At 31.8% G+C, this 72,089-nt stretch overlaps 6 protein-coding genes, 1 non-coding gene and 1 pseudogene across 7 annotated transcripts; 2 read left to right on the top strand and 6 right to left on the bottom strand.

Moving 5' to 3' along the window:
* Nucleotides 1-4,108: 4,108 nt before the first annotated feature.
* Nucleotides 4,109-14,008, bottom strand: LOC121173139 (protein MAIN-LIKE 2-like). The gene is made up of 7 exons (XM_041007191.1): nt 13,879-14,008; nt 12,038-12,565; nt 10,716-11,565; nt 10,546-10,630; nt 10,056-10,460; nt 9,359-9,974; nt 4,109-4,368 (listed from the first exon to the last, which is right to left on the bottom strand). Exons 1-7 carry the CDS (start codon nt 14,006-14,008, stop codon nt 4,109-4,111), a joined length of 2,874 nt encoding a protein of 957 aa, XP_040863125.1.
* A 6,756-nt stretch (nt 14,009-20,764) lies between these two features.
* LOC100786509 (uncharacterized) lies at nt 20,765-22,569 on the bottom strand. The gene is made up of 2 exons (XM_003540834.1): nt 22,416-22,569; nt 20,765-22,134 (listed from the first exon to the last, which is right to left on the bottom strand). The coding sequence occupies exons 1-2, from the start codon at nt 22,567-22,569 to the stop codon at nt 20,765-20,767; spliced, it is 1,524 nt and encodes a 507-aa protein (XP_003540882.1).
* Nucleotides 22,570-23,769: 1,200 nt separating this feature from the next.
* On the top strand, nt 23,770-26,309 carry LOC100785994 (uncharacterized GPI-anchored protein At4g28100). The gene is made up of 2 exons (XM_003540833.5): nt 23,770-24,763; nt 25,651-26,309. The coding sequence occupies exons 1-2, from the start codon at nt 24,128-24,130 to the stop codon at nt 25,966-25,968; spliced, it is 954 nt and encodes a 317-aa protein (XP_003540881.1). The 5' UTR covers nt 23,770-24,127; the 3' UTR covers nt 25,969-26,309.
* A 3,419-nt stretch (nt 26,310-29,728) lies between these two features.
* MIR10428 (microRNA MIR10428) lies at nt 29,729-30,178 on the bottom strand. The gene has a single exon (NR_161713.1). It is a non-coding gene; the product is annotated as a microRNA MIR10428 (primary transcript).
* A 3,908-nt stretch (nt 30,179-34,086) lies between these two features.
* Nucleotides 34,087-34,680, bottom strand: LOC106795261 (uncharacterized mitochondrial protein AtMg00810-like). The gene has a single exon (XM_014764659.1). The coding sequence runs from the start codon at nt 34,678-34,680 to the stop codon at nt 34,087-34,089; it is 594 nt and encodes a 197-aa protein (XP_014620145.1).
* A 5,760-nt stretch (nt 34,681-40,440) lies between these two features.
* Nucleotides 40,441-44,049, bottom strand: LOC100784933 (equilibrative nucleotide transporter 3). The gene is made up of 9 exons (XM_006592346.4): nt 43,857-44,049; nt 43,673-43,777; nt 42,862-43,017; nt 42,629-42,772; nt 42,438-42,543; nt 41,753-41,925; nt 41,456-41,616; nt 40,817-41,075; nt 40,441-40,725 (listed from the first exon to the last, which is right to left on the bottom strand). The coding sequence occupies exons 1-9, from the start codon at nt 43,962-43,964 to the stop codon at nt 40,618-40,620; spliced, it is 1,320 nt and encodes a 439-aa protein (XP_006592409.1). The 5' UTR covers nt 43,965-44,049; the 3' UTR covers nt 40,441-40,617.
* A 7,775-nt stretch (nt 44,050-51,824) lies between these two features.
* On the bottom strand, nt 51,825-53,480 carry LOC100784400 (cytochrome b6-f complex iron-sulfur subunit, chloroplastic-like; annotated as a pseudogene).
* An 8,026-nt stretch (nt 53,481-61,506) lies between these two features.
* Nucleotides 61,507-64,849, top strand: LOC100783875 (putative cyclin-D6-1). Its single transcript, XM_003540829.5, has 6 exons — nt 61,507-61,937; nt 62,040-62,120; nt 62,272-62,367; nt 62,479-62,695; nt 62,979-63,109; nt 63,453-64,849. The coding sequence occupies exons 1-6, from the start codon at nt 61,770-61,772 to the stop codon at nt 63,732-63,734; spliced, it is 975 nt and encodes a 324-aa protein (XP_003540877.1). The 5' UTR covers nt 61,507-61,769; the 3' UTR covers nt 63,735-64,849.
* Nucleotides 64,850-72,089: the final 7,240 nt, after the last annotated feature.

The following is a 72,089-nucleotide window of genomic DNA, read 5'->3' as shown; positions in this document are numbered from 1 at the left end:
ATCGTTCAAGCAAGTAGAAAAACAGTCTCTTAACCAAAGAGCTCTGATACCACTCTGATGGGGGAAATAGGCTAACACAATAACAAACCCTATAACAGAGTAATGTCTGATGGGAGAAATAGGCTAACACGATAACAAACTCAATAACAAAGTAATAGGTAGCGGGAATAAATTCCCCCGAACTTGCAAAAACTTGTGAGGAGCACCAATAAAATATAAAGTGTAAAATAGAAATTAAGAATAAAAAACAGAGACACAATTTGTTTAACGTGGAAAACCCCTTAATGCAAGGGTCAAAACTATGGGTCGTCTAGACCAAAGAAATAAATTCACTTTAATCAATAAAGATACAAGAGAGTCTCCAATAAGTGCATTGAAATGTGATACAAACAGCCAAATCAAAACAAACCCTTAATTGGTACAATAGAGACAAGAAGATGAAATCCCAAAATATAGAATAGAGAATGCGAAATATTTATCTCTTGCTACAAATATCTTTTTGACGATCCAACCGAACATTTTGAAGTATCACGTGTGTAGAATCTAGTATCCAAAAATTAGTTCGATCCAACGATGCACGCGTAGTTGTAATCTAAAAAATATTCTTTGATGGGTATGCGAAAATCACAATAATTTTTTCTCTCTTTTCTCTCTCAATGATTTATAATTATTTTTTCCTCTCAAATGAGTTTTCCTCTCTCTCTAATATAACTTCTCTCCACTTAAACAAGTAAGACGCAATAGATCTTCTCATTTCATTTGAACTACTACACTTACTCTTACATTCTTTCGCGGATTTTCTCTCTCACCCTTCAACATTACTTTCCCGCAAAATCCAGCATGCTTTCTCAGCAGAGGAACATAAAATCAACTTGTCTTTACAATAGAAAAGCCCAAACTCCTCGGTATTTTTTTTAAGTTCCATTTATTTCTTATTAAAAATTTTAATTTTTTAAAACTCTGAAATATGATAAACTTAACTTCTCCTTTTTTTTAAATAAAAAATTAATTACAATCTTCCCTATTTTTTCACTTTTTAATTATTAATTACAATTGTTTGATCACGACTAGTATTAAGAATGTAGCAATGGGCAAATTAATATGGATTCTTGTCACCTGTCACTGCACTCTATCGTGGCTGAGGTAATGAAATTAGGATAGGAATATATTTAGGCCCATGATTAGCAAAAGATAAATCGAAAATACTTATCTAATAAAAATATCCTCAAGACAAAAGGCTACCAAGCAAATTAGGAATGCTATCAAGCAAAAAGCAAATGTACTAGGTTGAGCCTATACATATTTTCCTTTTCCATCTTCATTCTTCTCCTTTATTTCTGGCAATTAATTTTGTGCTATTGTATTGCTCTTAGAACTTCTAAATTGATTTTAAAAAAAACAAAAGGTTAATTTACTTCGTTACATAATTACTCTTATTTGGAATTGAAAAGGCAAAATTAAAGAGAAAGAGGATGAGACCTAAAAGTGCTTTGATCCTTTGGATTATACGAAATCATAAAGTCATTATTGCTTTCTTTAAAGTTGAAGACTTCAAAGTGGTTACATCAAGGGTGGTGTCCAGGTGGATTTGCACAAACTATTTTAAAAGTGTTCTCCAACATACGTGCAATTTAGGTATAGCCTTTTATTAAATCAATGATATGATGAAAAGATAAAAAAATTTGTTTAATTATATAATCTTGTCAATCAAAGATTGACACAATGATCGTAAAATCTCATTTCATTTTATATGTGAAAATAATTTATTTAATATTATATTTAATTTTTTTATATAAAATTTTATTGGATAAGCAACAATAATATATTAAGAACAAATTTAATCTCTCATCTAACTATTTTTTGACAAAAAAGAATACTAACTTAAACTCTAACCGCCACAAGCATGTAAAGTTCAATAGTTGAAGTTCAAAGGTACTACTATTTTATTTCTTTTGGTCATGGACAAAAAAGACTTACAATATTGCACTGACAAGTTTTTTCCCGTGCTAGTTTCTACGCTATACAATGAAACTTGATTGAGGTTGATATCATAAACAAGACACAATTGGAGGATGTATCGAAAAAAAAAACACACACACACACAATTGGACGAGGGCTTTTTTGCACGTGCACGAGCGTGTGAGTAGGACTAAAAAAGGCAATCATATTCATAATTCATGCATGAATGAATTACGCATACGCCTCTTCATATGCTTTGCTGCGCAAGAAAAATAATTGGTCTCAACCAAACAAAACCCATCATTTTTATAAATTAGTAGAAGATATACATGGGCCCAGAAACCTCAATTTGTAATTTGCAACACCATGATTGCACCTTTTTCGTTCTACTTTTGGGCTCAATTACCGACGATGGAGCTAGCTAGCAAACCAAACCATTCTCCTTTTAGAACCTAATCCGATATACTATAATAATGCCATTCTTTTTATTGACTAGTAATTTGCATAGGATATATGTAATGTAATGTAATACCCAACAAAAAGCATCATCGTCCTCTCTTTTTCCACGGGCATGATTTGAATTAGGGGACCCTACCCGAGAAGCAAAGGGACTAGATTATTGGAGGCAGGAAAAAGAGCTAAAAACCTTTTCCCAAAGGGTACTACTTTTTACGGGAACAATTTTCTTTTGGTTGACGCTTTGTGTTTGTCCTTTAAACTAATAATGCTGCCTATCTCTCTCCCCTCTTGAGTTGGCACTCCACTCTAGTTTTTACTCTCTCCTCACTGGTGGAACCTATTTCACACTGTGCTACTTTGTCCTCTAGTGTAACAGAATATTCAGGGTAACGGATACACTAGCTGGCTCGGTTATGTATTATGTATATACTTATCAAATGTAATTAAAATTTGTTCAATAGTTAAAATTGGGATGATTATTTATATTAGTGTAATATGGTAACGTAAGAGGAAAAAGTCGTAATGGGGTCTGGCATTCCCATGCGAAATGGAAGATTTGTGTTTGTTTGTCCATATTAGCCTTTGAGCATTTTGCGTATGATTAAATAATGTTATCTTTGGAAAACAGTGCACCCTAAAAAAATGGCGTTAGTTGGGTGTCACGCTTGAGGAAAAACACAGGTAAAGCAAAGCAAAGGTAACTGAAGTGTACAACAAGTCAGGCATGCACGGTTTGCATGCTCAATTTTTCAGGGCAATTCAACTTCGGACACATACATGTAGGTTAAGATTTGATTATCCCTTTACCGTATGGATTTGGAAGATGGAATTGTAAGTGATTATTATTACGAGTAGTATTACATAGTGTTATTAGTATTATTACTAGTATATAATTGATGATTTCCTTAAAAAAAAAGTACATAATTGATAATTTATTTTTTTATTAGTAAAAATTAAAAAAAAAAACAGTATAAGAAAATTTACGGTAACTCACACATCACACTTTACCTGTGTAAGTAAACTCTCTTGACATTGATGATTTGTTTATGATTAAATTTTTATCTTGGAAAATGTTTGAGAATGGAAAAACCAATTGTTCAACACTGCAAGCGCAACAAAAGCTTTTCCCCCATTCCTAGCAAAAACAAAAGTATAACGGAAGAAGAAAGGACAAAGAGAGAAGAAAGATAATAAACTGATAAAATGAAAAAGCTGCCAAATTTTCGAACAACCTTTTAATTTTTTAATAATATTCATACAGTTACTTAGTATGTTAATCTTCTTCATTTTTTATTTCTCTATTTTCGTTACATTAAATTTTTTATATATATTTCTTTTATTTTCTAGCTGTTTCTTCTTGCTCGCTGCAATAAAAAATATAGAATGTTCGAATAACATTATTGTTTCTTTTTCTGCTTCGTGCCTGTGCCCTGAAACGAATCTCGCTCCATTTCTGATGAAGATCCCGTTGCTCTTTGGTTTTCTCATGAAACGAATCCTGCTCTGCATCCATCCACTTTTATAAAATTCAGAAACAGGAAAAACACTGTTCAATATAAATTTTTTATTATAATGATTAAAAGGAAATGTTAAATTAATTAGAGACCACTTTGGTTTGTGATCTTGGAGCGGTCAGCACCCCGCAGGCAAATTTCCCTGTTTGGGATTCTTTTACAAAGAATTTCCCAAACTAGGGCTGTTCTTGAGCTATTTCCCAGGGGGTGCTCTTTTGGCACGTACCCTGCATGGGAAGCGCCATTGTTGATGGCGCCTTCAGCAAGAGTTTGGCACGTGGCCATGGAAACGCCATGCCCAGCAGCGCTTCCACTTTTGCATGAAAACGCCAACAGTGTTGGCGACTTGGTGAAGGCTGAAGGCTAGCCCTAGGCTTGCAGTGCTGCAGTGCAGACTGACTGCAGCAGGGAAGCGCCATTGGCACCAGCGTTTTGCCTGAAAACGCCAATGGTGATGGCGTTTAAAGCTGTTTAAATACCGATGGTGTTGTACATTTGTTCTACGCTTTCGGTTTCATTATTTTACTTTCGTTTTCGTATAGCTTCGTTCTGCGCTTCCCGTTTCAATATTTTACTTTCGTTTTGGTATACCTTTGGCATTTTAGTGACTTTGGAAATTTCAGTGGTATGAAGCATTTTATTTTTTAAAATTATATTAGCTTTTATGTTTTTTCTTCCGCGGTTTCCGTTTGAACATTTTGCTTTTGATTTGGCACCTTTAACATTTTGGTGGCTTTGGAAATTTCTGTGCTATGAAGCAATTTTTTTTAAAAAAATTATATTAGTTTTCATGTTTTTTCTTCAGCGCTTTCCCTTTGAACACTTTATTTTCGTTTTGGTAGCTTTGACATTTTGATGGGTTTGGAAATTTTTGTGGTATGAAGCATTTTATTTTAAGGTTAGTGGTTTAAGGGTTTAGCTTTTATGTTTAAAAGGCTTGTTAGTGTATATTTAAATGCCAAAAATAAACAAAAAAATTGTGTAAGGATGTGTATTTGAAGAAAATATTTTGAATATGAAATTTGTATAATTTTTTTAATTAAATTAGGTTGGTGTTGATGAACGTTTGAAGTTTGAATAAAAAAAATTATAGATAATATTTATTTGAAGTAAGTATTTTGAGTATGAAATTTTTTGTTTAATATGAAGTTGTAGTATTTTTTTAATTAGATTAGGTTGGTTTGTTGGTGTGTTAAAAATTTAGAAATGTTGAACTCGAAAGTGTTATTTGATGCTTTGTTTTTTGTTGTACTACAAAAATTTTATTATATTTGTAGTAATTTTGTAATTACCTTTTTCCATTTTAAAGTTATTAATGGTTAAGAATAATTATTTATACTACTAACTTCGGTAATGAATTAATAAATTTTCTGTTAAAAATGACTATGTTAAAATTGTTCATTTTTATAAGTTTGTCCCATAAAATTAATTTGAAGTTAATTAAAATTTTTTAAAAGAGAAATTGAATGTGAAGTTCCAATAAAGAGATCTTTTGTGATTACATTTTATTAGTTTTGATTAAAAGTTTTATAAAATTGTGTGTTATTTAAGTGTGTTGATGTGAAATTTATTTAAAATTAATAATTTGAATTACATCTTCATTAGTTTAAAATTACTACATTTAAATTGTTAATTTTTTTAAAGTGTCTTAATGTGAAATTGATTTGAAATAATTTTTTTTTAAAAAATTACATTTTATTTTGAAGTTTCAGCAATGACTTTTTGTGATACCATTTTGTAACTTATTTGACGTGTTCAAATATTGTTTTTGTAGGTACACGATGAATTCGGTTATAACAGTGTTGTATTTCAATGGAAGGGTGTATGAAGATAATGATGGTGTAATATTTGAAGGTAGTAAAAAAGCGATTCAGATTAAACGTGGAATTAGTTTCAATGCTTTGAAGAAAAAAATTGGAGATAAGGTAAAGTTACAAAATAATGAAATTATTTCTGCTATTAGCTGTAGATTTTTAGTGTCAGGAAAATATATTGCCTTGCAAATTTGTGACGATGAAGACATTGAAACAATGTTGGAAAGTTTTAAACAACAAGACCAAATGTCAGTTCTGGAATTGTACATAGAAAAGGATGTGGCTGGTGGTTCAATGTTTCATTCTGCCAATTCGCTTACATCATGTGGAAATTATTTATCTAATGATGACACACAACCGGCAACAAATATGAGCAATTTACATATTGACGAAGACGATGATGATGATGATGATGATTATCTTGTGTCTAACTCATACGTTGAAGAGTTTTTAGACGAAGATGACAGTGTTGACGGTATATCTGATACAGACGATGAAGTCACAAACATTCCTCAACCAGTAAGAATTGTTCACCCAGCAGAAGGTATAATTTGTTGTATGAAAAAATTAGACAATACATTTATTATTTGATGACAATTGTATTTAAATGCTAAATAAGTATTATTTGATTTTTTATTTTATTTTGAACTGTTAGGTGCACAACGAATTGAAAATCCATTTTGGAATGATGCCTCACATTATAACAATATCAACTGGAGTTATCCTGATGAGGAGGACATTTGCGGTTTGGAGATGCCGTCGACCTTTAATGTTGGCCAAGAATTATATGTTGGCATGGAATTTGATAGTAAAGATGCGGTCAAAAATGCAGTGAAACAATATGTTATGAAGGTGCATCAAAGCTTCAAAGTTGTTGAAAGCAAAACGAACAAGTATGTGGTTTGTTGTGTGAATAAAAATGCAGAGTGTCCTTGCCCTTTTTATATGAGGGCAATTATATCTAAAAAAACAGATACGTGGAAAGTCACACAATGGGGTGGACCACACACATGTCTGAATATGACCATGACACAAGATCACGAGAAACTTGATTCAGATTTAATTGCCACTTGTGTAGTAGGTACGTATTTTATGTTCATATTATGTTCATTTTTTGTTAATTATCATTTAAATTTTGTTATGTTATTCACAGGCATGATCAGAGAAGATCCATCAATAAAAATTTCTTTGATTCAAGAGAGGATTAACAGTGAATTTGCGTACAAGGTGTCGTACAAAAAAGCTTGGTTGGCGAAACAGAAAGCCATTGCAATTGAATATGGCGATTGGGATGAGTCATATGCGAAACTTTCGTCGTGGTTAACACACATGCAAAATCATTCTCCTGGATCATATTTTCAAGTACTACATGACGATTTTATCATTGGGAATACGGTTAGTCGCGAACACCGTCAGTTTCATAGAGTTTTTTGGACTTTTGGGCAATGTAAAGAAGCTTTCAAGTACTGTAAGCCAATCATACAAGTTGACGGTACACATTTGTACGGCAAATATCGTGGGACCCTCTTAATGGCGACATCACAAGATGGAAATGGTGGCGTCCTTCCTCTAGCATTCGCGGTGGTTGAAGGTGAGACGTTGACAGCGTGGTCATGGTTTTTGGCACACTTGCGTGAACACGTCACTGATAAAAATGGTATTTGTCTCATTTCTGATCGACACGCGAGTATAAAGTCCGCTGTGGCTAATGAAGCACTTGGTTGGCAACCTCCCCACGGTTATCATGTCTATTGCGTGCGACACATAGCAAGCAACTTCAATCGAAAATTCAATAACGCCAAACAAAAAGAAATGTTGAAGAAGTTGGGTAAGATTTCATATTTAATGGTCACGTTTATTTAACTTCCATATATACTTAAAATTGTTATTGATAACTAATTTTATGCAGCCTACACTCCTTGCAAGCACATTTTTGATCAAAATTTAGAAAAATTTCGTGAACTAAGTCCAGCCATAGCAACATGGATTGATCGCATTTCAAAGGAAAAATGGACGATGGCTTATGATAAAGAAGGACGTCGATATGGCCACATGACAACCAACCTCTCAGAATGTATCAATAAGGTTTTGAAGGATTGTCGCAACATTCCCATAACAGCCTTGGTCAAATCAACGTACAGTAGGTGTCGAAAGTACTTTGTTGAGCGTGGCCGCCAAGCCCAGAGACAGTTAAATGAAGGCCAAGTATATTGTTCAAAGCTTGTTAAAGAACTTAGAAAAAATCAAGAACAAGCTTGTTCGCACATCGTTCGCGTGTATGACATCCACTCCACAAGGTTTGAAGTAGAGGAGACCTTCAATCCTATTACGCAGCGTGGCGGACAAAAGTGGGCAGTTAACTTGAACGGTCATTATTGTCAATGCGGAAGGTATTCTGCGCTTCACTATCCATGTTCACATATTATTGCAGCTTGTGGTTACGTGAGCCTGAACTACTACCAATATATAGATGTTGTTTATACAAATGAGCACATCTTAAAAGCTTACTCCGCACAATGGTGGCCTCTTGGGAATGAAGCGGCTATTCCTCCTTCTAATGATGCATGGACACTTATCCCTGACCCAACCACAATTCGTGCGAAAGGTCGGCCAAAATCAACAAGGATAAGGAATGAGATGGATTGGGTCGAACCGTCTGAGCACCGAATAAAATGCAGTAGATGTGGAGCCGAAGGGCATAACAGGCGTCGTTGTCCAATGCAATCTGAGCGTGGGAGTTGTTCAAATCATTGATTTATGTATGTTAGCCGAGTGACTTGTATTTGTTTAAGTTCTCTTCAATGTATTGAATTTATGGGGTTGAATACATTTGTTAGTTAAAAACATTACTTATTTTGGTTTGTGTGCATTAGCTATTTGTGGGTTTCAATGAATTCGTTACTTAAAAACACATCCATACACCCTAACACTAAACCCTAATCCTCAAACCTAACCCTAAGCCCAAGACACTAAGCTCCAACCCCAACCCACCTAAACCCTAAGCCCAACACACTAAACCCCAAACACCTAAGCTATAACCCTATCCCAACCCCAAAGAGTAAAACCCCTAACCTCTAACACTAACCCAAACACATAAACCCTAACCCGAAGCACTAGGAAACAACCCTAATCCATGTAATCCATAAAACCTAACCCTAATCCAAACCATATCCCTTAACTCCCTAAGCTATAACCCTAACCCAAACACCTAAACACTAACACGAAGCTATATTTTCCTTGTTGTTAGGTCTTATAGTCATTCCATTTTTTCCTTCATCCTTTTGGTCTGATGAAAAATGTTAGCAAAAAGACATTTGTTGCGTACTTGGTGCCCCATAAACCCCAAATCCAAACCCTAAACCCTTAAACCCCTAACTTCTAACCCTAAACCCATAAACTTGGTTAATTATTATAGTTTGATGTGCCACATAAACTCTATACATTAGTAAGGCATCAGTAAGGCATAATAAATGAGATGCGATAGATTAATTGTCAAAATCAAATGTCTAACAAACAACAACAAAATTACACAGATACATCAAAATCAGTCATTATGGTGTCCGTGATGTCGTGAAGATGTGCCACATGGTCGATCCCATCTTCGCGCTTGACGATCAGGATTTCTTCTGCCGCCGCGTTGTCTCCCCGCTTCTGCTTCCTCAGCCTCTGCAGAAAACTCCTGACGCAAATCAACACCTAATAACTCGCCCATATCAGGTATTGCTCCGGGTACATTCCATTGCGGAGCAAATGGGGCGTTAGGTGTTGCCATGGGGGCATCGTGCTGCTGTGAAGGAGTCATAGTGGGCCATGAAAAATGAGGCTGTGTTTCCGCAACACCACCGAACGAATGTGAGGTCTCAAAAGTATCAGTATGATGACCTGCAAAAGGATACTGATACATCTGTGAAGGATATTCGGAAAATGTTGCTGGCGTGTAATACATTCCATGACCACGCTCCATCATTTGTTGGGAATATTGTTCCGCTTCAACAGGCTCCCTTCGTCTGCCTATGCCCCGAGTTTCAACACTTGACTGAAGAATGGGAAACTCTTGGGCTGGGAATTCACGCTCTGATGCTGGACCATGTGACACTGGTTCAGTGATTCTCTCTTGCTCTTCAGATATAATTGCTAACTTATCCACGTAAGGCACGAGATCATCAATCGTCCACGTGTTCCTCCCTTGTGGTGACACCATATATTGTAAAGTCTCCACAACTTCACCCTGCAATTAGTAGCGTCAACAAATTAATGCTCATGCTTAAGAAATTAATTAGAAGTTAAACATTGAAAAACAGATAAATACCAATGCAGCTGTGTTTGCATTGTTTGGGTCGACAAACATCTTTGTTTTACGCCTATACCACACCATGTAGTCCGAGTTATAACCCAGTAGGCCCTCCTGTCGAGGATAAACGTCGACCCTAAACTCTGCTCGATTGTTCCACTGACCAATGATTGGGGCCAACAGGTGGAACCAATTCTCATCTTGTTTGCCTTTGAGCGTTATGCCATGGAGATTTTGCGGTTGCGAAGGACACCCGGGAATGGGTTGTTGCAATCCAAATTGTCGTAAAACTCTATCGGGTTGGTGCCACTCAACAACATGGAAACAAATCAGTGGCACCACCGCAAACCAAGCTACACCTCCAACCACACAAATTGGAGGCAACGCTGCCATCATAGTTGCTGTGTATGGCTCCCAGACAAACTGCATATAACAATACGCTTGTCAATTTTCAGTCAAACATAACATATTAAAATTCCATTTAAGCATTACATTACGATGTTCTTACCTCATGTCGTTTCATCAAATCCAATTTGCGACGGAAAAGTCTAAGATCATCATTGCCAATATGCTGATTTCCACGTCGCAACCACCTACAATAAAAATGAAATCATCGTTGTCAACACGTTCCATCATTAAATATTTTATCATTCAAACCTAATTTTTTAAACGACAAACCTGTGTCCGAGTGGTTTATTTTCTATAACGGGAGGCGTCCTCTTTGGAGCTAAGGTCGTGCATCGTTCCCATGCCCACATTTGGATTAAGATGCACATACCTCCGATTGATTTAACTTTGTAATCGGTGGCGCTGCACATCTCTCTATATAAATACGCAAGCACGGCAGGTCCCCACGCATACGTGCTGCACTGTTCAAAGTCACGTAGAAATTGTAGGTACCTTAAGGAAACTCTGCTACTACTTTTGTTAACAAAGAGGACACCTCCTATGAATCGAAGGATCCACGCACGGGTAAACCTTTGTAATTGCTCAATGTTACCCTCATCAATATTTATGTCAGAAAAATGGTGAGCCAACCAACTTAATTTGACGACACTGCCTTCAATTTCCCCTTCCTGTGGTCTGACTCCTAATAATTCTTCACACAAGTCGGCCCAAACAAGATTAGTTGAACCAATTAATGGTGCCCCGTCACTACGCAAACCTAGTAAAACTGACACATCTTGGAGAGTAATGGTAGCCTCTCCGCATCTCAGGTGAAACGTGTGGGTTTCGGGCCTCCATCTTTCAATGAACGCACTAATTAAGGCCGCATTTATCTTTAGGTATCCCATCCTCATGATCCAATAAAACCCACATTGCCGAAGCAAAGGAACAATTTCCTCCGGTATTTGTTCTTCACCTTGATACGTCGGGACTGCTCGCCTGATGTGTAGTTTTCTGTCTGGTTCCCCATTCCAAACATGTTCTGAAACATGCTTGGGTTGCATCCACAACACGTCACTATCAATTGGACCAGACCTAGTTTGTATACTTGATGAGCATGACGACGAAGAAGCCATTGAGCCTACAAAATAAAATATAATACAATTAATTAACAATCAAATTTATACAAATTAATTATTAAAATAAATAAGAAATTATATTTAAATTTCAATAACAAAATATATTATACAAATAACCTAATTCATATATATTCTATAAATAAATTAAATTACAAACAAATATAAATTTAAATATATAAATTAATGACTACAAATAATTACGCGTAAAATAATTTAACATACAAAATCAATAATTTAAAATACGTAAAACTATTCTAATTTAAACATAACATATGAAACTGATGCTGCACATCTCTCTATATAAATACGCAAGCACGGCAGGTCCCCACGCATACGTGCTGCACTGTTCAAAGTCACGTAGAAATTGTAGGTACCTTAAGGAAACTCTGCTACTACTTTTGTTAACAAAGAGGACACCTCCTATGAATCGAAGGATCCACGCACGGGTAAACCTTTGTAATTGCTCAATGTTACCCTCATCAATATTTATGTCAGAAAAATGGTGAGCCAACCAACTTAATTTGACGACACTGCCTTCAATTTCCCCTTCCTGTGGTCTGACTCCTAATAATTCTTCACACAAGTCGGCCCAAACAAGATTAGTTGAACCAATTAATGGTGCCCCGTCACTACGCAAACCTAGTAAAACTGACACATCTTGGAGAGTAATGGTAGCCTCTCCGCATCTCAGGTGAAACGTGTGGGTTTCGGGCCTCCATCTTTCAATGAACGCACTAATTAAGGCCGCATTTATCTTTAGGTATCCCATCCTCATGATCCAATAAAACCCACATTGCCGAAGCAAAGGAACAATTTCCTCCGGTATTTGTTCTTCACCTTGATACGTCGGGACTGCTCGCCTGATGTGTAGTTTTCTGTCTGGTTCCCCATTCCAAACATGTTCTGAAACATGCTTGGGTTGCATCCACAACACGTCACTATCAATTGGACCAGACCTAGTTTGTATACTTGATGAGCATGACGACGAAGAAGCCATTGAGCCTACAAAATAAAATATAATACAATTAATTAACAATCAAATTTATACAAATTAATTAAAATAAATAAGAAATTATATTTTTTAAATTTCAATAACAAAATATATTATACAAATAACCTAATTCATATATATTCTATAAATAAATTAAATTACAAACAAATATAAATTTAAATATATAAATTAATGACTACAAATAATTACGCGTAAAATAATTTAACATACAAAATCAATAATTTAAAATACGTAAAACTATTCTAATTTAAACATAACATATGAAACTGATAATAATAACTAAAAGTAACATAATATAAAAAAATTAATTCTAACCTAATTTAAAATTACTAATTTACACTACATAAAATTATTCTTAATCTATCATAAAATTATTCTTAATCTACTATATACAAAATTAATGACTTCAAATAATTACGAGTAAAATAATTTAACATACTACATCAATATTTTAAAATATCTAAAATTATTCTAATTTAAACATAACATATGAAACTAATAATAATTATAATTAAAATTAACATAATATAAAAAATTTAATTCAAACCTATTTTTTAATTAATAATTTACAATACATAAAATTATTTCTAATGTATCATCAAATATTTAAACTAAATGTAATCTACCATATAAAAAATTTAAACTAAAGCTAATCTAAACTTAATACGTTATAATACCTAAAATTATTCCTAATCTAAAATTATTAAATTATGGTACCTAAACCTATATAAAAAATTTCAACTCAACTTAATCTATCATATAAAATTATTCCTAATTTCCCATATAAAAAATTATTCCTAATTTATCATATAAAAAATTTACACTAAATCATATCCTATAACATTAAGAATTGAAACTAAACTATACAAAATTATTAACACTACCTACCTAAACTATACAAAATTATTATTATCTTATACTACCTAAAATATACAAAATTATTATTATCTTACATTACACTACCTAAACTATACAAAATTATTATTATCTTACATTATCTAAAACCATTTTATTATCAGAATATAAACATATAAAAGAATATATAACTTACAATTTTTTTACGAAATGGAAGAATGAATACCAAACAAGAACAGCACCAACCAAGCAACAACAGCACCAATCAAACACTCTTTTCACACAATATTTGTTCACTCTGCAAACTCAAAAACGCAGGCTACACTTTCAGGCCAAACGCAGTATATAAACATGAAGAACCACGAAGCGCTAATGGCAACAGCGCTTTCCGGTCAAGCAAGACGCGCCACTGGGAATGGCGCTTCCCTGCGCACCTAGGCTGCCTAGCCTGCTGCTGCTGCTGCAGCTGCTGATTTCCGACGGACAGACCAGTCAAAGCGCCAATACCACTGGCGCCATCCGGTCAAATCGCCAACTGTGTTGGCGCTTTCCTCCAGCAGGTGACAAGTGTCGACCATGCATGAACTCGCCAGTTACAATGGCGCTTCCCATGCAGGGTACGTGCCAAAAGAGCACCCCCTGGGAAATAGCTCAAGAACAGCCCTAGTTTGGGAAATTCTTTGTAAAAGAATCCCAAACAGGGAAATGTGCCGCACCCCGCATGAATAAGACTGATTTCTGACTCACCGAACCCTCCTTTTTCTCATGTGGATTGTGAATAAGAATACTTCTATAATCAATCAGTATTAAAATATGAGTCTTTTATTGGTGTTCTTAGCACCTTAGTTAAAGAATAAAAAAAGTATTTATCTTAGAAATTATAGAAGAAAGTAAAAAAAAATCATAAATAATAATTTTGTGAATTCTAATAAATTTTTTAAGAATTTTTTAATTAATGCCCTAAGAATAATAATACTATTTAGCATTTTCCCTAGAATATTCATTAGCAAATATTAAAATACTGACTATAAATTAGTATTTAACTTTTAACAGTGATTATTATTCTTTTTATTATTTATAGGATGAAAATATAAGAGTAATTTTTTAATTAAAGTATAATATAAAATGTGTGGATCTCACAAAAAAGTATAATTTTTTTTCAATATTATTTCTCTCATTTTTAGTAAATACATAATAAGATATTGTTTGATATAGAGATGTTACATTTAGAGAGAGATAGAGAACTGATAGAAATCATAATTGTGTTTTCATTATTGATTTGATGATTACAACAAAGGTCTATATATAGAGCAAGTTCACAATGAGGCCTAACTCTGACTCTAACAATTACTAACTGATTCTGTTAGTAGCATACTAACTAAGAAGAGACAACTAATAGTAATCACAAATAGTTTTTACAACTAACTGAAAACTAACTGAATTTAAGATTTCTCTCTAACACTCCCCCACAAGCTCAGCAGTACTAAGTACTCTGAGTTTGGAGCGGAAGTTGTAGAACAAATGCTTGCTGAGTGATTTGGTAAGTATGTCAGCAACTTGGAGTTGTGCAGGAATGTAGGAAACAACCAAAGACTTGTTCAGAACCTTTTCCCTCACAAAAAAAATGTCTAATTCCATGTGTGTTTGTTCTGGAGTGAAGCACAGGGTTGTGACTAATAGCAACAACACTGTGGTTGTCACAATAGATAACTGGAGGAGGGATGGGAACTTTGAGCTCATGGAGAAGAGACTGGAGCCATAGAACTTCAGATGCAGCATGTGCTAGGCTCCTGTATTCGGCCTCTGCACTAGATTTAGCAACCAGAGTTTGCTTTTTAGACCACTAGGACACAAGATTAGGACCAAAAAAGATACAAGCACCTGAAGTGGACCTCCTATCATCAATATCAGAGGCCCAATCTGCATCACAGAAAGCATTAATGCTGAGAGGGGCACTGGTGGTGGCAGGCAGAAGGGTGAGACCATGATCAATGGAGCCCTTTAAGTATCTTAAGATCCTTTTGACTGCACTCCAATGAGAGACCAGTGGCTGAGCGAAAAACTGACACACCTTGCTGACTGAGTATCCAAGTTCAGGTCTGGTAATTGTAGCATACTGCAGGGCTCCTACAATGCTTCTGTACAGAGTGGGGTTGTCAAAGGGGTCAGCACCAGTTTTGGACAACTTAAGATTTGCAGGTAAAGGAGTGGAAATGGGAGTGGAGTTAGGATCAATGGTGGAGGAAGCTGTGGAGGGTAAGGTTGGAGTTGGAGAGGCAGAGGCACTGATGTATGGTGAAGATGTGTGGCTGGGAAAGGTAGTTGGTGTGTGAGGAGTAGGTGTGTGAGGAGTAGGTTGGTTGTTTGGTGTGTGAGGAGTTTGTTGGGGAATATGGTTGACAACTCCAAGGGAGCTGCTGATGTGACTGTTTGGTTAGGAGAGCAGGTGGTAGGTGGAGTGATTTGATAAGGGAAGTGCTTCTCATTAAACAACACATCCTTGGAGATATAGATGCGGCCAGACTTATAGTCAAGACACTTGTAACCCCTGTGAGAAGTAGAATAGCCCAGAAAGATGCATTCTTTTGACCTGTATTGGAACTTAGGATTGTTGTAAGGGGTTAGAAGAGGATAACAAGCACAACCAAAGGCTCTGAGGAAGTTATAATCAGGAACATTATTGAATAGAACTTTGAGGGGAATGCAATGATTATGAGATGCAGGGAGTCTGTTTATGATGTACATAGCAGTATGAAAAGCATGGTCCCAGTAATGATAAGGGAGAGAGGAGTGGGAGAGTAAGGAGAGGCCCATCTCCACAATGTGCCTATGCTTTCTTTCGACCACACCATTCTGATGGTGGGTGTGAGGGCAGATAATGCGATGAATGATTCCTAACTGACTGAGATATGATGTAAAACTTCTGAATTCACCCCCCCCCCCCCCCCAGTCAGATTGAATGGCTTTTATCTTAGTGTTAAGCTGTAATTCAGCTAATGCTTTGAATTGTTTGAAAATAGTAAGTGTTTCTGATTTGTCATGAAGAAAATAGACCCAAATATATTTGCTAAAAGCATCAATGAATGAGATGTAGTATTTGTAGCCCATAGAGGACTGCATGGGGGCTGGACCCCATAAATCACAATAAATTAGCTTAAGAGGAGAATTATAAGTGCTTTGAGACAGTTGGGAAGGCAATCTGTGTGACTTGCCCAGACAACAAGAGATACAAAAATCAGTTTTGTTTTTATTGAATGTAGGCATATTACATGATTTCAAGACATTATTCATAGTGTCTAGATTTGTATGGCCTAGCCTGTGATGCCATTGAAAATACAAGTCATTGTGACTAGTTACAATAGAATGAACAGAATGGTGTCTAGAAGAAAGACTAGAAGTAGTTGATGACTGAGAGTGAATGGGATAAAGTCCAGCCTTGTCCAATTTTCCTTGAAGCAAGATTTGATCATTGTCCTGAGATTTCATGACAAAGTGAGATGGATGAAATTGAATGTATGCATTATTATCAGATGCAAATTTTGAAACATTGATCAGATTTTTGTTGATGCTAGGAACATGCAAAACATTATTTAAATGCAATGTATGATGAGGATGAGAAGGTGAAGGAAAAGCATAAGAGGGAATTCCAGTGACACGCAAACCTTGACCATTGCCAAGGAATATGTGCTCAAGGTGAGAAGGAGGAGGAGCAGAGCCTGGAGGAGGTTGCATGAGAGTAACATGCTGAGTAGCAGCTGTGTCAAGATTGTTGTTCATGGTAGGGTGCATGGCATAACCTGTGAAATTGGTCTGAGGTGCATATCCAGTGAAGTTGGCCTGAGGTGCTGCTTGCTGCCACTGAGGGTTGCTTTGAGCCCAATTGTTGTTATTTGGTGTAGTGTTCCTTACATACTAATAAGGGTTGCCATGAACATAAGGTTGATTGCTTCCATAAGCAGCATTAAACCTGTGATAACAGTAGGAAGCATCATGGCCTGTGCGATGACAAACTTGACACTGAACAGTGGAACGACCCCACGACCACCACGATTGCCACGGCCATTTCTTCCTCCACGGCCTCTAGATTGATTGTTCTTGAAATTGTTGTTTTGAGAGTCGTAATTGCCTGAATTTGAGTTCCCAGTTGTCCAATTGGCTTGAGGAGCAATCTGGGTTTCTGTCGCAGAATTAGGGTTCACAGAATTAGGGGTTTTTGAATTTGGCTGAGATTGAGTAAAATTGAGGGATGCAGCTTCTTCAGTGATACGCGCCTTGTCCAATCGCTGCTCATGAGCCAGAAGAAGGGCCCTAATTTCCTCTAAATCGAACCATTCGATCTTTGAGTTGATTAGGGTTACGAGACTTTCAAATTCATTAGGAAGACCTTCAAGAATCACATCAAGTTGATCTTGAAGGGAAACAGACTCACCAAATGTCAACGAATCTGAAATGTGTTTGATTTTTGCCAAGAATTCAGAAATTGAAGATGATCCTTTCTTCGTGGTGCGTAGCTGAGTTCGCAATTGTCGCGCCTGAGCCTTGGTTTTCGATTGAAAGGATTGATGGATATTTTCCCAGAGTTGGAATGTGTGCTTGCAACCAATGACAAAAGGAAGAATGGCAGGGGAAAGAGATGATTGCAGCCATGCTAAGAGGAGCTGGTCCTGTAATTCCCAGTTGCTGAAAGCTGGGTTTTCAATATTGGCAAGGCGATCGTGTTCCGAAGCGTATTGAGGAGGTATCTCAGGAGTGACACAGAAACGATGAAGGCGATGAGCCCTTAGGACTGGTTCAATCTGTTGCAGCCATACAAGATAGTTTGTTGCATCTAATTTGACATAAATCTTGTAGTTGAAAGAAGATAGAGGTGTGATTGTTGTGTTGGGTGTCGCCTAGATTGGTGGTGTACGAGGTGTGTGAGATTGGGAATCCATTGAAGAAGGGAAGATTCAGAGGAAAGAGGAAAGAGGAAAGAAAGGAGGATCTTGCCACGCTTGTGGAAGAAGGCTCTTGATACCATGTTACATTTAGAGAGAGATAGAGAACTGATAGAAATCATAATTGTGTTTTCATTATTGATTTGATGATTACAACAAAGGTCTATATATAGAGCAGAGTTCACAATGAGGCCTAACTCTGACTCTAACAATTACTAACTGATTCTGTTAGTAACTAACAGAATCACAGCATACTAACTAACTAAGAAGAGACAACTAATAGTAACCACAAACAATTTTTACAACTAACTGAAAACTAACTGAATTTAAGACTTCTCTCTAACAAGAGAGACGAAAATTGATGAAAGAGAGTGAAAGGAAAGTAAAAATTGAAGTTGTTTGATTGAGATAAGAGAGAGTATAAAAGAGATAAGATATTTGAATTAAAGTAATAGGTAAAGAATAAAAAGAGAGTAAAAAAAATAGCGACGGACCAAATGCCCATTTCACCCCATTAATTACACAATGAATACATAACTGATTATACTAATAGAATAATCAATTATGTAATCAATCTTACACCTAAATGTTCCTATCTAGTGTCATACTTAATCAACTATGCTATAAGCATAGTTGATTATGTTGACAACCTGAGACCAATTTTATCAAATTCAAAAGTTCAAGTGACTTACATAATCAATTATGTGAATATGATAACTGATTATGTAGAAATCAAAATGTTCAATTCCAATGACCACTTAATCCATCATGCTATAAACATAATTGATCATGTTGACAATTCGAGATCAACTTTATCACATTCAAAAGTTATAGGGACATGAGGTCTTCTCTAGGACAATTATAAAAGGACATCACTGTTTATCATTTGGCAACACAATTCATTTTCGTTTGTCTCATTTTTTGTGTGAAAGTTTATCCCATTGAATCCATAATTTTTTTTTAAAAATTTGCATCTCAGATTCACCCAAACAAACACAATTATCAAACAATTTTTACCACTAAAACACCTCAATTCAATTACATCTCAAATTCACTCTATTAAACCAAACACACACTAAAAGAGTATTGTGAGTTTAGAGGATATCCTGTTCATTAAAGATTTTTGTCAAAAATTATACTAGAGGTGTATTATAAATTATAATAAAACATAATAATAATACTCCCTCCGTTTCAAAATACATGTCCATTTTGGAGAAATTTTTTGTTTCAAAATACATGTCCATTTGATAGTTTAAGGATGCATTTTGACTATTTTGCCCTTGCCTACTAATTAATTGGATTCTAGTTTTTTGTCCACAATAATTAATTCCCATTTGTCTCTATCTATTGGTGGGGAGGTATATCAAGGAACGAAACAGTGAATTTAGGAATGAAAGCTCGAGGAGCGGAACAATGAGAAGATAAGGAGTTCGTAGCCCTCCAACTCTCCCAAGAACTACTCCTTGACTCTCTAACTCTTTGTGTGTACCAAGGTTGTTAAATGATGGACTACTTATAAAAATGGCAAATTTATATGTAATTACAACTACAAAAAAAAATGGAAAACAAAGGAAAGTCTGTGAAAGTTGAAGATTTGCAAAATGAAAGAGTTGAAGACTCTTTCGACAGCATACAATATGAAAGAGTTGAAGACTCTTTTGATGGGTTACAAAGTGACACAAACATAGCCTTGCAAGAGGATAAAATGCAAAAACATGGAGATTGTGTAGAAGCATCTTCAAAAGCAACAAAGGATTTTGACTTAAATATAAAGGCAGATTGTGGATTTGATTTGAATGAATATCCAGTAGAAGAAGAAGAAGAAGGAGAAGGAGGAGGAGGAGGAGGAGACGGAGACGGAGACGGAGAAGAAGAGGTTGATGGAGAAGGAGAGGGAGAGGTTGAGGGAGAAGGAGAAGGAGAGGGAGAGGTTGAGGGAGAAGGAGAGGGAGAGGTTGAGGGAGAAGGAGAAAATGTGGTTAACAAGATGTTGAAAATTTATCTTCCTAATCTTAACTGAAACTTTGTCAATTTAAATTCATGAATTCAATGGAAGTGATTTAGAAGATTTTGTTGTATTGCAAAAAAATATAAAAATGTACTATGAAATCCTTTCTAATGTTTTACGTACTGTCAAATCCTTACTTAGTGTTTTATATACTGTCTGGGAGTGGTACTTACGTGAGAGGGAGAATATCTAGGCTAAGTATTGCTCATAGTCTTATGGCACTGTTCTACTTCTATGGATACTCAATAACAGTTATAGTTATAGTCTTGATGTATAAGTATTGCTCATATGTCAGAATAAAATATTGGACTTTCTTATAAATCAAAGCATAATACTAGTATTTGGAATAAAATATGAATGTGATTACAACCCAACCATAATAGGTACTGTTAATTGTTGTTTAAGTAATCCAAAGTTTCTTGCACTAATATTGGGTCACACTTCAATTGAATGGGTAGTTGTTCTTCTGTTTCTAATTTTTCCTTCTGCATATGCTGAGATGTATATCTATTGGAACCTTTGGCTTTCATTGTCTCTATCATGCATAACTGCAATGAGAGAAATATGAAATTGGACTTCACCACACAATAGTTTTCAAACGACTTCACCACTGCATTGACAAGTTCATCAATAGTTTTAGGTGCTTCCTTGTAATGCAATGACTGTATAGCACTGAAAAATCCGAGGTCCAAGACATTAAAATCCGGAGAATTAGGAGGTTGACACATTAAACGGATGTCAAATCCATCTTGTGTGGCTGCCTGAACAAACTCAGGATCATCAGGATTAATATGAGTTCTTGCATTATCTTGTTGAATGAATATCGTTGACCCCAATTCGTCTCTTGGCCACACTTCCTTTGTAGCTGGAAGCACTTTCTCAATAAAAACTGACCTTATGAGGTCTCTATTTATCGAAGTTATTGCTTTTGTCTCCATTGTTCCCGCCACTCTGTTAACACTTGTCCTTTTAGCCGGTTCTTGAGTGACAAACGGGAAAATTCCAATTTTCCCTGAAAAAGTTACATTTTTTTCCGAGTCAAATCTTGGTCGAGCTACAGCAGTTAAAAACATAACTTTTGGAACAAAATTTTTACTTTTACAACTACGATGTGGTTTATCCTCGTCTGGGAGCAAATAGTATCTCTCAGATTTCTTCGTCATGTAGAACCATTTTTCATCAATGTGAATAATATTGTACATACTTTGGAACATTGGATCATGCGGTATACCTTCAAGCATCGACAAACAAAATTCCAACCGCAATCTTTTACCTTCCTCTGTCAGTTGTGGCTTTATGGCACTCGAATGACGCTTTATTGCACCTGATTGTATAAGCCTATACATTGCACTTGTATTTGTTTTCATGGCAACAGCTAAAGTTCGAACAGTTGTTCTTTGGCTCAAAGGGATTTCACGAAGTTGACTCAAATCAATTTCAACTCTCTTGCGACCACTATTTTTTGTCTTCTTATGAGACACATCATGAGTCTCACTTTCTTTTGCTCTTTTCCAAATACGGTCGATAGTTTTCCTACAAACTGAAAATGATGAAGCTACTGACTCTTTCACCCCTTGAGGTAATTTTCCATCAACACTTTTTTGCAGTAGTAGCTGATAAATGGTAATGCGCTCTTCATTACTCAACATTTTAACCTTTCTTTGCATTTGGAGTTGTTCCTCATCATTGTTTTGGGGCTGCTCCTCTTGAATATTTTCGTGACTTTCATTCTGAACTTCATGGACTTCTTCTGAATCAGCTTCAAAAGTTACATGAGTTACATATAATAATCATGATAAAGGTAAATACTCATAACAAAAAAAATCTCTACAAAATAAATATAACAAAAAATCTATGAAATCTAAGAATACCATCAATAACTGTAATATCATCATATAAACTGGAGCATTAGAGTACAATTATATTTAGGCTAATTCTATATACTTGGAGTACTATATATGTAGAGTATCTCAAAGCAATTATATGTAGCAAATTTTTTACGTATAACAAAAAAGAATTTAAGAAAATGAGAGTACATACCAGTTATGTGAGTGTTGCTTTCTTCTCCTGTAGCAAAGTTTTCTTCCTCACCATTTAAATCATGTAGTTCTTGATTTAAATCAAACAATGGCTCTTCATTTAAATCAAACAATGGTTCTTCATTTAAATCAAATGGAAAAGCATTGAGATCCATAGCAAAATTTTGTTCTTCATTAATAATATAAATTTGATAAATGAGTACCTAACTCTTATATATACTGAAATTATAAGTGTTTTTGAAAAAATGGTGGGAAATACAAATTTTAATTTAACTTTGGTGGTAAACATTTTAAGATTAGAGTATAATTAATAATGGAGGGAAGTTTTTTCAATTGAGTTTTAAAAAACTTTGATAACCGAACTATGCCAATTGAGCTTTTCAATACCGAAGCAAAAATAATGCCATTTAGTAGTATTGGTATTGCCAGTATGTATTGGTATTGTAATTTGATTAACTTTAATTAATTTTGGTATTGGGAGTAATTATGAGGTGGGATAAATAAATATAAAATGGAGAAAATAAAGGACAAGGGTAAAATAGGAACTTTTGTGTCAAATTAGCCTGTCCTTGGTTACCGCAATTTCTAAAAAATGGACATGTATTTTGAAACGGAGGGAGTACTTTGTAATTAAAATTTTCAATTTTAATTTTTAATAACATCCTTAATAAACCATCTAGCATATAGATAAATTAATGATAAACCATCTTAAAAGCTAACTTATTAAATTATAAGTATTCGGTAAAATTAACTATTGATGTAGTTACAAAATATAAAATGATAGAAAAATAATAAAATTATGATTTATTTAAAAAGGACAAAATTAACTAGAAAATTAGATATATTTATTGTAGATAAAATGGAAGAAAATATAAAAAAGTTAGAAGTTAACATTTAAAAAAAAAGCTATTTTAAGTAGTCTTTTAAAAAATATTAGAAACTACTAAAAAAAATTATTTATCAAATAGTCAAACAAGTTTTTAAACTAGTAAAAAATATTAAAAATTAATTAAAATGTCTTACGAAATATAACTTTAAGTGTTTAATAAAATTATGTGTTAAATTACCTAGAAAATATAAAATTATATGAAGAATAAAAATAATAAAAATTTCTCTTAAATAAAAAAATTAAAAAAATCTGATAAATGTTTAAAAATAAAAAAGAAAATAAATTAAAAATTAACGTTTTAAAAAATATTATTTTAAATAATTATTAAAAATTAAAAATTAAATAAAATATATCAAAAACACACTCTTAAGGTGCACAATAATCTCCACAGCTTTATTGACAGTGCTATAATGGTAAATAGCCCTTAAATTAATCCACTTTGTCAAAGAGCACAAAGCAGTGAGAGAAACACCACTACCGGCAGGGTCCAAAGCAAACGCCAGAAAATCCTAACCTTTTTACCCAAACCAGCCCGCGCTGTCTCGATTTTAGCACCTCCTTAGCATGCACTATTGTTATAGCCAACACGCCCCAATCAAATCATGCCTCTACGAATCTCAAACCAATTCAAATAGTACCATATAATACTACCAATGTCCCTTGAATCTCCCCACCTTTCTTCTTTCTTCCTATTAAAATTTTCAACAAAAACATCATCCCAGTAAGGAACCTCTCTTCCCTTTCCAAGTTATCATTTTTTCAACCCATCCCCATCTTCCTCCCCCTTTTTCATTTCCTCCAATCCCAAACAAAACCCCCAAAAAATGCAATCATTCCCCCCCATCCCCACTCTCGCATGCCTTTACCTTACTTTCTTTACGTCACTACTATTCCTACTACCTTTTTCTCGTGCCGGTTTACTCTCCGAACCGGTGAGCGACCCCAACCAGCCTCTCGAACCGGGCTCCAACACTGTCCCCGCCTTTCCTGTCCAGACCCAGGCCCTAACCTGCCGCCTCGACCTCTCCGACGAGCTCTTCGGCGGCGTCAAGGATGCCTGCGGCAAGGACCTCGACCGGAGCCGCTGCTGCCCCGTCCTCGCCGCCTGGCTCTTCGCCGCTCACGCCCGCACCGCTCTTGATGTCTCCGCCGCCCCTCCTCCGTCCTCCGCCGACCTTCCGATGATGCCCGACGACTCCCAAAAATGCGTCAACTCGCTCCAGGATTCGCTTCTCTCCCGCAACATCCGAATCCCTCAGCCCAACGCCACGTGCGACGCTATTCTCTGCTTCTGCGGCATCAGACTCCACCAAATCACGTCGCTTACCTGCAACGCTGCGTTTAACGTCTCGCTTTCTCACAGGAACGCCACCCCAACCGCTGCGGTTCGCAACCTCGAGAATAATTGCCGTAACTCCTCTTACGCTGGTTGCACCAAATGCCTCGGTGCCCTACAAAAGGTAACTCCAATCATATCATTATTCTGAGCTTCTATCAATCAACCCTAAAAGTTATTACTTTTTTTTCACCGTGACGTGACATTGCTGTGAAATATAAAATATTCACCAGTTTTGTAATTAATTCCTAATTTTTTTTGTCTTAACCGGTTCACAAGGAAGGAGACCTCACTAATCCAGTCTCGGTCGGAAATTATTTCTTTTAAAGTTTGAACTCAATTAAACTTGAGTATTACTTGCAATGATTCAACCTTAATTCTTCATGACTTGTTAAAAGAAATTGTTAACATGTTTTTTTTTCGTTGATTTTCTTTAAAAGGCTGTTACTTTGATTATATACATTATTATATCACTGGTTAATATGAAATAGCTAGCATGCCTTTTCATGTTGAAGATTGAACATTTTTTAGTTATTCCTAAGAATTGTGAATAGTTCAATATTAAACCCAACAAAAATTACTTAACAATATTATCTTAAAATTTGAGTTTAGGAATAACTCCATTTCAAACAGCACTTTCCTTACTTATATACACTATTTTTTTTTTTTTGAACTTTGGTAAAGTTGTTTGGGTTGGGTGCAAATGTTCTACGAAGTGGTAACGAAATTCAAAAGGAAAAGTGAAGGGGAAGAAATAAGTCATCTTTTTTGCCCGACCAGGTTGACCTGAGAACATGACTTCCCATGTGCGTTTACGAATTATTAGATTAGAAACTTTTTTTTTTCTTTTTTCGGTTTAACTTTTGCGACATTGTTGAATTGAACCGTTTCTAATTTGTCCCGAACCATGTTTTCACTACTATTTAGGATTTTTGTTTTTAGGTATTGAAAGATTAATTGATGATAATAATGTTATTTATTTATTTATTTTTACTTTTTTGGTTTTTGAAGGTGAAGGGGTATAAAAACGAGACGAAGGGAAGTGATAGGGTGAAGAAAATGTTCAACCGGGACTGTCAACTGATGGGGTTAACGTGGCTTCTGGCGAAGAACAAAACGGCGTACATACCTACCGTTTCGGCAGTGCTGCGTGCGATGATGTACAGTGCGCACCCTCACGAGTCCAAGTGTAGTCCTGACCAAGAGAACATGCCGCTGGCCGTTGATTCGCTTCAGTTCGAGAGCGGCCACGCGCCATCTCGGCCGTCCAAGTTTTGCGTGACGGTTTTGCCCCTCGTGGTTCTCTTATTATTTTCCGCTTTTGTGTAGAAAGGGTGGGTCCACTTGCTGGGGTTTAGTGTCTGTCCTCTTCTCTTTCTCTCTCGCTATCACGTGAAGCTGAGCTACTCGACAAAACATGCAAACAAAACATGGTGGGTTGTTTTTGTTTCTGACTAGAGGGAGGGTTTTTCTCGCTGTAAATTTTCAGAGTCCATTGACATGTCTGTGTGTACATGATGCTAGTGCGGTAGTGTCACCAACTTACATAGAAAGAAGAGGTTTTTTTTAGTTTTTCTTTTTTTTTTTGCCTCTCCAGTTTTCTCATCCTTGTTGTTTTCTTGCTGGTTTGAAGGAAACGAATATAGATATAAAACTCCCTAATTTTTTTACTGCGTGAGAATGAAGAACAGGTGGATGAGAATTTTTTATTGCCATTTTGTTAAAAAAATTGCATGTTTTATGTTTGAAAATTTAAGATCATAGATGTTTTCAGACCTAAGAAATTGGGGTTGTTTTTACATCTTAAAAATTTGATATATTTTAAAAAATTGTTGGGTTTCGGATTAACCTTGTTTATGAGAATCTTTTTAGAAGTTCGGTTTGTCTTTTGTTTAAGACTTTTTAAAGTAGTTACTGTAATAATTTCTTACAAATTATCTTAATTCTTAACAACTTTTTGATAATTATTAGTAATTTTGATAATTTTTTTTAAACTCATGAAAACAGTGGATGATTAGAATGATTTCTTTAGTTTATTTTGTTTCTTTTTATAAAATGTAAATAGTTGTTGGATATATTATTAATTAGGTAGAAAGAAATGAAGCAAATGAGGTGCTAATAATTTTATAAACAAATCTAAAAAATCTAAATGAATTGTTGAAAATTTTAATGATTAATTTTTTTATGAAGGTTATGTACTTTGTATATAGGAACACGGGAAGTATATTTTCATATGAATATACACTGTTTTTTTTGGTGGACATTAATTAACCCCATCTAAAGGTTATTGTTTTACATGAGAAATTTTATTTTCTCCTAATTAAATTTGCGTTCGAATTTAATGTTTTTGTTGGCTGCTGGGTAAGCTATTTATAATTTTAGCATATTATATATTGTCTCGCAAGATTATTTATTTATTTTTGTCTTAATTAGAAAAGAGTTTTCCTTCATTTTCTTAGATGTTTTTAATTAAACTTTTTCTTTTCAATGCGAGAATTTACACCTTAAAATTGCCAAGCTTCACTTGGATCATGTATGACTCTTGGTCATCATATGCTTGTAATATAATTGGTGTCTCAAGCTCATGGAGGTTAACAATGAGATCCCGTCATGAATAATAAATTTGTTATTTTTTTAAACATTCACATTTCAAACTATTCTCGAGGATTTTTTCATTTCATAACTTGAAAAATAAACAAGTCATGTGAAATTATTTGTTGATACGAAATTGTAAATAATAAATAATGGTTAATGTAATTTGCTATAGTCTTAGGCTGCTTCAAACTTTGATGTGCTAAACATAGAAAAGTCCTCAAAGGTTTTATGTTTGTGCTTGATCAAGGTTGTATTGGGAAGCAATAGTATCAGCTTCGGTGGACCACTCGAGATCCTTTAGCCAAGGGGAAACAGCTCCCTATGAACTGGGTATGTTGGTCGACTTAGCAAAATAAAAAATGTGTTAAGTTATCAATCTAGACAGAAAAAACGCAGCAGAAAACACTAGTTTACATTTTTCAATGAAGGTACAGAGCTGAATTGGAATCCGAGTAGTACCAATCTACAAAACAATAATTAAAATGTTACTATTTACCAATTCACGGGTTCAATTGCTGTTCAGATAATTTAGTTTAATCTAAGGGAGAATAATCTTTATGTGGTCGAACGTTTGTTATTTTATTCATTGAAATATGTTTTTTAATTAAATGATTTAAAATTTAAATTTTGATTAATGTTTAAATATAAAATAAATCATGTCAAAAGACTACTTTCACGAAATAATTTCATACCAATAATATATGATTAGTAAAAAAAAAAGTCATTTTGGTAGTCCAACAAAGGCAACAGATCGTGGCAGTGCTTATACATCTTACGGCAGCGAGGATTTAAGCAAGGCACAAGTGACTCTTCTCCATTGTTCAGTTATTAAAGGTTATTCCCTAAAACTTTTTTTCAGCAGAACTAGAGAAGTAGATGATTTTATGAACTTGCAATGCAGCCTAAGTTGGAAGAAAATCATCCCAGAAGAACTAAGTTTTCACTTGGGAGAACAACATTTTTGTCTACAGCATACTGTTTCGAAAGAGGAAAAATAAAAGAACCAGGATACTATTTTTTTTTCTAGTCCTAAAGTTTATAAGAAAAAAATGTAACTTTATTTTAAATACGTGTTTTAAAATTATTTATTTTTAGTTTATTTTTTCTTTTTACTTAAATTTTATGTTTTAGCAAATATTGATGGATACCCAGGAATGTTCATAAAATTTGTGGATATACTTGTGTGGATATAGAGCCGATTTTCATCCAACTGGATAAGTGAGAGTTATCACTGTACTCCATTGTCTTTCCTACATATTGCATGTGTGTTTAGGCATATCCATTAAGCTTAATAGAAAATACTTAACAGAGAAATTAATGACAAATTATAAATCTAAGGATTATTTTTTTTAATTTTATCAAGTCAAAGACTAAAATGAAAGAGCTTGGAAAATTTAAAGATCAAATTTGAGTGTTTCTCTAATCAAATACAATATGAGCTAAGGTTTGTGAAACGAAAATTGTTTTTCTTTGGTCAAACTCAAATTTGAAAATTTACAAATATTAAGTGCATGTTTAATTTAGCTTTTGGCATATGTGATCCACGTCCAACCTGAAGCATCTAAAGAAATGGGAGGAACATGCATTGGAGACACTGAAGCAAAAATATTATAAGTTCATGTTTGCTAACATGTTCGAGACGTGATATGTATCTTTGTATTCTTGTGTTTAGATTTACATCTAAACCCCAAAAGCATGGATCAAATACATGATAATTTGAAGCAATACAAAGTAATTTTGACTTTAACTTGGGAATTGGACGTGGATCTCATCTAGCACTATATTTTATAAGGATGAGTATATGAACCGGTCCAGTCCGATTAAAACTCGACCTACAATGCTCGCATTTTAGATGGGCTGAATAAGTTTGGTTCATGAGATAAATGGTTTTTATTTTTAGGTCCATACTCGGTCTGTCAAAACCCACGAATAAACAGATCGATCTATGGGCCAAAATAGTAATGTGAAAAATAAATTATTTATTTTTTTGAAAAAATATCACTGTAAGTGAGAATATGTGAAAGAGGGACGAAGAACAACCCAATAGAGTGCAAGTGCAACTGAGTCTATAATTGCGAGAAAGGGGCAAACATTGCACCACAGTGGTTTGACAAGAGCACGGGTGGCTGGAGATAGGCGCGATGACCAGAGAAAACATAGGTGGCTGAAAGATCTCCCTTGACCCTCATTGGTTGTCTCAAAAACATGTACCATTGACCCTCACTGCTTGTCTAAAAAATGTGCACCTCTGCTTCACTTTTGCTTGTCTCAAAATCTCATTCACAAATGATGTAACATCACCGGTTTGGTGACTATTATAACACCCTTGATTGTCGACTTCTCAGCGATTCTCACACTATGACACTTCATACGGTGATACTTCACTCAATATCCTTGCTAGTCATAATCCTCCGTTGGTAGACTTTTGTGAGATCTCGAAAATCAGTTCTGACACTGCTCGATTGCTCTCAAGATCATTGACTGTTCCTACAAACTAACACGAGACTTTTCAACGTGTTTTGTCCTCATTCACACGCTTTCTTGGAAACTTCCGACAAGGTCACTCATCCCTTAATTGCTCCAAGATAAGCATGCTTAATTGTGGAGTTCTTAAGTAATAGGCTACCAAAAAGTATATGCATTTTGTTGTATAGATAATACTAATTAATTCCTTTAAGTCATCTTCAATTGTACAATATCATACTTGTACAATCTTTGGATCCCTCTATACAAGTATGAAACTGTACAATTGAGGATGACTTAAAAAAATTAATTGATATTACCTATACTAACAAGATGCATCTCCTTTTTGGTAGTCCGTCACTTAAGAACTCCAAAGTTAAGTGTGTTTGCCTTGAAGCAATTATGGGATGAGTAGCCTTCTGGGAAGTGTTTTCAGAAAACGTGTGAGTGAAGACAAAACATGTTAAAAGTCTCATGTTGGTTTGTGGGAACAATCAATAATATTGAGAGCAGTCAAGTAGTGTCAGAACTAGTTGTCGATGTCTCAAAAATGACTACCTACGAAGGATTCTGACCGGTGGAGGATACTGACCAATGAGAAGTGGAGGGAAATGCCACCATTTGAAGAGTGATAGAGTGTGAGTCGTCAAGACATCAATAATCAGAGGCATTACAACTATCTTCAACGATTACCTAAAGGGTGAAGGAGGACGACGCAAGGAAGCATTAAAGGAGGGGAGGCACGAGTGTGAGTTAGGGCTTATTTATTTGAGTAAGTGAACTGAAGAGTCCTCTCCTTTGTTAGTGTTTCCTCACAACACAATAGTTAAGGATTCACATGCTAGTCCGTGAGCTTGCAGATTAAAACTATGAAGTCCTTGGGTTTCATGGACTAGACCTAAATTTTCCTATGATCATGGGGATTCTTATAAAATAGATTCGTTATCTGTGCAATCCTCAAGCTTATCAAACTGGTCTGGGAATCCAGGTCCATACACCCACCCTTAATATTTCAATAATGAAGTTACTCTCATAGGTTTTACATATTTCTCTAATTTGAAGTGGAAATAGGATAAATTTAAGTTGTAAACACAATTCTATACATACACCAAAACAAGCACACAATTAATTATGAATAATTTATTTTATATTAAATTAGAAAAGTACATTTACTTTGTGGTATCTAAGGGTAGGAATATATCAAATTGTCTGACATAATCCTAACTCTAAAGGACTAACTTATATCATATCTAGATTAAGTCAAACTTTTTTAAAAACAAGCCAAACCTGGACGTTTATAAAAATCTATTTGGTTAAAAGTGGATGTAGACCATTTAAAAAAAAAATTAAGCCTAACAAACTAAACTATTTAAGAATATAAAGTCTATTTTTTATTATATTATTATTATATTCAAACTGTTATAATGCATGAAAATCGTATATTTATTTACTTTTTTAAAATATTAAGCATATGTTGACCTAAGTAAAATAAGCTTATTGAGTGATAAAAATTTATAAGGGCTTATTACAAAATAATTTTATTTTTTAAAATTAAGTTATCATACGGTGGCTCTTTATAAAACCCACTTCACTCATTTCCACCTTTGTAGCATGTTTTGAGTAATAATGGTTTAAATTTTTATAGAATATAATTTGATTTACATATATATTTTTTTTCAATGTTTTATGAATCTGTTGGCTCATGTGAAGAGAAATTAGACCTATATCAAAAAATTAATATAAAATAGGCTGCTAACATATTAAGACATGCATTTCAATAGATTACATCAGACTTAAAAATAAAAACCTATAACAATAATAGACTTAAGTGATGAATTTTTTTAAAAGGCTAAACTTATTTAAGCAAAACTTAATTCAGTTTAACTTATTTTCACCCGGTGGCATCTATTGTTTCTTTCAAGCTAACAGTAAATTTTATTATGAATCTTTTTAGTTTTAAAAAAATCCGTTTTTACATCTGAAAAAAACTGTGTTAAAAATAAATTTACAGCTAATTGTTAGTTTTTAAAAAGTTAATTTTAAATTAAAAGTTCTTACATATTGTATTTTTTAGATGTTGTGGTTTGAAATAATAAGGAAAATCTCCTAAATTTTACTTATCTTAAAGCCTTTTTTAAAGCTTTTTTCATTAAAATTATATATATATATATATATATATATATATATATATATATATATATATATATATATATATATATATATGTTCTTTTAAAATTTTATAGAATCATATTTTACACAAACTATTCTATAAAGAAGTTTAAAATAAGTTAGAGTCATAGGCTATCATGCTAGAACATTAGACCTTTATTTTGAGAAAAATATTTAATTACTTTTAATACAGTAATATCATTTATAAAATAATTATGAATTTTTTTTAATTTTTATTAAAAGCAAGAAAAAATATTTACATCTAAATTATAAATTGAAATTTCTTAGTGAAATTCTCACTCTTCCCCCGCACTTAATTGGAGATTCTTAACACTTTTTACCCTCCTCATTATATACTATTTCACTACTAGTCAAAATATATATTTTTCAATCATCTCAGATAGTCAGACTATCATTCTTATATTTTTTATTTGTGTACTTATTTTCTTTTTCTGGTCTATACATTCCAATTTTAAAAGTCTCATATAATAATTTAAATTATTTATTGTGAATTTAAAATATGTTTTTATTGTTATGAGCAGAAATTCTGCTCATAAGGATCCTAGTTTTCGAGACCTAGGTGTCTCTAGAAAAGGAAAGATTAAGGAAAGGAACTTTTGATTATATTGCTTGCTTTCATTTAAATACATTGTTTGTTATATATAAGCTCTTGGTCTGCTAACACTTTGGTAGTGGTGCCGTGGCATATTGCCTTGAAGGAAAAGCAAAAGCAAAATGCAAAAAGTGAAAAAGTAATCCCAACGGAATTGGACTGCACAGCCACAGAAGGATAACCCTTGCTCACTCCACTACCTACTGCATTTTGTTGTTGTTCCTTGTTCCTAATCATAACAGGCTGTCTCCACCTTGTTTGTTGCTATTTCTTCTTCAGTGTTGGATTGCTCTGTGCTGAATTACTCCACTTTGGGCTGATTCATAACATTTATATTTTTAAATAATTATTTATTTTAAATTTTAATTATAATATAATTTATAAATATAAAAATATTCATTTTTTTTATAAATTTTAATTATATATAAATAAATTTAAATTTTTTTATGGCAAATAGTTTTTAAAAATTTTAAGATGAGAACTTTGTGGCATTATTGTCATACTTACCTTCATATAATGATAAAATAGCATGTGAGTCCCACAAGACCTTTGTGTTTGTCTCTTTCTTGCGGGAAAATTCTAGTAAATAAAGAGAGCGTCAACCCGTATCACATTTCTAAGAGTTCAAACAAAACAATTTATTGAATTGACCTTAGTTAAATGTCATTTTAAACGTAGAAACAAACCCATTCTTAATTGTTTATTTTAAAGTTTACAGCGTTTTTTTCCCTATAAAAGTGAATTAGAAAATACATAAAGTTAAAATAAAATAAAAATCCTAAAAAAAACATAATTAACACTAAAAAAAATATAACTAAACATTATATAACTCACTTTAAAAGAATATGAACATTTTACACTTTATATTCATCAATGGAAGTAACGGTAGAACTTTTTTTCTTGAAAGGAGCAACATTAGAACTTAGTCAACCATTATTGTTGGAGTTAATCTACTCTTCTTGGTTGTGGTTTTGGAAGAATCAAACAAGAGAGGGAGAGAGCTTGAATAATAGAACAATAACAAACTTGAATGGGAATTAAAATTCCTGAAAAAATTGATCACACACACTATTGCACGGGGTTTACATGCTATTTATACACTAAGTAAGGCTTAACCATAGTTAGTTAACAACCCAACTATTATGGCTAACCTCTAATGCATTTCACAAACTTAACAAAATTAAACAATTACATTTGAATTACACTACTTTTAACACACCACCTTAATTCAAATTTGTCAATTTGTGCATTCCAATTTTGTTCTTCATTTCTTCAAGTCTCTTAGGCTTCAAAGCTTTGGTTAGCATATCTACACACTGCTCCTCAGTTCTACAATACTCAAGAGCTAGTTTATTCTTGTTAACTTGGTCATGAAGAAAATGATATTTTACCTCTATATGCTTACTGCATCCATGAACTATTGGATGCTTAGCAAGGTCTATGGCTGATTTGTTATCAATCCTGAGCTTCATTACATTACTGCACTTGATGTTAAGCTCTTCCAGTAACATTCCTAGCCAGAGGGCTTGGCTTGAACCAAAAGCAGCTAAGATATACTCAGCTTCACAACTAGATAATGCTACCACCTCTTGTTTCTTTGAACACCATTATATATGAGCATTTCCAAGCATGAACATGTACCTGGATGTGCTCTTTCTATCACCAACATCTCCACTCCAATCTACATCTGTGTAACCAACAATTTCTGTCTCAGAATTTTCTTTTGCTGCAGGAAATAGAATTCCACATTCCAGTGTGCCCTTCACATATCTAAGAATTCTCTTAGGTGTAAGTAGATGATCCTTGCAAGGTTTCTCCATGAATCTACTAACCAAGCCAACTCCATAGGTAATATCTGGCCTAGAGTTACACAAATATCTCAATAAACCAATGAGTTGCCTATATAGTGTTGAATCAATTAAGTTTGTGTCTTCACCAATATATAGTTTTATTCCTGGTTCACAAGGAGTAGTAGCAAAATTGCAATCAAGCATATTGAACCTTTTCAATATATCAGTTGCATATTTCTTTAGGTGAAGGAATATGCCACTCTTAGGTGTCACAAATTCCATACCTAGGAAATAAGCTATTATGCCTATATCAGACATTTCAAAATCATCCATCATTTCCTTCTTAAACTTGTCAATCTCTTGTTTGCTATCACCTGTGACAAGAAGATCATCCACATACAAGCATAGCATCACTACACCAGTTACTCCATAGTCCTTCAAGTACACTCCATGTTAAGTGGTGCATTTCAGAAACTTTTGCTTCTGCAAAAATCCATTAATCCTTTTATTCCAAGCTCTTGGAGCTTGCTTTAAGCCATATAGGGCTTTGTTCAGCTTCATTACCCTATCTTCCATGCCTATCTTCTCATAGCCCGGTGGTTGCCTTGAGTATACTTCTTCTTCTAATGGACCATTGAGAAAAGCATACTTCACATCTAGCTGACTCATTGTCCATTTCCTCATGCTAGCAATTGCAACTATGAGTCTCACAGTTTCAATTCTAGCTATAGGGGCATATACTTCATTGAAATCAAGACCAGGCTTTTGCAAGAAACCTTTTGCAACTAGCCTTGCCTTATACTTGGCAATTTCACCAGATGACTTGACTTTGGTTTTGAAAACCCACTTCACTTCTATGGCTTTCTTATTACTTGGTAAATTCACCATTTCCCAAGTTTTGTTTTTCTAAATTGATCTCAATTCCTCTTCCATGGCCTTTCTCCAATGTGGATTAGCTAGTGCCTCCTTAAGTGAAACTGGTTCTGCTTCTACTAACAACACTAAGTTCATCAGCTCACCATTAACATTGATAGCAGCATCAAGGAAGATATCATAGTCTTGAAACCTCACTGGTGGAGATATCTGTCTTAGTGGCCTTCTCAAAGGTATAACCCCAATCACATTTGGCCCATCATTCACATTTTGCTCATCATTCACATATTGCTCATTGTCAATCTGAACTTCATCCTGTATTTCTTCTCCTCCCAGTTCAACTTCTATTGTTTCATTGGTTTGTCTTTCCATACCAATGTTTCAGTCCCATTCCTTTGTCTCATCCACAATCACATCATTACTTATCACAATTTTCTTGCTCAAGGGATCAAAAAGTTCATAGGCCCCAATACTGTGATAACCTACCAAGATCATGGTTTGAGCCCTTGAGTCTAGTTTTCTTCTATTATGTTCAGGCACATGCATATAACATAGTGAGCCAAATACCTTGAAATGTTTCACACTAGGCTTGAGTCCACTCCAAGCTTCTTCTGATGTCAAACTGTCAAGCCTCTTTGTAGGACATCTATTCAAGATGTGAGCAGCTGTGGATACTGCCTCTGCCCAGAAATCATGTGGAAGATGCTTCTCTCTCAGCATGCATCTAACCATATTTAGCATTGTTCTATTCCTTCTCTCAACAGTTCCATTGTGTTGAGGAGTGTATGGAGTTCCATTGTGAGTTAATCTACTTTTCTTGGTTGTGGTTTTGGAAGAATCAAACAAGAGAGGGAGAGAGCTTGAATAACAGAACAATAACAAACTTGAATGGGAATTAAAATGCTTGAAAAAACTGATCACACACATTATTACACGGGGTTTACATGTTATTTATACACTAAGTAAGGTTTAACCATAGTTAGTTAACAACCCAACTATTATGGCTAACCTCTAATGCATTTCACAAACTTAATAAAATTGAACAATTACATTTTGAATTACACTACTTTTAACAATTATCTTTCACTTCCACTTCCTTCTACCATGTTTTGTCCTTTATTCTTTTAACCTTTTACCTAAATATAATTTGAAAATATTTCTAAAAATATTCAATAATAACCAAAATATTTTTTTTATTTAATATAATCATTTGAAGTATTAGAATAAAGACTTGACACGAGATTGGGAAAGAAGGGATACAATAAATACTTGACATGAAAATCAAATTGGTCTCTTATTACAAAGTAATAGGATATCTCGTTGTTAGTAGGTCACATCTACTTAGGACAATATATAATTGTCTTTGGGTCCACAAGATAATATACTACATAGTTTATATAAAATGCTTTAGCAGGGACAAAACTTTATACTGTGTCTGGTCTTTTTCTAACCCCTACCACGTGATCTTGTTCAGGTGTGATGGGTCAGGCCGAAATTGGTACCAAATGAAAATCTGATATACGACAATCTTCTTTATTATTCGGTTTTAGATCCGACATTAGAAAAGACAAGTAGGTAGCACATAATAAGCCCACGAGAAAAAAAGGACAAAACATTCTGTGATGGGACTTGGGCCCTTCATGGGCTAATGCTATTTGCAATTCTAAAATGTTCCAGGAGTATTAACCTAACCAAGACTCAGGCTATTATGCGTAAGTCAGGATAGGTCCTGCATATGGGAGGGTGTACCAAGCAAAAAACCCGAAGAAGCCCACGGCCTTTCCTATGCATTCGATGTTGTGAACTATTGTTGAGGAAAGAGGGTGTGAGTGAGTGAGTGAGTGGCAATGTTGGAAATTGAAACGATTAAGAGGAAGGACACAGAGGTGGAGTGAGGAGAGAGAAGAAAAAGGGACAAATGAAAAGGGTGAATCTGGAAAGATTGGTGGCCACATAAGGAGATGTTGTGGTCACGCATAATGGCGTCGTGGTTGTCGACAGCGAGGAAGGCAAAACAGGAATGAAGAAGGTCGACAAGGGGGCGAACTATAAGAACAAGGAGTAACCACAACGATGACAAAACTCCGGTGCAGTGACTTAGGGTTTTTGATCGTGTTGGGTGGCTTTGATCTGTTAAAGATTGATGATTTGAGGATTTTTGGGTGATCTTATGTTGTTGGCGACGATGCCATCGTGGCGAAAGAGGAATTGATAGCGACAATAGATTCTTCAAGTGGGATCTGTGGTGGGTGTTGTCGTCGAAGAAGATGGTGGCTAAGGTCGTGGTCATGGGAGAAGGCTGTATTTTTAAGTTTATATTTGTAATTTTATTTTGTTTTAAAAAAAATATATGCTACCTTTTATCTTTGATGCACCCTCACGTATTTAACCCTTCATTCTCATCATATGGCTCTACAAAATTTCCCACCGTACACGACGTATTCTTAAATACTTATAAAAGCTGAGCAAAACACTAAAACTTCTTAAAAAAAAAAAAACTTCTTATTTTGAAAGATAAAATAACAAAAAAAGAATTTAATATTTCTGATTATACACTAAATTTTTTTGTCCAACTTTTAATTTAAAAAGAGTTTTTAAAGTAAAAAAATAATAAATAATAAATAACTTCTACTTATTTTTTACTTTAACTAACTTTTAAAGCCAAGGTCAAATGGTATTTAGTATTGAATATGGAAGGATCTATAAATGTAAGTTGTTGTTTAACAAAGATATGTCAAATTTGATGAAGATAGGAATCGGGTGAAAATAATTCTATAAATATATTATTTAAGGAAGAGAATGATATTTTCTGTCTTTGAAAGGGAAAATGAGCACTGCATATATGTTAATGAGAATTAAATGACTATATTAGTACATGTTACTTGTTCTCTCATTTCATGTGCTTGATATATATATTTTTAACTTTAATAATTATTATTAATATTTTATAAACAATACTTTATGGTTAACTTTAAATTTAATTATATCAATAATTAATATATATATATATATATATATATATATTACTTTTTATTATTTGATGAAATTTATATAATAATTATTTATATTAGATTTAGAAATATAGCAACCAAAAACTGCTGTCAAAACTCTAAATAGACATAAGTAGTATGATGAATTTTATGTTAATGTATTGAAAAACTCCTATTGTCTTCCATGTTTTATCAATATATTCATAATTTATATATTGATTAGATTTTTTAGTTTGATCAAATTTAATATAAAAAAATTACATATTATAAATCTTTCCTGTGCATGCACGAGTTAAGATACTAGTTCACTTACACTAGAAGCTGTCCCTAATCAATCAATTCAATTCTTTGAGGATAAAATTTCAGAACTGTTTCAGTGAGACTTATCAATGCATATTAGCGCGCTTTATTTTTTGGAGGGAGTGTTAATTACAGTTCCATTCGCTTTATTATAGTTTATACATCATTTTGATTTCTTAATAATTTTTATTTAAATTTAAGGATAAATATTCATTTTTATTCTTAAATTTATTAGTGACTGATAGTTAAGTATTTAAAAGATAAAAAAATAACATTTTGTCTTCAAATTTACAAAAATTATGACAAATTAGTTTTATAATTCATTTTTTCCATTAATTCAAATGATTCTACTTATGTGATACTTTCAGTGATGACGTGACAATTGACTGTTGTCACGTATAATCGTGACAATTGACTGTTGTCACGTATAATTGTCACATGTCACTATCACGTGTCAAAAATTGACTTTTCAATTTGTTCTTTGAATTTAATCAATATTATCGTCTTAGTCCTGAATTTAACCATTTATTGATATTTGGGTATATGAACTTAACACGTATAATCATTTTGGTCCTTAAAAATACTTTTAAATTTTCAATTAAGCGTCATGTTACATAAAATTATTATCATTAACATTATCATATTCTCTCATTTCTATTCTTTTTGTAATTTTGTCATTTAAATTATACAATAAATATGAAACTAATTTATGAGTAATTATCTCATAATAGTAAGTATTAAATCTAGGATATTACTAACAAGAGTCTTTAAGGTTCCAAACTAGAGATATTATACTCAAATTAAGTTTTTTTTGGAAGTCATTATCTTATATGTCATTGGTATGCGTAGAATGTTAGATTAATTAATTAATTAATTAATTTTAAAAAATAAAAGTGTTAGAACCATTTTCTTATATATTGTTTTATAATTTTCACATCATTATTCAATGATTGATTATTAGAAGACATAATCCATTATAAGTTAAAAATATACGACCTAAAAAATTGAGCATAAAATATAATTAACTCATTATATTCTCAATGGAGAAGGTAATTGTCAGCTTATCATTTGGAGCATATAATATATACTGACTTTTAAAATAAATTATTTGTTAGTATCTATATATTTACATAATACACATTTTTAATTTAATTCTTATGAAAAATTAATTTAATTTTTAGATGTTTATTTATTTTCAATTCAATTATATTGCTGTTTTTACTGTTATAATATTATTTGTTAGAATTTTAGTTTAATAAAATATAATAAATAGATTAATAGTAAATTCAAATATAAAATATAATATTTTTTATTTCTATAATTAAAAATTATTTTTCATTCAATTTTCATCATTATTAATAATTGTCATCACTAAAAACAAATATCATATATACTAATAATTTATATATGTAGTGTGACACTTAATTATAAATTCAAAAGTGCTCTCAGGAACCAAAATTATATTATATAGTTAAGTTGAGGGAATAAAATATCAATAAATAATTAATTTTAAGACAAAATGACTGAAAGTTTGATTTCAGATACCAATTAAAAAGTAAACTTTTTTTACATATGACATTCAGGTACTCATGACAACCATATACTTATACTGCCTAATAAATTCAGAAAAAAAAATACACATTTACAGTAAATTTAATAACTCAATTTTTAAAAATAAATGATCACACTTTTATTTCTGAAAGTATACAACTGTGAAAATTTAGTCAATTTAATCTCTTAAACCTTTACTAGTTTAATCTTTAAAATTTGCATTACAAGTCAATTTGATCTTTCATTAAAAAAAACATATTTAATTTTTAAAATCGACAACTTACAATTAATTTGGTTATTAAAATTGTTATTTTTGGTCTCCATTATTCGCACAATAAATTCTGATCCCTAAATTTAACACCATCACCAAATTATTTGGTTTTCAACGTTAAGAAGTAAATTGCTAGATAACACTAAAGCTAAGTAAATCTTGCTTTACTTGATGGACCCCTTGGTGTTTAGAATCAATCTTCATGCATTTCAGAAGTCTCAAGTTCAACGGTCTCTTTTCTCTTTCAAATGAGGTTATACACAACAGAAGTACTCTAAACATATGCTAAAAGCATGTAAAGAAACACCTATCTGATTTTGAATAATGCCTCAGCCATTTCTCTAGTTTGGCATAGTTAAGATCTCACCACCCTTTACCTATTAACCAAAACCAATCAAGTGTTACCCCTGCAAAGATACCTCCAAGAAGAAACAACACCAACAAATTTCCCAAGGCATTTTGTTCCGGTCCCTACAAACATAAAATAAAAATGCACAAGATTAATCAATCTAAACATGAATTCTAAAACCCCTTGAAATTTTTGGTTGTTTAACAAACCTACCTTGTAACCTTTGGGTGCTGAAGTGAGAACACAAACAGTGAAGTAGCCATTGGATAACCCCAAAAAAGATGTCAACATTATCATCCAGCCCTGTGTGCCATACTTCGCAGTAAAATAAAACGCCGGCACAAATAACAAGCGACTAACAATTGCTGTGGTCAGCTTTTTTCGAGATTCCAACTTTAGAAATTTCAAGAGTGGAATGTATCTTCCAATCAGATCACACACATTGTACATAGCTATTAAAACAAGTGCATACCTGAAGGAATTGAAAATATGAAACTGTTATATTGGCACATATAAATTACATAAAAAAAATATTAAGTAGTCCAAAAACATCCTGTGTCCATATTTCCGACCAATTTCATGTGATACATATTTAAGTTTTTCAATTTACAAGAAATAATTAATAACACAAAATTATGTATCATGTAAAGATTAGTGAACACTTTATACGATGGTCCTAGACACCTAAATGACCTAGTAATTTCTGAATCACACACAACAACACTAATTTTAAATTCTTAATGTATGTCATGTGTCCGGTCATAAAAGAACAGGAAAGAGGGTGGAAGATTTTATGTCTAAAGGGATGTAAGAATAAATGGAATGAAGAAACCATGTTGTTAATGAACATACCAGGTGCCTAAACTGTGTGATCCAGTATCTTCTGATAAGAATCCAGGGAAAATTGAAAGTGTAAGCGCATATATTAGGAACAAATCAAGTGCATAATCAATGTTTTCCAATAACAGTTTCTTATTTCCTTTGCGATCTATTTCTTTTTCATATTGATTGGCCTGGAAAAAAATTACTAATATTGTAAGCTGAATCTTGAACAATAAGGAACATTTTGTGACACATTAAAAAGGGAAGGAAAGGAAAAGAAGAAAGTCACATTGAAAAGGGAAGGAAAGGAAAAAAAAGAAATTGTACTCTTCCAGATGGGATCTGGATGCCACCTGCAGCAAGGTCAGCTGATACTGTTTTGGATCCTTCAGATGCTGCTTTTGAACGGTAGTACTTCACAATTGGTAATTTAGGGAATACAAACGCATAGAGAAGAACACAAAGAAGCTCAAAGAATGTTGATATGGCAAAGAACATAACTGCAGGGGCAGAGTAGAATGACAAGTGATCAGTACCTAATTTATTTGTATGTGTCATGTGCAACAATCTTTATTGTATAAAGTTAAATAACATCAAACAAGAAATAAACAATCATTACAATTTTTTTATGCATCGGAAGAAATTGATATTGCTACTTAGACCAGCAATGTTTTCTTCCAACAACAATAATAATAAAGTCTTATTCTACTAAGTGAAGTTAGCTACATAAATCACACCATCCTCACCTCACATAGGACCCATATCTTGAGTCAATATCTTACTAAAATAATTAATTCCACAATCTTCAATAAACCACATATCTTCATGAGTTGTATGAAGAGAGTTAAAAATCAATTTGAAAACTTGTTTCTGACATAAATTGACAAAATAGAAATACAGGCTACTTATAAAACTGCAGAAGCTAATATTTTTTACAATTTTCAATGTTAAACATTAATGCAGCTAAACTCTACATTATCAAATGTCTTAAGCTCTGGAGAGCTGAACTTACTGGCTCCTTTGCGAAGACCATTCTTAGAATTTTCAAAGGCTGCTTTTGTAATCAACCTCAAAGCAGATGTTAGTGCACCTGATGCTGCCAAGCCAGCAAGGAAAGACTACAAAAACAAAACCATATAAGAAAAAAAATGCATATGTTGAAGGAATTGCTTAAAACTTCATAGTAATTCACTAATTCCAAACCTGAATGAATTCTGGAAGCATGTAGGACAGGTCTCCCACCATTCCACCTTGCGTATGAGCATCTGCTATTCCAAATGCACCACTAATTACGCATATACCAATAAAAGTTCCAAGGCCTCCTTTACCAGATGTTGCTAAATCCAACTTTGGCAGATTAAAAAAAAATCAAATCAAAAGTCAGAACCATATCCTAAAACGTAATAAAAAATTACAAACAAGTGAAAAGGACTTACAATTAAGATCGACAAAGTGCTTATGAAGAAAAGAGTATATCCAAATAAGTTTCTTATCCTTGTATTGATTCTGTCCTCTTTGTAAGCCAGTATTGCTAGTGTTCCAACTGCAAATGGCTGATATACAAGAGTAAGCACCCTAGACGGGTGGTATTTCTGCACAAAACAGAAAAGGAAATTAAAGATTTTCTATTCCAAACCGATCCGGTTATATAAATTATAACAAGAACAACATTTAAGAACTGCAAAATGCAAGGTGCAAATGGATTGAACAAAACACTCTGTGATCGCTAGAATATGTATTGGAGTGTAGGAAGATCAGTAAAACAAATTAAAATATTATAACCAGTTAAATTTATTGTTCAGAAAGTTTAGTAGAGTGATCAACACAAATCATTACTATAATTTTTTGTATAAGACGCAAACAAACCATGACAATGACTAGAAATTAATCAATCATTCATCCTATACTCTACGGTTGAATATCGAAGCTGAAAAACATAAACTGAAAATAAAAACCAATTTCAAGCTCTGTCATCTATTCTTTGTTATCAAAATACATGATCTGTAAGGTTGATTAACTCTACTATTTTCCTTACAATTTGTGAACTTGTTGAAGAAACTTCAGAGTTCTCAAGCCAATTCCTTAACTTTTAGCAGACTGGCTTTATCCATACTATGAAGCACTATTTGACAGAAAAATTAAAGTTGAAGTAGTCCAAATTGGAATTGTGCCTCATCTCCAATTCACAAAATTGCTCTACTAAAGCAAAGGAATGAGCAGCCAGATTAACAATATTATATTAATTACCGGAAACAAGTAAACATAGTAATCTTCTATAGTCAGCATACTGTTCCACGCGAAAAGGCACCCAGTGCCAAGAAGCCAGCAAACTGCCATTGCAGCATGTTTTCCCTGTTAATGCCAAAGAATTTAAATTAAGAAGTAATACATGTTTATATGTTCCTGGAACTAAAGTGATAAATTAAATCACCTCAAGACGCCTTGGAGGCTCATTGTTCTCCATAGCTGCCTTAGATTCTTCTCTTGTATCAATCTCTGCAACATGGTGGAAAACAAAACCTTGGTCAAGGTGATACATGGAAAAACATCCATGGTTTCAGTTTCTGTATTGCATGCCACTTGACATGGCACACCAAACCACCAACAGCTTCACAACCCACGTGTCATGTGCATGAAATTAAGCCATACCACACACGTAAAGAAAAGAAAACAACAAACGAAAGAATGACCACAAACATATTTTGGCCTCATGACATTCACAAGACCACAATTTATGAGTGAAAAAGTCAACCATATTCCGAGTAGTTTTCACCACTATACTAATAAATTCCTGTACAGCCCAGGTGACAAAAAACAAGCAAGAAATCACCCATTGGCACAATACAAGTTGCAGATACACCCTAGCATGTGATATTGTGACCACACAAAATAAAAACCTTTTAATGGAAAACCCATTAATTAAGCAGAAGAATAATGATACAAGGACATTGCATACTACACCATATATAGATATTTCTTGTCACATTATATCACATATATATTTACATTATTTTCCGTCTATCTCTATACCTTTCTAGATATATCCAATAACACATAGGTGTCTATGATCAATTTCCTAAGCAGAATTCAAAGAAGTGAAAGATGAAACTAAAAAGATAAAAATGCAGAAAAGATAAGAAGAAAGTGAGTGAAGAACATACTCTATCAATACAAGATAAAGCTCACATAGAGAGAGATATAGGACGATCTTATAGGTGGGGCAGGGTGGGGGTGGAATCAGAATCTAAATACGTAATCTTATATAAGGGTACGTAACACAAAAGGAAGTTTTGAATCCTGCCACTGCCACTACCTGCTTAATGCTTTTCTATAACTCAAAATCTAAAAGTCAAATATATGTGTAGTGTGTCTTCTATGTGAGTATAATGAAAGATGTTAGGCACAAGAATATTACTTAATTCTAGTTCAACCTTGGACGATATATTTGTGGACAGAAAAAAGGGGTGATTAACCGATGTATCCGTTTTCCAAACTTGTTTTGCACCGTGCATTCTCACTTTAACTGCCTTGCGTGTGCAATTTATAATTTGTTGCAAAATTATTCACATGGTAGGCTTTCATTATTAACATTTTTTTTACTTGATTTATTTGTTTGACCTTTTAGCGTTTCATCCTGTTTTTTTATTATATAATTTTATGATTTCCTTATTGTTTTTTTTACGCGGAATTCCTTATTGTTAGGGATAACTGAAAAGTAGATAAAGGTTAATATATTTATATTTTATATTTGAAAAACTTAACGAATCAAAAAAATCATCATATGATTAAAAGAAAAAAAGATAAGAAAGGTTGGGTGGTGTCGAAGTTTAGGTTCAGCCTACGGTATGAGTACTTTTAATCAATTCATATTTTTCTATTTGTTAATATTTGCAATGGGTTGAATTCAGGTTTCTACTTAGATCATGTTGTCGAATTCATATAGATTAGATTGGGTCATGCTGATCCGCACGCAAATACATATGTACACACGTAATACTGCTCAATAGTAATAATTTTATTGTGTTATATAAAGATACATTATTTCTTTTATTTTTTATTTTAATTAATTAAATTGTGGTTTTTAATTTTTATGCTATCTTAAACTAAATATATTAGGTCTAAAGTTCAATTTGAAAAAAAAATAAAAAAATATGTGTAAAATTAAAAATTTGATTGCGTGTTTGTAGTCTAAAATGAGATTGCGTGTTTGTAGTTTAAAATTTGATTGCGTGTAAAATTAAAAATAAGATAACCAAAATCATGAAAAAAAGAAAATCAACCTCACACGTTAAAAATTATAAGAGATTAAAATTATAATTTAGTCTAAAATGAAAAAAATCTTAGTGAAACTATTTTATTGCGTGTTTGTAGTTTCTATTTTTTTTTTACTTGTAATTTGAGGATATTAGGTGAATTTGTTTAAACTTGAAAGAAGTAATTTTAAAATAAGTATTTTTTAAAATATTTTATTAAGAAGCAGATAAAAATTGTTTTTTTAAATACTGTTTATTTTAAATAAAAAATAATTTAAACAAGCACATGAAAAAAAAAACAGTTTATTTTAATTGGGTACACATACCTTTGGAGAATTCCTCATTATGATTTCATTTGGCTTTACATCCTTGAAAATGCTACCCATGTTGTGAGATTTGTTTCATAATGTCTTTAAGGGCTTAAAATCTTTAATGGAGTGAGTTATGCTTGACTAACTAGGGAATATGGGAATGAGTTATGAATTAACTTTTTATACTAAGTTTGATGGTTGGTTATGGTTAAAATATATGAATTGTGATCACTGAGACTTGTAGGTGTAATTGTTTTAATTAATGCAATTTGTCCTTTTATTATTTAAATTGATGTAATTGTTTCCAATTAAGAGAAATATGCTCAGTCTAGTGCTGATTATATTGGTTGTGAGAGAGTTCAATTGTATAGTTAAATTGTGACTGGTGAGTTGTGAATGGTGTTTGAGAGATGCTTAACTTATGTATATGACTGTTGTTATTGAATTGTGGTGCATAATAGGATGTGTATCGAAGTGCGATTAGTTGGTGTGTGAGTGCTAGATTGAAATATGCTTTAAGTATATTTATTAAGTGACCTGTGGATTCTGAGTTTCTGATTTTAAACAAGTAACTTGTTGGGTATTTGAACTAATAATTGTTTAATGAATTAGGCAAGCTATATGCTAATTATTCGTGTAAAATGTTAAAATTTAAGCATTTGGTTTTTCTTTATGAATCTAATCATTTCATTTGAGTATTACAAGAACAAATTGCTTTAATATACTACTATTTTCCCCCTATAATTCTCATGTATATGTGAGATACAATATGCTTGAAAATATTTATCATATATAGTGGTTGAATTATTTAAGGTGAAGTTTGGTACATCTGGAGTTGTAGTGGAGACTATGATATTGGCCAAGTTATTTAAGAGTTCATTGTATGAATTCCAATATTTTGTATCATATGTTGTAAAGAGCTTTTACACATAAATAAATTTGTTTTCCATTTCCCACTTTAAACAAGAAGCAGTACATATAGAAGGTCTTATGATATAAATATATACTTGTTTGGAGTATTTTGAAATGTAGCCAATTACTTATCCAAGTACTCTTAAACATTGCAGTTCAAGGTTTGAAACCCACTGGATGCACCTTGTGATTTGAGCTACGCTGATACCTGAGATATAGTGGTTAGTCCCTCCCCTTTTTAGTTTTGGGGGACACCTTATGGTCTGTCCCAAAAAATAAAGTACTTAAACTCTGGCTAGGAATGAGTGGTCCTATTTTGTTGGTTAAAAAGCCCAAAGATGATTTTGTCTACGGTTTACAGTCCTGGTTTAGGTAGGAGAACCAAAAGTGTTGTATGTACATGAAATTAAACACCTTTTTTTTTTCTTAAGGAACTTGGATTGAGAACAATCTTATTACTTAGAAAAGTGAGCTTAAAGTTAATGACCTAGACTAATTGTCTGTAAAGAAGACAGTAAATTAAATTTCAAACTGAATTTGCAGCATAGACATAATTAGGAATTTTGGCAATTGTTGAACTTGTCAATCATAGTGAGAGAGTGAAGGTTTTTCTTTAGAGCAAATTATAGTAACACCTCCCTGAGGTTTCATGTAATTACATAAGCACTCCCTGCTTTTTTTTAACCATTACGTTCACCTCCCTTGTAGGAGGTGTTAGTAAAAGGTTTTTTTTTTAAAAAAAAAAAATTGATGTCATGTCCAAATCACAATAAATTTTCCCATCTTTTTATCACCTTGATGACTCCCCACTACTATCGTGGAATAGTTTAACAAGTTTACACATTATTTACCACAAGATAATTTTATTCTCACTTTAAAAATGCAATCTCATTTCAATCTTAGTGGAACAAAGAGTGATATATCTTGATATTGATATATCCCGGAACAATATTGATAGTGAACCACATATATTTGGGAAATTTGCACTGGGTTGTATTGTAATACTGATTTTTGAAACCTTGTTTAGTATGCTTGTAGTGTAATTTGATTTTCAAGTTCTTTGTTTTCTCAGGCTTCAAAGATCTAGCTGATTTTCTTCCAGCTTATTTGGTTACCATTGCAAGCTACTTTTCAGCTAAAGATACGCGAGGCATATGGAAACCAACGTTTATGATTGGAACTGACTGGATTAGCCTTGCTGAAAATTTAGCTCTTGTTGAGCAACAGATAAAGAAAATCTTAGTAGCCACAACTGTCGATGTCGCAAGCCTTGATATAGATAAATTGGTCTTAGTCTCTTGTTCTGTATTCTTTTGGATTTTGTTAAAACACTAAGGAGAATTCAAATGACTGTGTTGACTAATACAAATGAAATCATTTATTATATTGCAAATAAAAAAAAGTAATTGGCAAGCAAACTCTTTCAATGCAACACAACATTGCTTGGGAGGGTACTAAGGTCCTTTGCATTTGCTTGTGATTATTGTGTAGTTTAAAAACTTGAAATTCACAGGACAACCTGCCTTCATGATTCAAAGATAAGAAAGAGAATCAAGAGACATGTGGTCAATATTCATCATCATAGCTCTTTTGTTGTTTCCTTTGTGTTGGAGGATTTGTATAGCAATATACTAGGTTATCTTGGTCATATTTTGTTGTTCTGTTTTTCTTTTTCTAACTGTTTAACGCAAAAGTTCTAACTTGAGAGTGCTAATTAAATTGCATACCTGTTAATGCATGCCCTTAGTGGTTAGATATATGTTGGAGCTTTCTTTTTTAAAGAAGCTAATATGATGGTAGATCTAAATGCATAGGGAGGAAAAATAAATAAAACATAACAAAAATCACCAACTTTTTTTAGCTTGAAAGAAGGCTCCTCCCAGCATGCGATGCTTGAGAATAAAAAACATTGTATGCAACAAACGACAAAACCCAAATATTAACAAAGAAACTTCTTGTCTTGAGTTTTAGTTTTCCGAAACTCCAATACAAATTAAGAGCTTACCAGGAAAACAAGTGGGAGTAAGAGAAGAAGTAGAGAGAGCAATGAGGAGAAGGAAAAGGAGAACTAAAGGAGAAAGGAAGAATCGTTGAGTGAAAGAAAATGCCATGACTTGAGAGTTGAGACAAGAAGGGTGGATAGAAAGATAGTTGTAGATGGAGTTAACTTAATGGTACCATGATCTTGCTTCTTTTTTTTCCGGTTAATTTCAAATAAGGTTTATGTTTCTGATTTCAGTAATGAGTAGTAATGACAAGATTCTAACTTAAAAGAAAAGAAAAAAAAAAGGACACAAAAATTGAGTGGTTGTTTATCAGAGAAGAGAGAGTTGAACTACACAAAAATTGTTTGAATAAAGAAATAGAGAGAGACTAAGAGGGAGTCACAATCATTGGTTCAATGTGTTTGATTCAGCGTTGTGTGGGGTTGAAAATTCGGTGGCCTTTAATGTGTTTGACTCCTTGGAATTTTTTACATGGGTTTAGTTAAGAAATTTTTTTTGCAGTATTTTTTTTTTGTGGACATCTTGTCTTTCAATGCATGTGTTTACTTTGGTAGCCATTTAGTATATTTAGTTAGGTTCAAATGCATTGAGAAGGCTATGACCAGTGTCAAAATTTGTTGAATGCATTTAGAAAGTATTTTTTTTAAGACGGTTCTTATGTTAACCCATCTTAGAAAACATACATTCTAAAATGGTTCTTATCAAACAACCGTCTTAAAAACCTACATTTTTAAGACGATTCTTAGGATATACACTTTCTAAGACAGTTGTTGGTAAGAACCGTCTTAGAATGTCAGTTTTCTAAGACAATTCTTACCTAAGAACAGTCTTAGAAAGGTCAAATTTTTTACGATGGTTTTTATTGGAACCATCGTTAATGGTGTTAACTTTCAACGACGTTGGTTATAAAGACGGTTCATAATCGTCGTTAAAAATGTTTTTTAACCGTCGTTAAATGCCTTTTTTATAGTAGTGTGTCGTAAAAAAACCTTTTTTTAGTAGTGCAAAAGCAATCCTAATATTGCTTTTATATGAGACTTGGTTTGTGTTGACTCCTTGACAAGCGTACCAATTTGTACAAGTAATAATAAAATGATAAGACCGAATATTGAGTCCACAAGAACTTTGTTTGTATTTAGAGTTATATATACACATATATATACACACACATGTATATAATGTTTAAGTAATTTGTGACTTAAATCGAATCTTGTTCATTGATTAAGTACAAATATAAATTAAAGTGAATTAACTACAAAGCAAGAAACATGAAATGTTAAGAAAACAAATGCTCGGAGTTGTGAGATGGTGTTGGTGATGAGTTAAGGAACGTGTTGGAGGCTCCGCTTACTAGAACTACTCTTGAAGCAATCGTAATTGATTTTTTTCTCTTTTTAAAATGAATATGATTATTACCCGCATCTTCTAACATACTCTAGCCATGATCCCTGAAGTGAGAGAGCCTAAACCACCTAATATCGCTCCTAATCCCTTAATAGTTATATTAAATAATGTGCATTACGAATAGAGATGCATAAAAAAAGCTAGACAATACCACTTTATTTCTAGACATGGATCACCTAGATCTTCTTTCGAAGTTCTTAGCATATAAACATTTCCCAATGTCTAAATCTTTAAACAGTTCATGAAAATGGATGATCAGACCACAACCATGTGAATGAGCTCATGAAAGAAAAATAATTAAAACATCATAATAATAGATAGTTTAGAATCATTACATCAAAGAGAGTTTGATTTGCAGAGCTCCCAACAACAGGTGGTTTTAGCCTCTCATTGTCATGAGAGACTTACAAATATAAAAGGTGGAATGAAATGGAAGAAAATGAAAGAGAAATTGAGTGAAACGGATCAACCAGAGCTCCAGAACGTGATTCCCTTCAACAATGACTTCTTTGCTTCCTCTGCTTTATGTTCCTCTACTTTTGTAGCTTTCTTCGTTCCTAAGTATTCTTATGAATGTTTCCTTTTTTTAAATACTTCACCAATTGATTGGTCAATCAGAACTTTCTTGTGTGCTTAGCACGATGCTCTCACTGAGAGCACATTTCTAACAGGATGTGAGCTTGCTCATGACGACTATCTTCCAATATGGCTTCTTGTGGTAAGCGAACTTGCTTGGACTGAGCGGTTCTGACTCACTAAATGAGGATCTCGCGCTGAGTGTGACACTTTAGTTCTTCAATCATCTTTCATGCCTCTGCTACATCTAAATATAAAAGTACAACCAAAATTACTAAGAAATAATTAACTTCTAGATAAAAATTCAAAAGAAGCTAAGTTTCTACTGTTTTAACACAAAAGAAACAATAAAAGAAAAGAAAATGAGATAATTATAATGTGATTTCAGTATACAAATGACGTGACGTATGTATAGCACTTATCAGTTTAGAGTCAATATATGTGCAAAGTTACTAAACAAGAAACCAAATATATCACCAAATTAAGGTTAGCAAGACAAACGTACATTCAAGATAACTAAACAAGAAACCAAACCAAACATAATCTAAGTTGGAAGCTTGACAAAAAATAATTTTGGCATCTTAGGCAGAACCTTAGATTTTGACAATGACAATACAAATTCAAAGCTAATTAAATTTGGGATCCTTGTCTCGTTTCACAAAAAAATTACAAAAATATCACATTGTTTTAATTCTTACTTTCAAAGATTTTTATAATATACTAGTAAATATAAGGCCACAATTTTATAATTATTTATGAAATAAAATAGCAAATATTTTTCTCAATTCTTCGCAAATAAAATAGACATACTGCATTAACATCAATTTTTTTCCCGAGGAAAGATAAACAACCAAGATTTGAAGGAAATAATCAATGAGAAATGTCATCAATAAAATCCTTCTGAATTTAATTTACTTTACAAACTTATTTACCAGAACCTTTCTTCAGGCCACATTGTCATTGACTACCAACTCATATTCTGAAAAATCTTTTGTTTTTAATAATACATGCAAGTAATATGCATCTTGTTGAAGATCTTTGGGAACATTTGAACACTAAAATGTTGTTCATTTACCTTTAGTCCTTGAGTAAGTGTGCGGTCCCCAGGTCCATGTGTCTCGAGCCATTTCTCTGCGATTACATCATTTCCAATGGGATCCTTGGCTACAGTACCACCAGTAGAAGGCCCTGCCCTGTAAATTTTTCCCATTCTGGTTAAAAAGTTGAAGATTTTGAAAGATATATCAAGAAACTAGGATAGAATTGTTTTCATAAACAGTACATTTTGGCAGGTAAAAAGTTGATAATATAGCTGATCCTTCACTTTATTTCTTGTCTACAACATCTCTCTGTGTCCCGTCTGGGCCAAGAAAACAAAGTGAAAGAATGGAGACAACATTCCAAACAGTGAGAACCAATCAATTCGATAGTCCTCCTCAACCCGGGTTATGATATATGAACACAAATATATTTTGACACTCTTTATTTCTTTCTTCTTATAATATAATATTACCTAACATATTTACATTTTTCTCTTTTTTATCTCTTTGTTTCTAAGGTATCAAATAGCAAAAGGTATTCATGCATAATATTCTAGAAAGAAAGGATTCTCCCAGGTCAACAGTCTCATTGCGGTTATTATGGATTGGTTGATGATGGTCAATTGAGGCCAGTACAATATATTATTATGACATGATGCATTACATTTGAACTATTAACAGCAACTAGGTTATAGATATTCAAATTTCAAAAAATTTGGTGAATCTGTATGTAATGTGTTTTCTCTAATAGTATGTTTGGATTTGCATTGTATTACATGAAATTCTCGTCAAAATCCAAAAAAAATAAAAAAATCATGCATTCACACTGTTGGTCAATTGAAACTGTTGGATGAAGATTAGACCACCCATATTCTATGTGGCTAAGTCTAACTTAAAATATGCATATGATATAAGAAACATATGATCTTGTTCCCGTATTGCCAATTCATAATGGTGTGAACGTGTGAATGCAGGAAATCCGTGATTAAGAGTGTCTTTGGTTTAATATTAGATTAAACAGGCATAGATTTCCATACACGTTTTGTTTTGTGAGAAATAAAAATTCAAAACTTTTGATTCAGTCGTGGGTTGGTGGCCTTCCAACAAAAAACCAAACACGCACCGTGAGAATGTAGAAAGAACTGACCCTGGAGGGACAAAGAAATAGGTATATGGGAGAAGCATGCTAGAAGTAGGGAGTGAAACGCACCAAGAAGAAGCAGGTTCATGAGCTGTCTTTTCCCTATGTCTGGGATTCTATCTGCAGGAAAACTGGTGGCCTGGTATGTTATTCTCACTCCCTTGCCCTTCCCATCATTTGGCTCTTCATTGGTTTCACAAACAGTGCTTGAGAAGGACAGAATATCCCACTCTTTCCGGAACATAGCTGAAACCAAACACACACACTGTCAGATGGACTAGCTCATAAAGGCTCAATCAAAAGATCAGTTAGACTAGCTAGACTTTATTATACACAAAATTACTGTTTGTTTTTAATTATATCATTCATTTACTTGTGAAGGGGTTGCTGCAGATAGAGTGGTGGAAGCCATGGTGGTTGATGATTAAGATTGTGTGTGATTTATGAATGAGATGATAGGGTGGGTGGTGGGTAAATTAAGTTAAGCACCTAAAGAACTGCCACAATAGTGGCTGGATAAGCCACTGAGGTCTACATTGGTGCTGCATATTCGTCAAATTTGGATCACTCTTTTTTTGGTATTTTATAAGAAAGAGGATTATGTATTTTAAGTATAATTTGTTTTTACACATTTATTCGGTCATAATTAATCATGTATAATAAGTTTGTTAACTTTTAAAATAATTATCTTAAAGTAATTCAAATTATAATTTATAATTGAATAACAATATAAAATTATTTAACATTATTAATCCATAAATATTAAACTTTTATTTTATTCCGAAAAGGGGGAAGTGTTAGCAAGTAGCAAACCATCCAGAAATCCACATTCTTTTAAGAGTTTTATGGTTATATACTTTTGTATTGTTTATACAAAAAAATTTACATTAATAAAAAATTATTCTTAATGATTTTAAAAATAATAATCATAAAAGTTCATAAATTTATCATATAATTTATAATTAAATAAGAGTCTAAATAAATTTTAGACGACTATAAATAAGCTATTTTCTCTTCTTTAATTTTGTCTGCCATGTGCGCTTACCATTGGTTTAGGTTTATTATCAGTAGGATTCTGCTTAAAAGTGCAAGTCTATTGTTGATGGGGTAAGCCAACCATTGAAGTTGACAATATTAATTGATATGGTCATGTTGTAGGCCTGCTTGACCTTTAACCTTCGGCCTATGGTGTCCTTCCATAGAAAATGCAGATCATGCCCGCAAAGAAATGGTCCAAATTTATAGGTCTGCTTAATTGACCTTGAGCCTTAGACCTACGGTGTCCTTCCACAAAACATTACAGACCTAGCCAGCAAAGATATGGTCCAATTTAACACTTTTAATTTAGGTTGAATTAACTTATTATTTGATAATTTTTAATTGGGTCCTTGAGCTTTTTTTATTAATTAGATTCCTGAACTTGTTGATAAAAAATAATATTTTTTATTTATTTATAGATAAGTTATTTTAATTGTATCTTTTAGTTTCAATTATTATATATTTTTAATGTATTTTACTATTAATTTTACAATTTATCTTAAAATATTTTCAATCAAGTTTAAAATAACAGTAAAAATAATATACACTTAAATATATGTCATAATTTTTATGTTAATTAGTGTAATGATAAAAATAAATAATGTTAAATAAAATTTTAAAAAAAATAATAAAATAAATCTATCATATATCATTATCAATATCTTATATAATAAAAAAAGTGAAAATAAATTCACCAAAAAAAGAGTAAAAATAAAAAAAATCACATAATAATTACTATTATTATTAATAATGATAATTGATGGTGTTTTTACAAGACATTTTAGAATTTATATAAAACATATTCTTCATTTTTTATCCTTATTAAATATTTTAAGTATGTGTATGTTTTATTTATAGTGTTGCATAATGTTATTAGACTTTATTCCTTTAAAAAAAAATTAAAAATGTTATCAGACTTGAATGTTTTCACATCACCGTAAGTCTGTAACAAAGATAAAAGGGTAAAATTGATACATTGGTAATATCTTTCTAAAAAAAACCAATACAATCACATTACCTATTTTGATTGGCATGTGTAATTTTGTTACAAGTATCTTATATTAAAGACTAGAGAAAGTAAAAAACATTATTTAAAATAACATCTAAAAAAAAGTTACAATCTAATAAAAAAATATAATTTGCTAAACTCGTCAAATAAAATTTCCAACTACTAAAAACATATAAAAAATAACTTAAATCACTTGCTAAGAATACACTGTGCGTGTTTGATTTTTTCATTGAGAGATTTCCAAACGATCATTAATTAAAAATTATGAATTCTTACTTCTCACAAAATATGTATTAAAATGTGTGTTCATTAAACCTGATGTTAAACCAAAGTCGCCCATAATATTTGTAAGAATACTTTGTTTAAAAAAGAACAAATCATGAAATTAAATGTCATGACATTTTGCACACAATTCACTTAGCAGAGGATCATACTCATGCACATTCAATGATCCCACACGAGTGAGGTCATTGAGTGTGACGTGACTATCTACATACTGTGCATACCACATCGGTTTCCATGAAATAATCGTTGTGGAAATTTCAACTTTCTTATTCAAGTACGAGTTTCTACAACATTATTATCATTTTTTAACTGATAATTATAAAACTGCCACCACATATTATATTACAATGATTATTTTTAACCAATGTCGTTACTGTGTGTTGTGAAAACTACTTTTTCTAGTAGTGTGTCCATCAAAAGAAAGTCATTATTTAATTTGTGTGTTTTTTAGTTTTTTGAATGTAGCTAGGAAAAGGCCCACCTGCTTGTCTACGCCCTCTATTGCAAACATTAAGCATGCAATGATGCTGCTGTCTGCATGGGGGATGTGGCGTGCTATATGCAACCATCAAATTAATCATCACGTGCCTCTACATCTTTCTGTACCCCTTGAGAGTAGAGAGTTTTCATTCTTTACTCCATTTTGTTCTTAAAATGCACTTTCATTTGAGGCTTGCAATTTTTGTAGTTTTCTCAAGGATAATTAGAATTAGTCCTTAAAGTATTTTTAGTATTTGTTTTAATCAAAATTGAAGTTTCATCTCAATCCTTTAAATTGATATTTAAGATAAATATTTATTACACAAATTATTAAAGGAAAACTTTAAATTGATGAAAGTAATACCAAAATTACTGAAAAAATTGTATCTAAATTAAAATTTTATTTTAATAGCTTGTATACTAACTTATTAAAAATATAACTTGCATACCGAATATCTATATTAAATGTTAGTGGTAGCAATAGCAAAGTAAAATTCCGATTTTTATTAAAAATAACTTCAAAAATACTTGAGATACATCTCTAAAGTTTTATCAAAACAGAACAAAAATCTCTGGGCTTTCTCTTGAACCAAGATATCCAAGAGAATCTATGATTTTAAGATAAAATCCAACAAGAAAAGCAAAAGGTATACTGATATTAAACTATGCATATATTATAGAGAGAAAGGTGTACTAGAGAGATGGAGCAAGTTTGAAGCAACTTCAAAAGAAATGGAACGTTCTTCAAAGGCATTTCGAAGTGACCAAACACATGAAAAGCCACTGGGCATCTTGCAATGCCCCAAAGCTTTTAGTCAACCAACTCAATAAACTCTTCAATTAAAACTCACCCCCAAAAATTCCCACGTGCCATAAATTTGTTATTGTTATTATTGAATGTTGATCCCCTGTTTAAGAAAATCAACTATCCTTGCAAGTAGAAGCCTATAGTTTCTTACAGATTTGGATCCATTTGTCCTTTTAGAGCGAGAAAAGTAATGTATATAGACATTGAATTGATTAATGTATAATAAAGTCAAGGATTAAATTGACTTATCTGTATCAAAGTTAATGATAAAAAAAAAAATGATTGACAGTTGTCAAAAGTAAGAAATCATATGGGCAAGTCTTAACAGTAGAGACTAAAATGAATTACGGTAATTTCAATGATTAAAAATGATTTTCTTTATAATTTCAAGGACTAATTAAAAATGACTAGTAATTGTAACTCTAAGGATTAATTTGATGTCTAAGTCTAGAGCATTTAAAATAAATTAAACACTTAAATGATTTTATTCATAAAAATTATTGTAGCAATTTTTTATTTTAGTTCTTATAAAAAAAATTCTTTGGTTATAATTCCTCCAAAGGTTGAAAATTTTATTTTTGATCCCTATTAAAAAAAATAATTATGTGGAACGTGTTTAACGAAAGGTTAAATAACCATCCTAGGTAACATCCACCAGTGTTGATTGTATAATGTCATGAGTATGTGATACTTGAAAAAAAAAATAGATTCTTATAATAAATTATAATAAATGTTATTAATCTATCTTAAATGAGCTTTAGCCACAAAAATAGTTATTCCAAATTTTGGAAGAATGAATACCAAGAAAATATTTTAAAGAGATCAAAATTGGAATTTACTCATTTTATAGGAACTAAAAACAATAATTTCAAAATTTAAAATATAAAAATAAAAACAATGATAAAACCAAAATAAAAAACACACTCATTTTATAGGAACTTCAAACATATTTATTATCAGTTTAGAAATCCTGGAATAAGAATCACACACTTAAATGCCAGAGCTAGGTCGCTTCAAACCTTAAAGAAACCTACATGTGTCCTATATGTACATACCCCTGCCAAAATAAACTTCAATAATGTTTGTCTTTGGTTAAAATAAAAAATTATTAACTAGTCTTAAATCATCAAATATTCATAATTTTAGTCAATCTATATGTGATACGTATTTAAATTTTTTAATTTAAAATAAAATTATTAATAATACTTAATTATTTGTTTCATAATTAATGACCGAGACTACGGGCCAAGTGGTAATCCAAAACAAAATAGTAATAATTTCTCAGCTAAAACAGGGTCATAAATCACACATAAAGGCACTCTTTGTTTCTAAATCACTCATTTTCTCTTAGATCGTCTCATTTCTCAACCACCAGTTGAAGTCCTTTGGCAGATTTGTTTCAATATGTTCCCTCGTTCTTGTGTTTCAGATCTACGGACTACCAATGAAGTTTGTCATTTTTATCTTTGTATTATATTGTTGTCCCTTACAGATTAATTAAATAGAAAGAGACTTCAGTCCCCCCCAAAGTCACCGTGCAATCTATTTAATAAATTGTTTTAAAAACTAGGTGCTCTTGATTTAAGAACTGTAGTTGCCATTTTTTTTTCTCTCAACAATGACTACAGACAAGATGACACTTTGCCTTTAATTTGCAGGATTCAGGGTGGAACTTAAATCTTGCTCTTTCATACCCTTTCACTATAATACATTGAGATCAATAAGGGAGAAGAACAAACGTGGACCCAGACTAAACAATAGTCTTTTAATTTGAATCATATGCTCCAAATATCACACACTCACACATACTACTGTGTGAGTTTGGAAGTATATATAATATATATGTCGGGTTCTGATTAGTACGTAGTTTATCTTGATCAGCAATATTATACAACACAAACTGTTCTTTGATATTTTTGTTTTCTTTCTCGCATTGAAATTAAGTTAGTTATTCACTAAAATTTTGAACTTCAAGTGAAATAATTAATTATACATGTTTATATAATTATCTTAAAATAATTCATATAATGATTTATAATTAAATAATAATATACAATTATTTTACAAACATCAGTACATAAACATTAAATTTTTATTTTATTTACCGGAATACTTAATTTAGACCAATGTGGTTTCATTTAACTTAAATATAATTTTTAATTAGATTCACACGCGCGGAGTCAAATTTGGTTCGAAAATATTAGTTTGATCAAAATCTAGGATTGAGTAAGGGATTATAATTTATAACCGGTCTCTTATGTTTATATTACTATTAAGATTTGACATGCAATATAGGAAAATAGAGAGGAAGAAGAGGGAGGCCAAAGAGAAGGGAGAATTGAGAATAATCTGCATGAGCCAACTTAATTACGAATATATATATATATATATATATATATATATGGTTTGTTAACGTAAACTCACTTAAAAAAATAAAATGTATAAGTTAGCATTCTTATTTTTTTATTTGGACTAAATAATCATTCTTCTTATATTTAGATTGGTATAAATTAAAGAATATTCATGTAAATTTTATTTATTTTTAGTTATGTAATTTTATTTTATTAATCTTTTTCTGTCTCCCACGTTGTGAACTCTTTCCTACACATATGTCGGACATCACCGTGCACGACAGCGGAGAGGCGAAGGACGAGGTCAGGGGAAAGGGAGATAGGTTTGTTGACGATGCCACCACAGCAGCAACTTGGGAGAGACAAAAGAGGTTAATAAAATAAGAGAAAATAAAATTATATAATTAACATATAACTATCTAATTACCCTTTAATTTATGCTAGCTCAAGTACAAGATGAGTGGTCTTTAACTAAGCTTAAAAAAAACAAAAACTAAATTATCCTCAAGAGTAAATAATAATAAAAACATAAAACTATAATATTTGGTCTTCTATTAAGGCTTTCTTGGCATTTGTTTGGTTTTGCGTCAAGTTGAAGGAAACCCGAATTGTTATTTTCATATTTGCAGCTAAGCTGATTTGTATAACTTTCATCTTTTTACATTTTTTTATGCGCATTTTTTTTTCACCGTCCAACCAAACATGCTAATAAATTCACAAGATAAGCCTTAGTGTCACACTACAATTGTAAAGTTGTAGTATTTTATATCAAAATCTTAATAATAGCTCATTCTAAAGTAAGAGCATCTAGAATTGACTATTGAGTGCATACTTAATTAGTAATAAAGTGGGATGAACTCATTATAATTTTTTAAAGCAATAAATAATTATTTTGTGATAATTTCACCATAAGTTTGTACTTAATATGATTTTGTACCTCCAAACCAAACATATTGTGAATCACACTCCAACCATTTTTTCCTATCAATTCAAATAGTGCAGCATAGAAGTTATGACTATATATGTCCAAGTATAAACTTGACTAACAATGTCTTCGTTTGAGAGTAATGAAAAGAAATAAAAAAATGATTTAGTTTGAAGCAGTGAAAGATAGTAGAAGAGTGAGATTGTTTGTTTGAAGTGTAAGATAATAGAATCAAAATGAAGTATTTGAACTAAAGTGATTTAATAAGTAAGAAAATAAAAGAAAATAATTTAATATTAAATAAAAACATATTATTATTATTATTATTATTATTAGTAGTAGTTATTATAATAATTTGATTATCAATATTATTATTAATTTTTTTACTTTTATTATTATAAACAATATTTATTTTAATTAATGTTTATTATTATTTGTTTCATTTTTATTATTAATAATATTATTTGCTCTTATTATTAAATATTATATATTATTTAATATAGGAGAGGTGAATTCAGTTTCCTTTATCTCAAAGATATATATTATAGAATTTATAACAATTCATCCACTTCACTCAACCATTAAATTTCTTTAGTAAGAGATCCAATTATGTATCAATGTGCTCCAAAGAAAAAACAGATATGATGTTATATGATGTTTCAGTTGTTTACACTAGTTTTTGGAATGAAAATTTAAGTTGAGTTCATGCATATTTCATTACTTTCATCTTCAAAATAGTTCAATTGAATATGGTGTCACTTTTACTTTCATCTCCTTTTAACCCATTTTCACTTTTATATCAACCGAACCAAACACATTGTTAAAAAATTACTTTATCATATGAATTTGATAATTTGTTTATGTTCAATCCACATACTAATTAGAGAAATTTTCAAGAAACTGACCACTCGTATCTGGTCCTTTGCTTTATCTTAGAAACATAATACATCATTAGTGACATTAAATTGGTCATGTTGATTGCCGGAGGCAATAGCCATATGATTAGGATTGATTCATCAAAAGCATTTCATTGTCAGCTGCTATTTTTCGATGCTCAATCCCACGAATCCACCAAAAAATGCAGCACAACTTATTCTAAATAATTAGGCTTTTAAAAAAAGTGATGACTGATGAAACATTTATTGGAGTAGATAACATTTTGCTTGCATATTCCATTTCAATTTTGGGGTCATGGGGTATCAATATTCAATAGTACCAATTTGCACTCGTCTTAATCAACAGTGTGGCATGCCATTGAGCATTAAGGTACGCTCAGGAAAATCTCACAAACTAATATAGGTCTTACATAATCACCTACCGTATTAACTCACTTTTTTTTTTAATAGTATTTAAAAAGGAAAAAACACAGTGCACAATTCAACTCTTGAATGTCAAACTAAACTTTCCCATTAAAATTGACTTGTGCTTGCACCAATCTGGTCCTGCCACAGCACCACCATCTCATGCAACCCTGAACACAGTGGACCAAAACCTCCCATTTTCCCAAAATTAATATATATACTACCAAAGAGAGACAATAAGGGTGAAGAGAGAGAGACACGAACACAGAAGGCACACCAACAACACTAATAAAGAGAGCATCAACTAGCAAAGCAAAACAGCTAGAAAAAGAAAAGTAGCATAGTTGTTGAAGAACTGAAGCAACTCCATAGTATTCATTTGAAGAAAGTTGAAAACCCTCTCCTCTCTACAGAAGCTTTACCTTTATCACTTTTCCTCCCTTCAACATGCTTTTCCTTGCCTTTTAAGCCCCCACCGAGTAGTACCTTCCTTTCACCTATACCATGGAGTTTGACCTTGAAAACCCTTTAGAAAATCTTCACTCTGATGATGTCTCTTACCTCTTCCTCATTGAATCTGACCACACCCCATCACAGAATCACTCTCAGACTCTCAAAGCTAGAGATCTTGACATCTCTGTCAGAAGAGAACTCATTTCCTTAATCTCACAGGTATGTGCCAAAAGCGTTTATTATATTGTCTGAGAAAAAAAGATTTGTTTTTTTCTTAAACATAGTAATCTCGGTGTGCATTGGTTGGTTTTGTTCATTCAGTTGTCCTGTGCTTTGGATCCGGTTTTGTCTTACCTTGCTATCAACTATCTGGACCGGTTCCTGACCAACCAAGGGATTCTGGTAAGAATCCAAATTTGCTAGTTTTTTTTATAAGATTGTTTGTTTATTTTCTTCAATTATATTGATTCATATTCTTTTTTTTTAAGATTAAAGAATATCTATTGGATCCTCCTCCCTTAACATATGACTCAAACTTTGGTTTATGTAACAGCAACCAAAGCCATGGGCCCTGAGGCTCGTTGCTGTCTCTTGCATTTCTCTAACTGTCAAGATGATGGGAACTGAATACCCTGCCACTGATATCCAGGTAAAAATCCCATTATACATTCTAAGTGGTGTTTTGATAACATAAGAGGGTAATTTCATTAAAAAAATGGTAATTTGGTATTATGCATTGACGGTGGTTTTATTTTATTAGGCCCTTTTGAATCAAAGTGATGGTGGCATCATCTTTGAGACACAAACAATACAAAGAATGGAAGCACTCATCTTGGGAGCATTACAATGGAGAATGAGATCGATCACCCCATTCTCTTTCGTAGCTTTCTTTATTGCCTTGATGGGGCTCAAAGAGTCGCCAATGGGGCAGGTTCTGAAAAACCGTGCCTCTGAAATCATATTCAAGTCACAAAGAGGTATTGATAAATATGACATGAGGAATGATTTTTGTACACCTTAGTTTTCTAAATATTTAATTAACACATCATTAATTTATTTTTATCTCTTTAATCCCATCCCATTATTTCACTCGTATAATTGGTTGCATCTACTTTTGTTTCTCTTTTATCTTTCTCTTGATGGTAACTAGTAAGTTTTTGAGGTGTACAAAAATCATGCTGCATATGATAGTACATGGTATGATTTAATTTAATTTAATACCTATATTCTCATTTATTAAATATTTTCTTTTTTATGCAGAGATAAGGCTTTGGGGATTCAAGCCATCTATAATTGCTGCATCTGCTCTTCTTTGTGCTTCTCATGAGTTGTTTCCTTTTCAATATCCGTTCTTCTTAAAAGCAATATCCGATTCTTCATATGTAAATAAAGTACACATTCTTCCTTTATTATTATTATTATTATTACTCCTTTCTTACAAAAGTAATTATTGTTCTAAAATATTTTACATAAATTAAAAGAAAGTAATAAATAGAAAAAAGAAAATAATAATTTTATAAAATTAACTTTATGTTGTTATTAATTTATTTATAAATTTTGTTGTGCATGACATAATTAATAATATATTAAAAAATTTAAATGATAATGAGATATTATATGATGATTATAATTAAACGAAGGGGGTAATTATTTTTTTTAAGGGCAGGGATAAGTGTGAAAGTCTATTTTGAAAATTGATTGAATTTAATAGATGGTACGAAAAATTCACTGCAGGAAATCGTGGAGCAGTGCTACAAAGTGATACAAGACATAGCCATAGAGGAAGAGTACTCTTCTGCGTTGAATGGGGTTTCAAGGTCAGACACACCGATTAATGTGTTGGACCATCATTTTCTGAGTTCAGAAAGTGAAAAAACCAACGGAATCACCGTTGCTAATGCTACTGATTCTCCTCTTGGGGATCTCAAAAGAAGGAAAATCACTGGCTGTGGTGGAAACAATCCAACAATCCTCAATTCTTGGATTCAACCATGCGAGAGAGAGTGTGAAAAGTAAAAAAAAAAAAAAAGAAGAAGAAAAAGACAACAAACAATTACGATTTTTACTTTTACCCCCTCTGGTCCATCAGAAAGCAACTACTACCAAGTCATTAGTCATAATGTCATATCATCAAAAAGAAGAGAAACAAAATGGGAAAATTCGAAAAATTGAAAATTGAAGTGGATCAGAAAGTGTAATAGGACGAGATTGAGAAGGGTCGATGATGATGATGTTGGTGGATTTAAAATCACTGTAATATGATCTTGGTAGGACTCTCTTTAAAAGGGGCACGCCAAGGAACATGATATTATAAGTCGCGGGAATTTTTGTTTTTCTTAAACACTAAACAAAAAGACAAAACATGGCTTTGAATTTTAGTGTTGAATTTTTGCGTGTCTGTTATATATGTTTTGTTTTGTAGTTTAAGTGGGGATGTGTCGCTTAGCCTCTGGCAAGGAATTAATAATTGTGACACTGTAACAGTGTAGGAACAGCTTTCTTGGAAAATTAATACTAATTTAGTAAGCACAATACATTTTATATATATGTTCCTTCTTTCTCAAGGGAGATAGAGGGGTCAGCGCAAAATCTTGCTGCATGAGCGCATGCATGTACTTTTGTTAACCTTAAGAAGGAAATGCGTCTTTTGTCTCTCGGATTCGCTGTGAACATGTTGGGGCAAAAACGGTTAACCAGTTAATTAATTGGACAGCTAAGAATGGGTTCTTCTCCGGTCTCTATGTCGGGGGGTCTTTGTCCTTTCCTCTTTGTTTTCATGTTACTTCTTTCATGTGTTCTTTTTGTTTTTTCTTTAATTGGCTCTATATTTTTAATTTACTAGTGACTGCATGATGCTTATTTCTTGTGTTCTTTCTTTTTGGCTCTTGCATTTCAATTCACTAGTTACTGCATTGATGGTTACTTCGATTTCGTGTTCTTCCCTTTTGTTGTTTTTTAATTCACTAGTTACTGTTGGGACATGAGCATTTTAGAATTTTACTGGTATGAACTATATGTAGAGATTCAAAATCACTGTCTTTCTTATTTTATTTTATTTTTTTGCTTATAATGGAGAATCTTATTTATTTAAGATTTAATTACTCATTTGATTCATATAATTTTATTATTTGTATATTTTAGTTTCTATAATTTTAAAGTGATTTTTTTAGTCTTTATAATTTATATTTTAATTTTCCGTTAATTCCTATAGTTTGAAAGTGATTATTTTAGTCCTTATGACTTGTATTTTAATTTTCTTTTAATCCCTATAGTTTGAAAGTATTTTTTTTAGTTCTTATACTTTGTATTTTAATTTCTTTTTAATTCTTATCATCAAAATATAAGTAATATTATCAATTATAATTAACTACAAAAATATTAGCAAGTGATTCGTAACTAATTTATCGCAAGATAATTTGTAATAAAAAAATAATTAATAATTTATAATTAATTTGTATCTAATTATTTTTATATATTTTTTATAATAAGGACTAAAAGATAATTAAAATACAAATTATAGGGACTAAAAATATCACTTTTAAACTATAGAAACTAAAAGAGAATGAAAATACAAATTATAAAGATTAAAAAGATCACTTTTAAATATACAAATTATAAAGACTAAAAAGATCACTTTTAAATTATAAAGGCAAAAAAAAAATTAAAATATAAACTAGAGAAACTAAAATGTATAAATCGTAAAACTATAGGGATCAAATGAATAATTTAACTTTTTTTTAATTATAAACATGTCACATTCACAGAAAAATTCACCTAATTACGATTATTGATTCTTCTAGTAAATAGAGTATAATTTTCTTTCAAATCTTATAGCAAATTAAGGATATGTTTGTTAGAGCTTGTTTTGTTAAAGAATGGCTTCTTTTTTAAAAAATTTATGACTTTTAGTTTTTCAGGTGATTGTTTCAAAATTTCAAAGTAACAAGTTGAAAAGAATATAAAATTTAACCAGAATCAAGAGCTGTTTTGAGTATTTTTTTTTTCCCGTCATAATATCAACTATATTTTTTTGAGTTTTTTTTATTATTCTAAGATTTTAATTTGCTTTTTTTATAATCTCTAAAAAACTAATAATAGATTATTTTATACCAGATTCACTTCTTTTTAATATGAAACAAAATGGTCTACGCCTTGTTATTCTAAAATTAAATAAATTTGGTCTTTTGTCAGTTTTCTTTTATCACGATTTGAAAGTTTTATTTTTCTATTTAAATAGTTCTAAATTATACAATGAATTGAAATGTAAAAGGATTTTAAAAGGTTTAAAGGAGAATTTTAATGAAAATTTGATTAAATTTAGAGGATATGAAATTCGAGTTTGAAAGACTAAACAAATTCAATTTTTATATTTTTGGTCAATTTTGTCAAATGTGCTGATTGGTTAGTGAAAATTGGAGCTTCCTCTAGCCCTCTAGCTCTCTTTTATTGTATCGGATAATTGCCCAGCTGATATTCTATTTACTCTTTTAGCCGATGCTTTAGGCATCGGGATCCTTCGCGACAGTTAATTTATTTTGAATTCTTTTATCTTCTACTGGTTAGTCTTTATAATATCATATAATTAAGTAATTCATATATAATTTGCTCCACTAGTGTATGGTTTTAAGTAACCTTAAATGATTCTTAAACACATACTTAAATGACGCACCCTTAAAATAATTTTTTTTTAATTCACAAAAGCACTAATGTTACTTAATTTTAAGCAATTCAACATGATACATAAACTACTTAATTTTAAGCAATTCAACATGATACATAAACTAGAGTGTGTGACCCATGTCATGCATGGTTAAATATTTTTATCAAATATTTAAAATATATTAATATTTTTTATAAATTTGTATTAAGAATTATTTATAATTCAAGTATAATATTTTTTATTAATTATTGTTGTTTATATTTTGACTTAAAAAAAATTCTCATACCTATATGAATAAATCCTTAGGGTTGACATAGCAATATAAGATTTCATTGTATTTATATGTGATGAATGATTTATTTAATGAGATAATTCATTCAATTTTTTCATGTGAAAAAATTCTTTAGACCAGTAACAATCATGCATCACAAATAAGATTAGTGATTAATCTAGAAGGTTGGAGCATACAATGATCTCTCACTTAAGAAAAAAAAATACTCAGTACACAGAATCTTTAACACCTGTGTCATTTCTAATTAGATACTTAAATGCCTATACTCTGTGTCATTTGTGGTTGGATAGTTCAATCGACTCCCATATTTTTAATTAATACTATAATTAATTAAAAATATGATAGCTATTAGATTAAAATCTTATTTAAAGATCTTTCAAAATATATGATCATAATCATTAAACACCACAAAAATTAAAATCTTATTTAAAGATCCTTTACAAAACATAATTTTTTTTCGAATTATTGTTTAAGTGTCAATTTTAGTGTATAAACATCAAATTGATTCTCAATATTGAAAATTGATTTATTTAATAATCCTTTGATATGATGATCTTGCAGTATATTTTGAGCCTTGAAATGGACATACATATCAAGCATTTCAATAAATAAGAAAATCATATATATATAATGATAAATACATTCTCTAAAAAAATGGTAAATACATAGTAAAATTATTCTGCAATAAAAAAATTAAATAGTTAAAAACAATTAATCATATAGCACAATTTAAAGTATTTGTTGTAAATTCGTGACATTTGATATTAAAACAATCTTAGACTTATTGAGCTAAAATAACATATTGAAAAAGAATAAACACTTCAATACCTAAAGTATCAATTTAACCAATCACACATTGCATCCACGTGTGAATTAAAGAATGAAACCTCACTATACACAATATACTGTACGTAAAAATTGGAAGAAAAAAACAAAAAATAAAGGGGTTTTAAGATAAAAAAAAATATTGGGAAAAAAAATCTACGAAGGACGTGTAAATTTTTTTTATTGGAATGAATAGATATAGATGGTAGAATATGAACGGTGACCAACAATTTTGCTTCTTCTCATGGAGAAGTGAATACGCCATAAGATAATTGCTAAGGATAGAGAAGAAAAAAGCAATATATCCTCTTGCATGCCTGATGGGGAATAATACTGATTGCAAGGCTAAGAAACAAAACATAAAGAGGATTGAATGAGAACGATAGTGAAAAACCAAAAGGACAAATTCAACAAAATAAAGAACAAATTCAAATAATCCACATTTGGAGAAAAGATGCCAAAACTATAAAATCTAAATGTCTGGACTTGAGTAAGAAGAAAAGGTCAAAACCCTACAACAAAACAAATGAAAACAAAAATTGTAAATTAACAACCAAACACAACGACTAATTAGAAGGTGTCTTAAAATCAAAAGAGCAAATTGAAGTACAAAATTGGAGAAAAGATGTTAGAACACTAGAAACAAAATACCTACATTTTGGTGAAGAAAAGTAGCTCAATCCTTCCATTAAATTGTATAAAACAACGAATGAAAACAAATATTAAAACCACCATTCATAAGCCTAGATAAATCTTCAAATAGATGGAGAAGAAAATAGGATGTTATTCTTGCAGCTTCAAGTTATTGATGAGCAATAGTTGAAAAAAAGAAGAAAAGAAATGTAGAATATTCAGTAGAATCAAAGAATTATTTTTAGAAAGAAATGTTAATTCCTATACACATATGAGTAGAAGATATAAGAATACTTTTCTTTTGGTGGGATTTAAAAGGGTTTGATAGTATGTGTAATGTTTATAGGCAAATTTTGACTACATCTTATGCTATAAAAGTGCCTTATTATTTTTTGATGAAAATCTTTGACTTTATTAGAAAGAAAAGTAAATAACAATACAATACGTTCAATTTTGGATAACAATACAAACATGTAAGTCACTGCTTTGCACTCTAGCACTTCAATGCATAATAATTTTACTATTATACAATATTTTTTTTACACTTAATAAGAAACAAACCTTTAAATAGGTTAATAGTCCAAGCTATACTTATATAAAAACCAGATCCAGGCCTAAAAAATAAGCTCATGATATGATAATTAACATGCTTAGATTTAGGCCTTAGAAATATAAAGTGAGCCAGGATAAATTTGGGTAAAGCTGGACTTGATCCATTTTCATCTTCATGCAACATAATAGTAGCATTCTAAAAAATATAATCAGGGGTATAGATGAAAAAATTATTTAATTACATTAAAAAAAATTAAAATGAAACTTATTTTAATTTTATTTTCTTACAAGACACTATTATGTTAACTAAGTTCTAATTGATATACTTAAAAAAACTAATTTTAGAATTTTAATTTGTATTAAAGTAGCTAGATCAAGGTGTTATAATGGTGTCAACAAAGTAAATTAGAATGTTTTTTTTTACATATTACTTTATTTTAAGTAATATATGCATGTGTATCAATAATATTAGGACATGATATTTTGTAGGATGATGATATTGTTGATATAAAGTATTTATCAATTTTATTAATAAATAATATATTAATTCTTGTAAGAAAATTTGACCGATCATTTAATAAAATTTTCCTTCTTGCGAATGTTTATTTAATCCACATTTTTTTAGTTCTAGTCAAACTAACAACTTGTCATTCAACATGTTATTATGTATATTGAAATGATTTTTAATTATTATATATTAACACATTACTGGTATTTTAGTATATGCATTGCACAAAATAAATATTTATTTTATGCAACTAAAATTTATATTTTATAATAAATAAATATTTTAAACATATAAATTATATTATAAATAAATATTATTGAACGCATAAACTTTATTTTAGGAGAGTGAAATTCACCACTACATACAATAAAAATATTTAAATAAGAGTAAATGTGAAAAGAATGGAGATATGTGAAAATCGATAGGCTTATACGTTTATATATATATATATATATATATAAGGATTTATATACATAATTGTGAACAAATCCATATATTCTCTAAAAAAAATCCATATATGCATGATGTATCGCGTGATGCACTTCAATAGAAAGCATCAAGTAAAATTTCACCTTTCAAAAAATAGCTCTATATGCCATATAATAAGTGCTCTTTTCACCTACCAGATTGTGCATGTTAATATAATAACAATGATTCTATTTGGGTAAATTTTTTTAAAGAATTTTTAATCATTTTTAAAATATTATTAATTATTTTGATATTGAAGTGCCTATTAAGTTTATAAATCGTAGGATGGTCCCCATATTATATACAGCTGAAATTTCTTATTGAAGGTATTTTATTGAGATATCTGTTCTTGTTACCTTGGTGATGATTGCAATTTCGGATTTGGGACCATGGAATGGGATGAGTTTTCTATTTCCCCTTCAACTTTTGCTCTGTTTCTGATTTCTTTCTTTCTTTTGTAATAAGACTTTGTTCTTTCTTTTTTGTTGTATTGGATCCGATCTTTCAGCTCTTTAATTATATAAGAGCATCTACCATGAGAATTGTTTAATGAGTTGTTCATAAAAAATATGATATATGTGATTTTAAGTTGTTTAAATTAAAAAAATTATTTATATAATTAATTATTGCTTATGAGTTGTTTAACTTTGTATTAAGTATATGAGAGAAAAAAGAATATTTATGAGTTAAACAATTTATTGATAGAAATTTTAATTGGAGAAAAAATTAATTGAATTGCTTAAAATTAAAGTCACATAAATTAAATTATTTATACGAAGATCATTGAAAATATTCTAAGAAATCTATTATTTAATGTGAAATGCAAAAGTTGTGAAATGCATAAACAGAAAAACACAACAAATAACTCAAAGGATCATCCCAAACATCATGAGTCTGAATTTTGAGACATTATTTCTCATTGTAGAGGACTTTTACTTTAAAAACCAAACTTTAGTGTTGAGTTTATAAAAAAGGCAAAGAAACATGATTCCTCATATATTAGCTAACGCGGCTATTTCTCTACCTAGCTAAGGACTTTTACTTTATTTTTATTTTCTATTTTAAATTTTTATTCCTTGAATTTTACTTTTGATCTCTTACTTTATTGTCAATTACAAATCATTCCTCCAATTTTGATTGGATAATGGTAAAAAAAAATCAAAAAGTACTTAAGGAATTATATTTCCATATTATACTTATTGTATTTGATCGAATTGTATTTGATCCAGCTATATTTCCATACTTAAGGAATCATATTTGATCGAATTCTGATTTGATTGGATTAAGTGAGAGAGAAAAACATATAGCAAAAATATGATTTCATTATATAGAACAATAAAATCTTATTTTCATTGTATATATTTATTTCACCCTCATTTAATTCAATGAAATCAAGATTATGTTTAGAATATTTTTATATCACAGTAGAATATGTTTCTGTTGTGATAAAAAAACATATTTTTAACTTGTGTTAAAGGAGGTGCGGTAAAATATAACAAATCATGATTCCATTATTATGTTTGGGGTGAGAAGAATTTTATAATAAAATCATAATTCTATTATATTCGATGCAATAAAATTATAATTCTGTTGTATACTTTATTCAATAAAATCAGGATTCCGTGGATAAGATAATTTTAAAATAAAAAAGCCTCAACTCCTTATTGGAAACCAAAAGTAATTTTAATAGAACCAATAACTCCCATTATCAACTGTCATAGTGTCGACTGCAAGGATTATTTTGTTGGACACACGTTACTCATACTGCAATATAATTTCTTTATTATTTCACCCACTTGAAGAATATTTTTTCATGTGAGACCTATTTGCTTTTCATTTCTCTCCTCACAATTTAATCTTAATGAAGCAACGCCAATTTTTAATATCTTTCCTATTTTTATCCTTTCATTTCAATTCCTCACCTAAATCAACTCTACCGAACAGACTGACATATAAATGTTATGTTTTGAAGTTAATTTTTCACATCTTTAACTATGAATAATCATTGCATATTCCCAGCATATATGTTTCATAACAAATAACAGGGTCTGCTATGCCGACATGACAACATTTGAATTCAGAAGCCACAACAATATCCTTTCGCACCTAACCAATTCACTAATTCGCCCATCTAAAAGTACAAAACTCGAAACTGATTAAAGAGCCGAAATGAACTTGCGGGTCTTTTCATAATTATTTATGCATGTAGTGGGCACTAGTCCTGCCACGGTACAACGTAACTAATCCATTATTAAAGATAAAAAAATGTAGTACATAGAAGAATCTGACTTTAAAGTACACCCAATTTTGCAACAATCCCTAACTAGTTTATTTACAGCCTGGACAAATAAATTTGTGTCATTGACCAACCAATATTGCAGTCAGTGACTCAATTGAGGAAGACCATCCTCATCAATGTAAAGGTTCAGGTCC

Source organism: Glycine max, chromosome 12 (genome assembly GCF_000004515.6).
Source record: "Glycine max cultivar Williams 82 chromosome 12, Glycine_max_v4.0, whole genome shotgun sequence".
NCBI lineage: Eukaryota > Viridiplantae > Streptophyta > Magnoliopsida > Fabales > Fabaceae > Glycine > Glycine max.
The sequence above is the reverse complement of the archived record's forward strand: the minus strand, read 5'-3'. Positions and strand labels throughout refer to the sequence as shown.

Excerpts from the sequence above, each read along its gene's own strand:
- LOC121173139 (XM_041007191.1), bottom strand. The coding sequence starts at position 14,008 with ATGGTCGACACTTGTCACCTGCTGGAGGAAAGCGCCAACACAGTTGGC. Across the intron at positions 10,631-10,715 it reads AATAAACCACTCGGACACAG|GTGGTTGCGACGTGGAAATC; the intron begins GTTTGTCGTTTA and ends TTTTTATTGTAG. Across the intron at positions 10,461-10,545 it reads ATTTGATGAAACGACATGAG|TTTGTCTGGGAGCCATACAC; the intron begins GTAAGAACATCG and ends TGTTATATGCAG.
- LOC100786509 (XM_003540834.1), bottom strand. The coding sequence starts at position 22,569 with ATGGATCTCAATGCTTTTCCATTTGATTTAAATGAAGAACCATTGTTT. Across the intron at positions 22,135-22,415 it reads AAGCAACACTCACATAACTG|CTGATTCAGAAGAAGTCCAT; the intron begins GTATGTACTCTC and ends TAACTTTTGAAG.
- LOC100785994 (XM_003540833.5), top strand. The coding sequence starts at position 24,128 with ATGCAATCATTCCCCCCCATCCCCACTCTCGCATGCCTTTACCTTACT. Across the intron at positions 24,764-25,650 it reads GCCTCGGTGCCCTACAAAAG|GTGAAGGGGTATAAAAACGA; the intron begins GTAACTCCAATC and ends TGGTTTTTGAAG.
- LOC106795261 (XM_014764659.1), bottom strand. The coding sequence starts at position 34,680 with ATGCTATGCTTGTATGTGGATGATCTTCTTGTCACAGGTGATAGCAAA.
- LOC100784933 (XM_006592346.4), bottom strand. The coding sequence starts at position 43,964 with ATGTATCACCTTGACCAAGGTTTTGTTTTCCACCATGTTGCAGAGATT. Across the intron at positions 41,926-42,437 it reads TGGTCTTCGCAAAGGAGCCA|TTATGTTCTTTGCCATATCA; the intron begins GTAAGTTCAGCT and ends CTGCCCCTGCAG. Across the intron at positions 41,617-41,752 it reads TCCAGATCCCATCTGGAAGA|GCCAATCAATATGAAAAAGA; the intron begins GTACAATTTCTT and ends ATTTTTTTCCAG.
- LOC100783875 (XM_003540829.5), top strand. The coding sequence starts at position 61,770 with ATGGAGTTTGACCTTGAAAACCCTTTAGAAAATCTTCACTCTGATGAT. Across the intron at positions 61,938-62,039 it reads TCATTTCCTTAATCTCACAG|TTGTCCTGTGCTTTGGATCC; the intron begins GTATGTGCCAAA and ends TTGTTCATTCAG. Across the intron at positions 62,696-62,978 it reads CATATTCAAGTCACAAAGAG|AGATAAGGCTTTGGGGATTC; the intron begins GTATTGATAAAT and ends TTTTTTATGCAG.